This window comes from Akebia trifoliata, chromosome 7 (assembly GCF_017979445.1).
Source record: "Akebia trifoliata isolate Shusen 1 chromosome 7, ASM1797944v1, whole genome shotgun sequence".
Classification (NCBI taxonomy): Eukaryota; Viridiplantae; Streptophyta; class Magnoliopsida; order Ranunculales; family Lardizabalaceae; genus Akebia; species Akebia trifoliata.
Window position 1 is genome coordinate 31,806,991 of NC_141381.1, and position 55,200 is coordinate 31,862,190.

At 33.5% G+C, this 55,200-nt stretch overlaps 3 protein-coding genes, 1 long non-coding RNA gene and 1 pseudogene across 4 annotated transcripts; 3 read left to right on the top strand and 2 right to left on the bottom strand.

Annotated features, from left to right (window-relative positions):
- Positions 1-5,621: 5,621 nt before the first annotated feature.
- On the top strand, positions 5,622-8,181 carry LOC147399089 (uncharacterized). Its single transcript, XM_086448504.1, has 3 exons — positions 5,622-6,383; positions 6,508-7,002; positions 7,623-8,181. The coding sequence occupies exons 1-3, from the start codon at positions 5,786-5,788 to the stop codon at positions 7,928-7,930; spliced, it is 1,401 nt and encodes a 466-aa protein (XP_086304630.1). The 5' UTR covers positions 5,622-5,785; the 3' UTR covers positions 7,931-8,181.
- A 3,420-nt stretch (positions 8,182-11,601) lies between these two features.
- On the top strand, positions 11,602-15,636 carry EMB2744 (Pentatricopeptide repeat (PPR) superfamily protein). The gene is made up of 2 exons (XM_086448505.1): positions 11,602-14,055; positions 14,152-15,636. Exon 1 carries the CDS (start codon positions 11,734-11,736, stop codon positions 13,927-13,929), a length of 2,196 nt encoding a protein of 731 aa, XP_086304631.1. The 5' UTR covers positions 11,602-11,733; the 3' UTR covers positions 13,930-14,055; positions 14,152-15,636.
- LOC147399091 (putative calcium-binding protein CML46 pseudogene) lies at positions 15,002-15,889 on the bottom strand (annotated as a pseudogene).
- A 7,460-nt stretch (positions 15,890-23,349) lies between these two features.
- On the bottom strand, positions 23,350-27,076 carry LOC147399092 (cyclic dof factor 2-like). Its single transcript, XM_086448507.1, has 2 exons — positions 26,657-27,076; positions 23,350-25,057 (listed from the first exon to the last, which is right to left on the bottom strand). Exons 1-2 carry the CDS (start codon positions 26,858-26,860, stop codon positions 23,756-23,758), a joined length of 1,506 nt encoding a protein of 501 aa, XP_086304633.1. The 5' UTR covers positions 26,861-27,076; the 3' UTR covers positions 23,350-23,755.
- A 22,084-nt stretch (positions 27,077-49,160) lies between these two features.
- Positions 49,161-50,084, top strand: LOC147399093 (uncharacterized). Its single transcript, XR_015180194.1, has 3 exons — positions 49,161-49,319; positions 49,408-49,472; positions 49,759-50,084. It is a non-coding gene; the product is annotated as an uncharacterized LOC147399093 (long non-coding RNA).
- The last annotated feature ends 5,116 nt before the right edge of the window (positions 50,085-55,200 follow it).

Genomic DNA, 55,200 nt, shown 5'->3' on the forward strand with positions numbered 1-55,200 from the left:
GCAAAAATTAAATGAATCTATTTCATTTGAAACTCTTCGTTTTTATAGATATTATTCGTCCTTATCTTTTTATGAAATTTATTTTTATTGTGATTCTGCTTTGACCCAACTTAATCCCAAATATTTGCATAATCAATCGTTTTTTGCTTGATCTCTTTTTATTATATGATTGATTTGTCGTTTGAAATTGTTTGATACAATATTGTCAGTTATTCTTTAATAATCGTATCAAAATCATGTATGAGACTGTATAATACACGTCCAAAACTCTATCTTTGAAATCTTTGAAAGTGATGCTTATTGAGAGTGACATATGTATGACAAGAGAAAATCTAGTCCTTACAATTAGACACTTATATTATAATAAATGGGGTTGATAGTCCATCAATTCTCCTAAATGGAAGTTCAACATTGGAGATATCAATTTGCTAATTAAAGGGAATGTATATTTAATGGGTCATGATCCATGTACACATATATCTACAATGTGTTTTGTCTTATGTGGGTTAAAAGTTTCTGATTGAGTTGATTTTTGGTGAAGATGATCTCTATGATGAGAAGATCATCATCACAAAAAAATCAGCTAACTCTAAATCTTTTAATCCCATTTTTATTAGTTGAAGAATTGTGGATTGTCCGTTTTTTGTAAATCACTTTTGACGAGGTTAAAAGTTTCAGATTTAGCTGATTTTTTATGAGGATGGTCTATTTATCATAAAGATCGCCCTCACAAAAAAATCAGCTCAATCCAAAATTTTTAGCCCATATAAGACAAAACACATTGTAGATATATGAGTAGATATATGTGTATACAGGGCCTAATCCATATTTAATATTCATAACAATGTAAACCCTTAACTTAAGGATTCATACATTTTATTTGAAGAAACAGAAAATAAATATTTAACTTGAAAGGGTTGGTGAGTGGCTAAGACCTCGTCTTAGGAAGCAAAGTTCCTGAGTTCAAATCCTCCCTGCAACCACCCCTCAGGAGTTCATCCCAGAAATTATTTGGTTGGTGGGGGAGGGGTTGGGGGGAGAGAATGCATGTTCCTTGAGGATTAGTTGATGTTCCACAAGTTAAAAATACCTTTGTAAAATAATAATTATATTATGTTAATATTGGCATAAAAATTTTATTTTATTTTTAGGTGAAGAAGTTTTTGTAAAAGTGTTGCACAATTCACACGTGTGCAGTCTGTTATTTTTTTTATTAAGGCCCCTTTACAAGGAGAAGGAATATATATTTTTGACAGCATGGCATGGGGAGTATTTTAAGGACAAAAGTACCTTGGGAAGAGACGAGAAGGTATGAAGTAGAAGTTTGAAGCAGTAAAGGAAGAGGGCCCCTTTGGGCCTTGCTTGCAAGCAAAACCACTTGCAACTGTTATCTCCACGTGCCAGTGATGAGAGAAGAGTGATGGAACACTTGAGAAAGGGAAGAAAAAAACAAACTTCCTTGATTTGGCCAAAGGTGAAGATTACATGATGAAAGCAATATATTCCTATTAGCAATAACCTGCCAACACCAACACACGTTTCCCCCTCTTTTTCCCTTCTTTGGGTGGTCTCAGAAGATGGAGACCATATGATCTCTTGTCTCAAAATGTAATCTCATTTGGTAGTTAGAGCTTTTAACTCTTTCTCTCTCTATCTCTTACACCTCTTCCAACAACAACTTCGTAACTAATCCATCTCATCTTCTTTTTGGAGACTTTCAAAACAACCACACGACTCCATGTATAGGACATTTTTTTTGTGGCCCACCATTTCATCTTTTTGTGGTCACTTTTCCCCTGTTTTTTGTTAGGCAAAAAGATACTAAAATGCTAGGAAATTACCCTAGTGACATCCTTTTGAATCACATAAAAATTAAATTCACATACCTTTCAAGTAAAAAACAATTATTCTCAAGCCTAATTCAGAGGAAAGGTTTGATAATTGGAAGCCTAATCTATAACAATATGGCCACAAGCGAGAGAGAATTTTACCTTAATCGTGATACCATGCACTCAAAGAAAATGAAGAAATTGAGTAATTACTAGTAAATAATTGCAAGAGGGGGACAATTACGTTCTATAGATAGAGTAAAATTCTAAGATTTACCCGTCAGGAGTGTGCTTCAATGGTAAAACCAACAACAAGAGTTTGCTCTTCTCAGTTGTTTTGAAATTGAGGACCATTTCTTAATTAAAATGCCACATGTGTTGTGTGGGTTAGTGCATGTAGTCATGGATTAGTGATGTTGGGTATGATTGGAAAATCAAGGTTGGGTCTGTCCTATGGACTACTTAATGAATCGGGTCTCGATCCTCTACCAACGGAGATATCATGTTTAAAAAAAAATTCTAAAATTTATTTTTATTAAAAAAGACTAGAATTTAAGTAGGAACATGATTTTAAATCTCGTCCGACATAGAGAAGAGTTGACAAGTCATCTCAAGGGCATGATTTGTTCTAATTCTAAAACTTTTTTAAACATCTTGTCTGAGACAACTTAAATGAATCAGATATCTCGTTTGAGACGATTCGTTCATAGACTATACAAAGATATCAAAATGAGTTTTAAAACCATGGGTAAGAACCACTCTCCCATCTAATCAGTATGAAAAATCGTAATACAAATTAATAATTAGAATCACTATTAGAGCCTCATCAAATAATTTTTTAAATTATACCCTAAATTGTATTTAGGTAACTGATTAAGTCAAATTAGAAGATGGTACACAAATGTAGGGCCAATGTCGAAATTTTCTCAAAAATAATAATAATTTGCTTATGCATGCATGCATGTGACAATGTATCCATCACAGTGGGAGGTGGCAGGTCTCCTCAGTGGAGTTGAAACAACCTTTCTTAACTAGGGTTAGATAGAATTAGGTGCTGGGCCATGGTGGCCCATCTAACACATATATAGATGTAATAAAACAGATCATTATCAGATAGTAAAAGGAGTAGGTTAATACCATGCACCAACTTTTATGTGGAACCAATGGATAGAGAAGGGGAGGCCATGTAGAGGTAAGTGAAAAATATGCAAACTATCCTGGCTGGGGTATGGGTTTTGAATTAGTTAGTGGGGGTGAGCTTAGTTAGGCTTTTTTCCATAAATAGGCAGGTTTCAAAGTCTTTGACTGTAGTTGCACAGTTCTTCCTTCACACCAAAGATGGTACATTCCTGATGCTGCACTGAAACTTTATTAAATGAAAACCTCTAGCATTGGTTTTTTCCATTGGGTGAAAGTGTGAAACTGAAATACCTGTAATCTATATCTCTGTTAAAAAAATAATAATAATAAATTACACTCATTAATTCTTCACCCATTGTGGAGTTCATATGGATATTATATTGGATGATCAAACAAATTGTTAAATGTTCATTATCTATGATTATAAGTCCTTATTTTTTATAAAATTGTAATCTAATGGGATAGATTGCCTAGATTTTAATGTCACATAAACAACTAGAGCTATCAATGGATCAGATTAGATAAAAAAATTGTCTAAACTAACTATCTATATAATAAAATACAACTTTGGGCGGATTTACGAAGTATAAATATCCCATTAAGCTACAGTAAGCTCATTTTATTGACTTCCTCCTCTCACAATCCCTTCCCCCTTTACAATAATATCCTTCTAACTATACAATCTTTTTGTTTTTTATCCCTCCCATCTCAAATTTTTTTTTAATAATACTCTCCAATTTTATTATTTTTTCTTTCTTTACCCCCTTAATCCTAGAGAAAATGTTACATGACATTGTCCAATGCTAGTAGTAATTAAGTTCAAATTTAACAATTATACAATAGAGGACATTTTGGTTAATTAAAAAAACAAAAACTAGTAAACACTAATCAATGATTACAAATCATGGATTAACGAATCATAATATTTCCGTTATTTGTGTGAAAAAATAACCATTGACTGACTAATAATAGTTGATCAATGACTAGAGATCAAAATCTTAGCATCAATTATTTTAAAAATAATCATTATCATTATGATCATGGATCCTTCATCACTAATCAATGGTCATAGATAATTGATCTGTGATATGTGATCTTTCATTTGAGATCAGTGATTATTGAACAACACTCGTGATCGGGTTAATGAAGAAAAATCTCTTTATTCAATTTTTTTTGTTAAGAAAAATAAAACTTATTGATGAAGACAATGTTGATCAGAGTTTTGGAGAAGAAGCATTGGTGAAGGACACCGATGTGAGGTAGAAGTAAGAAGAATATGAAAAAGAAAAGTAACAAGATTTCATCTTGGCTCAAGTCGAGGGTTGTAATTGATACTTCATAAAAATAAGGACAAATTGGCATTTTTTGAGTGCACGTTCAATGGCAATGTGATTTTTGTTGGAATTAGGAGTGGTTTTAGACTGCTCTTCCACAACATGATTCCAATTCTTGTGAAAAATGAGACATTAAAGAGTCAAACAAGCGACCAACCTTCGTTTGGAAATCACTTCCGGCTCTCATGGAGTGTATCTAAATGGAGTGAAACAAGCTCCTTTATGTAGAGTAGCTATTGCAACGTGAACCCAATCTCTTGTACACAATGTAAATATTATGTAATCTTGTAGTATAATAAAATTTTAAATAATTGATGACATAGGCATCACTAGGTGAAAATTGAAAAATTCGACATAAAAATTTGACGGGTCAAGGCTCACGAATTTTAGAAACTGAATTTTGACGGTTTAGAATTGTTGAAATTCTTGATGTTCTTAAATTTGATGGTTTAGAGCTGTTGAATTTCTCTCATTCTTCATTAATTTGATAATTTTAGTTTGTAAAATTAAAAAAAAAAATTTTGTCAACACAAAATTTGATGCCAATTCGATCTTTTGGTCCATCGAATTTTATAAAATTTGACGCTCAAAGACGTCAAATTTGAACTTTTTTCACATTGTCCATTCAAATACATGGGTACAATGAACCATATAAATGCATTTTGATCATTCAATGGAGGAAAGAAAAACCCATTTAGAGGGACCTTAGGAGTTAACGAAGCACTAATCATGGGTCAGATATTGATTTATCTATCTTTAATTGGGACAAAACTAAATCATGGAGACTAAAAGATAGATATTAAGTGAAAATCCAAAAACAGATAGGAGGAACAGGTGGTGTTTTAACTGACTTGAGTTTAGTATCTCCTTAGACTGTCATCATTGGTCAAGATTGAAGGAGAGATCAAAAGTTGGATGTCATTGTTGTTGTGGGATCTGTTGTTGGGTCATCTTCAGGTGGTTAACTGAAACCCAGGTTAAACCCCTCTCAAGTTAAAAAGGACTGATAGAGACTGAGGAGATGGGTTATTAACTATGGTTGCCAGGTGGTGTTAAGCCCTCATTTCTTGCCTTATCAAAGAAGGTGTCTTAGGTCTGTGTGGGCTCAACTTAAGCTAGCTAGCAAAACAGTACAGTAGAGAGAGAGTGTGAGAACCCAAATAAGAGATTTTAAAACATAGGGGGCATGTAGTTAGGCTTATCTCACCTTTCACACGTGTGAGCTAGGTGGTGGCGTTGTTAAAAAAAAATTCAAATAAAAAACTATTTGAATTAAAATGGTGGTCAGGGTCAGTCAGGGTGGTGAAAGTGAAATTCCTATCAAGTGAGAAGAAGCCGTGTGGGTTTCTGTTAGGACCCTTTTTCTATTTTAGATTTTTCTCTTTGTCTGTCTCTTTCTCAGAGTCCTTCTCCTTCTCTTCAAAGTTACAATCTTTCCTAATCTCTGCATTTGTGTTTTTTTATTTTCCTTTTATAAGAATAATGAAGATGACCTTAGAACAGTTCAACAGCAATATCTGTCACCAAGAAAATGAAGGTATGAGTATGACTACCAACAACAAGTATGTTATTTATGGACAAGAGCAGTCTCATAACTTCAACAGTTACTCTTCTTCTTCTTCATCTCCTCCTTCTCCTCCTCCTCTTTGTTCTTCTTCAATGGGTTTATTTGCAGATATTGGTTCACTTTCTATAAATCCAAACTATGGAGTAATCCAAACTGGGTCTTCTTCACAAGAGAGTTATAGAAGTTGTTGGACTTTTCCTTTTATAGGGAACTCTACTAACAGCTTAGAGGATCCACACAATAACAGTGAAGGAGGTGATGGAAAGGGTTCTGATTCAAGTGACGGGTTTGGAGAAAACAATGTTGCCATAGAAGACAATAACAACAGCAACTTAAATGAAGAGAACCCAAATGAGAATTCTTTGAATGGGAAAGAAATAGATAGTGGGCAATCAAAGCTTTGTGCTAGAGGTCATTGGAGGCCTGCAGAGGACACCAAACTTAAGGAACTTGTAGCCCTTTATGGCCCTCAGAACTGGAATCTTATAGCAGAGAAGCTAGAAGGAAGATCAGGTAAAATAAAACTAAATGAAACTATACAAAACCCATCGTCCCAAATTTTTTTTTTTTTTTTTTGTTGGGTTTAATTTTTATTAATGTTTATTTATTTTTTGTTTCTTTCTCTTTGGTTTGTAAGGTAAGAGTTGTAGACTCAGATGGTTCAACCAGCTAGACCCAAGGATTAATAGAAGAGCTTTTAGTGAAGAAGAAGAAGAGAGACTAATGGCTGCTCATAGATTGTATGGTAACAAGTGGGCCATGATTGCTAGGCTTTTTCCTGGAAGGACTGATAATGCAGTTAAGAACCATTGGCATGTTATTATGGCTAGAAAATATAGAGAGCAATCTAGTGCTTATAGGAGGAGAAAACTTAGTCAAGTTGTTCATAGAAGGTTGGAGGATGGCATAAGAACAGAACCCAACAACTGTATTAATCTCTGTAATAGGAGTCTCAGCAACACATCTCCCTTCACATTTGGAGCTTTAATTGGTTCACCCAACATGACTAATGGTGGAGAAGATTCAGTTTCAAGTTGTAGAGATATGTTTCTTGGTTCTTCTTTAAACCACACCAAGACTCCTCTCCAAAGTGGTTTTTGTGCAGAGCAGACACATTTTGATTTCTTATCTGGTGTGTCCTTTTTGATTCCTCTCTGTTAGTTAGTTTGTGCATTTGGGTTTCTGTGCTGTTTTTCTTGGTGTTTCCTTTTTGGATGTCTGCCTCATATTTTTCATTTTGTTGATCCTCATAGTCTCTCCATTCCAGTGCAAGTTTAGTTTGTTTAACTAATTTTATTATCTAAATGCATTTATTCCCTTGGTTTTTAACTTTTAACAGGCACAATTGTATCTAATCCCTTGTAATCTACCTTTTTCTTCTCTACTACCCTTTTATTTCATAAATATTTTATTTATTTTTATGCTTTATTTTCAAAGAAAATTAGAACCCAACAATAATTTCTACATGGGGAACAAAGTCGTGTATTTCAATAATTTATCCCTTGTAGTTCCATCTGTCTCTTCTCTACTACATCTATAATATTTCTTATATATTTGATTTATTTTTATGCTTCATTTTCAGAGAGAAAAAAAAAAAAATAAGAACCCAAAATTAATTTCTACACGGGGAACAAAGAACCATTATTGTTCTCTTTTGAAGGAATTTTTGGTGATTTGTTTTTTTTTTTTTTCCCTTGATTTACATTTCAGTAAATTTCATATTTTCTAATAATCTGATTGGGTATTTTGCAGGTCCAAAGAATCATGTGATGACAAGCCTTTTTAACCAAAAGAATTCTTGGGATATGCCAAGAGATGATTCAATTTCACACTTCAATGGTTTCTATCCTCCCCAACACCACACTCCATTAACAATGGCAATGCAACAGTCTCATCAACACAACTACCCTTCTTACTTTTCTGACTCCAACACATCAACATATCATGTGTCAACAAATGGAGCATCATCATCATCACAAGTTGAAGAGAGCAGAGTGACCAACCATTTTGAGACTATTTCACCACCATTCATAGACTTTCTTGGAGTAGGAGCTACATAAAAAGGAAGGCTGAAGATAGTAAAAGAAGAAACTATTTCAAATTGACAGTGGGTGCCCAAAGTATAAAAACAGTTTCCATTGAAGGCAAAATGAAAGGGGATTGTTGTTCAGTTGGTTGGCAGAAAAAAAAAAAAATCTGAAAAAATCTTTTGTTGTCGTCACCCCCATCATTTTCATGTAACCTTACCAGTTACCACTTACATGATGAGACTCCTTCAAAGGTGAAAAAGTCAAGATATTAGTTTATAAAATGCTTTGTCACCCTTAAATTGGTTTTCTTTAATTTTTTAATTTTTTTTTTTGTTAACAAACAAACAAATAAAACTTAAGTTGATTAAAAGTATTTGGGGGCAAAATCAGTTTTTTTATAGAAAAAACAATCTCCTTGTATGAGTGCCCATTTAATATAAAATCACTAGTAGTCATATTTTCATGTAGCGTTAGAATGAAATGTAAAGAACTAATATAATTTTGAAAAAAATGCAAAGAACTCTGCTTCTTGTAAAATTTGAGGCATGGATGGCCTTTTGATAGTAGTCTATTTAAAGATTTGGCCTAAGATTGGGGCCGCTCTGCATTCACCGATTCTATTTATAAGAGTCGGTGCGAGGTTGTAGCTGGTTTGGGTCTATTTTAACCCAGATAATCTTTAAAAAAAAAAAATAATAATAATAATAAAAATTGGTGTTGCAAAGTCGTTTTTTTGCCAAAGTAGCGTTTGGGGGTGGGTGTATTTGGAGATCAGGGGTGCATTTGCGGCAGAAGTTAGCAATTTGGGGCGTGTTAGTGGTTTTTTGGATACTGGTCATAATTTAAGTTAGCAAGTAAAATGCCCTACAAAATGTTTTTAACCTTTTAATTAAAATGACTTTTAGAATATGTTTTTAAGTATTAAATAAATGATAAAAAATACAATTTTTTTAAAAAAAAAATATTAATCAAAATGTCTAAAAGAGTTTTTATAGGTTAAAGTACGCGTTGAGACCACCATCTGGGTTTCAAATCCCCTTTTTATTAATTAGTTATTAAAAACTAATATGTTCACTAGCAAGAAATAACATAAAGCGCTTCTATGGTCATAAATTTCAATATTATCATTTTTATTAAAAATGTTATTTTGATTTCGTATAGATTCTTAAATGTGGGTAATGGACAATTTTAATTTTTTATAGTTTTTTGAGATTTTGTGAGAATTTGAAAGTCAAATACGAATCAAATGATGACTTCAATCAGTGATTGTGAAAGTCTTTAAAGCTAGAACCCTAGGAATTGTACAAACCCTAATTTACTTTTCGAGGGAAAAAAGAAAACATTCCTAACTCGTGCATCATGAATCAAAATGCAATAACGTCCAAAATTATTGCTAATGCGTCCAATTTGTTAATTTTTTTTAAAGGTTTAAGTCTACCAATTTATTTAACACAACTCGTGCCAATGTTTAGAGACAATGAAATTATTATTGTCCCAACAATGGAGACGTCCAAACTAGGGTTGTCAATAGGTTAGTTCTAGTTCTACTCCCAAAGAATCAGAATTGGAATCAATAAATTTTCTCATTTTTTATTATCAAATTAAAATTGGAATCGTCGTAAATTTTATTTTCTCTCGATTCCTATCAGTTATGTATTTTAGAATCAATTCTAGTCAATCCAATAAAAATGATTCAGAACTAGGGTCTTCGATTTTGATTCTTAATCGGTTTTGGTTAAATGGGTACCCATTGACACCTTTATGGGGTTTGGAATCGGCGGAATAATGTAAAAAAGACTCCAGTGGAGAAAGAATTTTAAAAGATAAAAAATATTATTTTTTATATTATTATAAATTAGATCCTTTCAAATGCATTAATGAATCTCTCCTAGGAGATGTGGGATTACACTAAATTATAAAAATTAGATTTTACTTGAGGTTAGACTTATCTTTAGAATTAACTTAAGAAATTGTTTTAGAAATTTATAGATTAGTTTTACAACCTATTATGTCATATTATGCAATGTAAGGATATTTATGTAATTTTAAAGATATTAATTAGTTACATTTGCTATAAAATAATTGAACTAAATGAAATACAAGTTCCTTATAAAGGGTAGCTTGGTATTTCCAAGTCCCTCTCGAGTGTGTGCGTGTGTGTGAGAGAGAGAGAGAGAGAGATGATGTGGGTGTGGTGGGGTGGGGTGGGGGGGTGGGTAACAACATAGCAGAAGACATGGGACTTTTCAAACATCCTTTTCTCATGAGCCTGCAAAACTCAGGCACAGATTCTTGTTGTGGACATCAAACTTTCTCTCATGCATTCATTGATGGTAACTGTTCAGCACTCTCTTCTCAACACCATCATTGCACAATTCATGCCACCCACATGGGTCACACAGGCTTCCAAACTTTGTCCAATACTTACATAGAGAGGTTCAAAATACTTATTATAGCCCCAAATATCCAATAAAAATTCGAAGAAAAACAAACAAACAAACATAGTAAATTAACTTCAAGTGTGTACTTATCTAAGCTTAGACATTGGATGCTTCATTTAGGAATCCTAATGCTTTGAAAAGTCTTTAGGATTTTCCTTATGAGTGGATTTTCATTATTATCTTCCTAATTTTTTTTTTTTTTCCATCTTTTGGAGTAGAAGAAAATTTATGAGGAACCAACCGAATGCTTACCATTGATATGGACCCAAATAATATACCAAAATCACCTCGGTGTTAGTATTGCAGAAAGTTAAGTCCATATCTTTTGGGGGTTGTAATACACCACCATACCCTACAATGGCCAATTCTATGATGACTTTCATTCCGAAACCCTTCGTTGATAGTCTCCACTCCCCAAATAGTCTTTTCTCAGATTCTGCTATTATTTTCACTCTGGTGCTCTTCTTAAAACAATAGGTTGTTCTTTTTAGATCACCCCTTTTGAGGTTTGAAATTTTGTTTTTTGGCTTATCGGAGGTATCCCCACCCTTTAAGTGAGACTAATCCCACGGTCATATGCACCGCCCTCTCAAAAGGTCCTATGTGCAATTGGTTGAGTCGAGGGTCAACTAGACCCTGGAGGGTGACCCCAAGAAATTCATAGTTTCGTGAGATTTCGAACACTTGACTTGCCCTTCTTGAGGAGCTTATCAAGGCTCAGCTTGCCACTAGGCCAACCCCTTGGGGCTTCCGGATTTGAACTTGAGATATGGTGTTTGTTCTACTAACAAATGATACAGACCCGTCCGATAAACCAAGGGTGATGTTAACTTGTGGCTTCAGGGCGCAACTTAAGATACATTAAATGCACCTCCAAAATTTATCTTACTAACTAAAATGTCCTTTAAAAAAATTTCTACTACAAATACCCACGAATGATTATTTCCAAAGTGTTTTAAAGTGCACCTTATCATGTGTCTTTAGGGCACATGTAACGAAATCAATAATACATCAAAAGAACCTAGGTGTTACTATTGTCGAAAGATACGCCCAAATCATTGAGAAATGTAAAGCAATGTTATTATGCCTGCTATTGTCACACCAACTTTTACTAATGCCACACCAATTCCCATGTAAATCATGCATGGCGTTAGTAAAAGTTGGTGTGGCAATAGTAACTCTCTTAATTTGTTCTCCATGATTTACTTGGCTGTACCTTAACATTGCGCAAGATCAAACCAGTGCATAAATACTTGGGGAAAAAATATCTAGGTATGGGCAAAGAGGTAATTTTACTGCAGTCTAAGGGGTATGCTATCAGTGAAAAGTGAAAACCCCATTGATCTGGTAAGTCCCATCTGTATTTAGGCCTTTTCTTGTCAACCCAGGCCCATGAGGTGTTACCCAACTCTATATCTTGTCCTCCTAACGAGCTCTAAAAACGATCCATGTCCACCAATGCCCAACCTAAAGCCCAGATTGTACGGTCACAATTTCCTCATAAAAAACGCCCATTCTCTGTTCAAACCAAATGAGATCTTTCCATCTCTTGAAAATACTATAAAATTACTGAAACTATCTGCTGATACAAAAAACTTGAGATTCGGTAAAACAATCCATGCCCATTTGATCATAGGCACCCAAACCAGTGAATTTGATTTAATTCGAACCAACTCTTTGATCAATTTATATGTCAAATGTGGTGAAATTTCAGTAGCTCGTCAATTGTTTGATGAAATGCCTGAAAGAAATGTAGTTTCTTGGAGCACTTTAATGGCGGGTTATTTCCACAATGGGTTATCTTTTGAAGCTCTGAAATTGTTTAAAATTATGAATTCTGGGGAATCCTTGAGTCCCAATGAATATATATTTGCGACTGTTCTCTCTTCGTGTTCTAACATTAGAGCTTTCGAAGAGGGCAAGCAATGTCATTGTTATGTGTTGAAATCTGGATTGATGTTTCACATATACGTGAAAAATGCCCTTCTTTTCATGTACTCAAGGTGTTTGGACATCAACGGGGCTTTGAGAGTTTTTAAGACCATACCCGGATCCGATATTCTTTCTTATAATTCCATTGTTAATGGGTTTATAGAACAAGGGTATTTTAGGGAGGCGTTGGAGGTTCTTATTAAAATGGTGGATGAATATGTTGAATGGGATCATATTACTTATGTAACCGTTCTTGGTCTTTGTGCTCGTGTCAGAGATTTAAAATTGGGGTTGCAAGTTCACAACCGAATCCTGAGGAGAGGAATTGAGCTTGATGTCTTCGTTGGTAGTGCAATCATAGATATGTACGGGAAATGTGGTAAGATCTTCAATGCAAGGAATGTTTTTGATAGGTTGCACGACCGTAATGTAGTCTTGTGGACAGGGATTATGGCTGCTTATGCCCAAAATGGGTTCTTTGAGGAGACGCTGAATCTATTTCTTGAACTTGAACCCGAGGGAGTTAGACCAAATGAGTACACATATGCTGTTATGTTGAATTCCTGTGCTGGGTTGTCTGCACTAAGGCATGGGGATTTGTTGAATGCTTGTGCAGTTAAGTCTGGATTTAAGGACTATTTGATTGTTGGGAACGCTCTGATCAACATGTATTCAAAGAGTGGTAGCATTGAAGATGCGTATGAAGTGTACTCGAACATGATCCATCGAAACATTGTAACATGGAATTCGATGATATCTGGATACTCCCATCATGGACTTGCTAGGGAAGCTCTGTTGGTCTTTCATGACATGTTAGCAACCGAAGAAGTCCCCGACTATGTAACTTTTGTTGGGGTGCTATCTTCTTGTGCCCATCTAGGTCTCGTGGACGAGGGATTCTACTATATGAACCATTTGATGGAAGATATTGGAATCACTCCTGGGGTGGAGCACTATACTTGCATCATTGGGCTTCTCAGTAGGGCTGGGCTACTCAATGAAGCCGAGAGTTTCATGAGGTCTACCCCAATAAAATGGGATGTTGTTGCGTGGCGTACCTTGCTCAGTGCTTCCCATGTCCATAGGAATTTCGATTTAGGGAAACGAGTTGCAGAGATCATCTTACAATTGGATCCCAATGATGTGGGAACATATATCTTGTTATCTAATATGTATGCCAAGGCGAGGAGGTGGGACGGAGTTGTAAATATTCGTAAGTTGATGAGGGGAAGAGACATCAAGAAAGAACCCGGAGTGAGCTGGATACAAGTAAGAAATAATACCCATGTCTTTGTTTCCGAAGACAAGAAACACCCGGAGTATGTTCAGATCTACAAGAAGTTAGGGGAACTCTTATCACAGATAAAACTACTGGGGTACGTGCCTGACATTGCAACAGTTTTGCATGATGTGGAGGACGAACAAAAGGAAGAGTATCTTAGTTATCACAGTGAGAAGCTGGCCATAGCTTTTGGTCTTATGAACACACCTTTGGGATCACCGATTCATGTAATTAAGAATCTTAGGATGTGTGATGATTGCCATACTGCTGTGAAACTCATCTCGGAGGTCACGAAAAGGAACATAATCGTTAGAGATGCCAATCGGTTCCATTGTTTTGAGTGTGGGACCTGTTCTTGCGGGGATTATTGGTGATGATAGTGAATGGCATATCGTGAAGCTGTTAGATACCTAACATCAATCTATAGACGTAACAATTATACTTCTATAGACTCGAAGCTAAATCCACAACAGTAGAGCCATTTATTAGCTCCTCTTAAGGTAATTAACAGGTACACTAGACTTTCAATATCTATCTGAGTTTCTGTGGTTTATCTTCTAATCTTATTCAGTTTTCTCATTTCTGTATGATGGCAGCAATAAAAGAAGATAAGAGTGAAGGGAAAAATCTCGTAAGGTGACACTATTTTCTATCTGTTGGAATGCATGGGCAGAACGCAACATAAGAATTTTTCAATGCTAGTCACTCCATCAAGACTCTTCGGTTGCATGGGTATCTTTATTAACTATCCTTACGATTTTTCAAAGACGGGGAGTTTGTAGAAGATTGGGGAACCCCGCTACTATAAACTGAAAAACAGGTGGAATAAATTAAATTTTGATGGAAGTTCCCTATGTAATCAATCTGGTTCTAGTGATGATTGGAAGAATATTTTGAAGATGATCGAATGACACATTGAAAGTGTTTTGGGGTTGAATTGAAGCATCAAGGATTCTATGAGCATAGATTTATAGCTTTTCGTTCGGGTTTGACATATTCAGCATAAGTTGTAGTTTTCTATTTGGAAGAATTCTTATTAGCAGATGGAAGCTTAAAATCAAATTCACTTTGATGTGTCTCAACAACTGCTTCAAACAGAGAACCGATTCAAAATAGAGAGTGCGAGGCCAGAGAATCTCAATCGATATAAATAGAGATTTGTGATTGAATGAATGAAGAATTTAGTTTTGACTTATGAGGCTGATCACCCTTGAAGTGGTCAATGGCGAGTTTTATTTTCTTCTATATATTTATTTGATTTTAGCCATGTTATACAACAAATTGATCTTGTTTTCATTGTGATTAAAACTGGCTTTTCTTGACCAGAAATCAAACAATAATCTCATGGATTCCTAACTTCCCACTGTATTTTTAAACCACTTTGCTCTCTTTGATCATTATTGATATAAAATGAGAAAAAAAAAAAAGAGATTCAAATCAGAAAGATTGTCAAAATTAAATTTAATTCAATATTTTTTTTTTCAAGTTCATACTATACAAAAATAATGGAATCAGAAAAAACTTTTCTCCATTAATTTCACGAACTCGTTGAAATCAATCCGTCCATCTCCGTTGTCATCGTAGGTTTTGATCATCCTTTCACATGCATGCACCTCTGATCCTTCCTTGAAACCCAAACTACTGAGAACTTTTTGTAGCTCTGTTGTATCTACAAACCCATCTCTGTTCTCATCAAATACATCAAAAGCTCCCTTCATCTCCTCAACACTTGGTTCCTTCTCCTCAAACATTAATGAAAACTCATCCAAACCCAATCTCTCTTGAAGCTTCTCACCATTTGGGTTACAATCAATCTTCAATTTCCCCATCACCATCTCCACATCTTCTTTGCTCAACTTCCCATCATCTACTTCTTCATTAAAACACACCTTCTGGCTCAAAAATTTCTTCTCCAACTGACAATCCGATTTATCAAAGATGAAGTCGAATTGGGATTGGGATTGGGATTGGAGGAAACATAGAAAACTAGAATAGAATATCTGAATTCTAGTAAAAACCCATTTGTGAATTCTATGAAACAAGAGAGATCCAACAAAGCTAGCTAATATGAAAGAAGAAGGTGAGAGGGTCTTGGGTGATGTCTTCTCCATTGTAAGGAGATTATAAAACTACAGAGTACTTAAAGGAGGTAAGAAAGAAAAGGTTGCATATAAGAAGCAAATGAATTAGAGAAACCGGTTTGTATTGGTGATTTGAGGAATGAAGGTGTTGTGTTTATATAAGAGATTGTTGGAAGGTTGAAGACATCAAATTTGTCAAATTTCAAAGGTGGGAAAGTGCCTTTATGATGCAAAGAAGTCATATTATGTGGGCAAGTTGGAAAGAACACAGAAGTGGTCAGATGGGAAAAATGCCCACACATGAAGGTTCTGTGATCCTGGTTTCGCCTACTTTCCTTTGTCTTTGTTTGATTGGATTTTTGTTTTATGGGTACTTCCAGGAATGTAGGACTTTAGTCTTCAACGACTATTATCTACCGAGAAAAAAAAAACATTTTGAAGTTTCTTGGAAAAGGGTTGAGTCAAACTGTCAAACAATCAATAATTAATTCAATATGGATCTTTTTAGGGTATTTAGACATACCTACCTAGGTTCTGGTGAATATTTGAGATACCACGCTGTTTACTTCAGTCTTCTTAGAGAGTAACAGAAAATGACCTAAATGTCCTTGTATTCAACCTCTAATAAAAAACATTTGACTCTTCAATTAGGAAAAAAAAATATCCACCATTTTCAACTTCCCAAAAATCGGGAGCGGATGATCCTCTATAGCTCCTACCAATGGTTGAGACTGTGCCACATCATCAAGGTGGCTTCGTCCAATCGTTGAAGCTTTGGGACTCATTGACCATCCATTAAAGTCCCAAATTTTATTTATTTATTTTATATATTTTTAAATCTGACCTAAACAATGGATACAAAGAGGTCTATGTTATTTTTATTCAATTTGATATTTTATGGATGGTAGAACAAGAGCTATAGGGGGGAAATCACTACAAAGGATCTGCTCCCCAAAAATCATACTTATTCTTGAGATTTGAACTTAAATGAGATAAGGGTGTTGACATTGAAGGCGAGGGTAAAAAAATTTTACCCAAAAATTCGAAGATGATGTGTATTGGGAGATTTGGTCAGTGGCTGAAGAGGAGGACATTTAGGTCATTTTGTGTTAGTCTCACTAATGAGAATGAAAGCACATGAGGGGTAATATCAAGTATTCACCAAAAGCCGGAGGGGCAGTGTCTAAATAAATCTTCCTTAATTTTAGTTTTTACCCCACGGTTTGAAAGTCGTTGAAAGCAGGCTGGGGACTCTCTAGCCCATGGTTTTTAAACTCGTCCAAGACCGAGACGTATCGCCCGAGTTAACTCGGTATCAGAGTTGAACGAGACTAACTCACAAAGTGATTTTTTTAACCGAATTTTACATCTTATGTACAAATTTTCGAGTTATCTCATGAAACGTCTCAAATGTATCGGAAAACTCATCCGAGACGACTCGGTATCAGAGCTGAACGAGACGAGACGCCATACCGAGTTTAAAAACCATGCTCTAGCCCCCCGGTTGTTCAACTACCATTTAAGACTTGAAATTAAATTACTTTTTTACCCATACAGAGTAGGGTTGGAAAAAGGTTGGATCGGGTCACAGATAACCTAACTTCGCAATGAAATAGCCAAACACGCGGTTTAGATGGGTCAACTTGAACCCAACCCGAAAGACAGTGACCCTTAAAACTGGTCGGAATCAGTCACAAAGTCGGAGTACCCAGTTTTAAACGATAAGGGAAAACTTCAGGAAAAAAAAGGAAAAAAATGACAAAATATAAAAATAAATAAAAAATTATGTATATATTAAAAAATTTATTTTAATTTATTCTATGTATCCAATATAACATGTTCTCAAGCATAATTAAATACGTTATGTTGTAAAAACAAAAAAAATTACTCATCAATGTATCTTTTGATCAAAATAATACACTAATGAAGAAAAAAAAAATCATAAAATCAAGATATTATCATCAAATCCCATATTTTTACCTTTATGAATCACCAAAATTCTATTATGTATCAAATCACACATTATATATATATATATGGGTCAGGTTCAAGGGCCATATGAGAAAACATATGTAAAAAGTTTCGTTTTTAATAAAATTTTAAAATATGGGTTAGAAATTTTGGATTGAGCTAATTTTTTGTGAGGATGATCTCTATGATGGGAAGATCATCCAAAAAAAAAAAAAAATCAATCCAATCTGAAACTTCTAACCCTATTAAAAGTGATTTAGAATGTGGACCGTCAATTTTTTACCAATTTTTATCACTAATTTGTAAATCACTTTTGATGGATTTAGAAGTTTCTGATTGAGCTGATTTTTTTTGAGGATGATCTTTTCATCATAGTGACCATCCTTGCAAAAAATCAGCTCAATCCAAAACCTCTAACTCTTATTTTGAAAAATGAAAGTTTTTTCATATGTTTTCTCATATGGCCCTTGAACCGCCCCCTATACATATGGATGGCATTATTACGACCCCCATTACGACTCATCGTTTGTCTCATATGGGCAAAAATGTTTGGAATGGGCTGATTTTTGGTGAGGATGATCTCTGTGATGAGGGGATCATCCTGACAAAAAACCATCCCATTCCAAAACTTCTAACCCCATCAAAATTGATTTACAAAAATTGGACGGTCTAAAATTTTTCAACTTGTAAACATGGGGCTAGAAGTTTCATAATGAGCTGATTTTTTGCAATGATGATATCCTCACCATAGAGATCATCCTCACAAAAAAAATCAGCCCATTCCAAATATTTTTGCCCATATAAGACAAATTGGTGTGTCGCAATGGGGGTCGTAATGAGGGTCTACGGAACCGACCCCATATATATATCTTGCAATGTTGTTAGTAAAAGTTGGTGGGGCAATTGAAACTCTCTAGTTTGACTTTAAAGGGATAAAAGAGAAAAAAATAATAAAGTTAGAGAATTACTACTAAGAAAGGGGGAGAAGAATAAAAAAATAATAAATTGGGTTAACAAAGGAAAGATATTAAAGCTAGAAGGGTATTTTTAAAAAAGATGGCAAAAGAGAAAAGATTGTTAACTTGAAAGGATATTATTGAGGTTGGGGGTAGATGAGAGGAAATACAATAAAGTTAAAAAGTGAAAAAGGAAAGGCATTGTAGTTGGGATGATACGTGTCAAGGATCACATTACAGATCCTCGGCCTTAATTCAAGGCTTTCCATTTGCAGTATCTTTGACCTAAGATTGTAGTTTCTAATTATATTTGATTGTTTCTTTTCATTCTTGTAATTACCATATATAGATATGGAACTGTGTATATATAGATGAAATGGACTCGCCACTAAAAGTGTGGTGGTTTTTCAAACTCTCTCAATACATTTATCCTTCACTAAATTATAGTAGAGTGAACCTAGAATTGTGTTTTATTATATAGATAAACTAGCGTTCGCCCGTCCCTACAACATGAGCATCCACTTAGGGGGTTAAGGTGGAAAATAGGAAAAATAATAAAATTAGGGGAGTATTATTAAAAATATATCGAGGTTGAAGGGGTAAAAGAGGAAAGATTGTATCGTTAGAGGAGTATTATTAAAAAAGGAAAGGGGGCGGGGGAGAATAAAGACAATAAATTTGAAGGGAAACGAGGAAAGCAATTGTGATGCCCCCAAAATATTAACACAAAACCTCATAACAAATCTCAAGGTATTAGGTGGTGTCTCGAAACGTTGGTATGATTTCTTCTATTTATGTTAGTATTCCAAGGTACTCAAAAATCTGTTAAACTAAATACATAATATTTTGCATATATATACAAAAAATAAATAAGCAGCAAAAGTCTATGTACATCTAACAACGTAAGGTAGATTAAAGTGTGGAAGGCATAAAAATATACAAGATTTATAAAATACCCTCTCACTAACATAGTCTTAACATTTAACCCAAAATCTATAATACAACCTGGATGGATTGACACGGCTAATAGGTATAGCCCCAGTACTCACCAAGTAACTAATTATGGTCATCTATTTGACCTACTAGATGATCATCGTTCGTCAACTCAAAGTCTGTCCAGCAATTGCAGACTCTGAAACTAAAAAAACAGGAAGGAAATGGAAAGTAACAGTGGTTACCCACTAAGTAAACAAATAATTTTCACTAAGAACCTCTTTTAACATGAACGAGTAAACATTCTCAATTATTTTAATTCATGGAAAGTTTTACAAGATAAACTACGATTAATTGGTACATATAATCAGGAATAATACAACTAAACAGTTAAAATTCACATTACATCAATCAAGAGTACTCATATTATAACATTTTATTCTTATACAATCTTAATTGATAAAATTAAAATAATAAACATGTTTTTCATTTTATAATTCAAAATAATACAATAGATAGATAATATACAATGGTGGAGTAGTGAAATTAGAAAGTTGGGATTCTATGACTGATAACTTTCATTCGGGATATGGTGTTGCAATATTTTACTAGTTTTAGTTTCTGATTTTGTAGTTGGTCGATGCAGCTTATTACACTTGGATGACCATTTAACTAGCTTATGCTGGCCGTTTGACGTGACAGTAAGTAAGGGGTCTATTTTCGACGTGTCAAAACGTTCGATTACTATAGAGTATTAGTGATCACTGATTAGTCATCTTCATCTATGCTTATCAGGCATATGATTCTCATTATATATCATCATCTGTATATGATCACCTTTACATTACAAGTTCACTGAAAAAGATAAAAAAAAAAAGAAATTTTTTGTGACGGTTTGCGAAACAATCGGGTGATTTGCGAAGATCTTGATAACAGCGTTTTCTTTCTCTTCTTTAACAGAGAACGAATCAAACTTTAAATAAATGAAACCTCGAGTGAAATATGTCGAAACCCACTTAAGGGTATGACTGATTTTTTATGGAAAATGGAGAAAGAGAAAAGAAATCAAAAATCAAAGGTGGTGAAGTTGTAGAGCTCGTTGACGCCAACTACTTTGTCTTCTTCATCGAAGATCAACTAGATCCAGTTCGCGACGAATCTTGATGCAAAGAGGGTTGAAACCCTTGGGTTCCCAATCGATTGGTTTTGTTTCTTTGGAGAAAAAAATGAACTTAAAGGATTTATAAATCCTTTTATATAAAGAAAGTAGGACACAATCGATATTTCTAATTTGTTTCTATGTTTGACGCAAGTTCAACTTTTCAGACTCGACAATTGATGAATTAATACTCTATTTTCTATAATTTTTTGATTCGGACCTAATGGTGCAATCAAATTTTTTCAATTCCCACCCGAACAAAAATTCATCATTTTAATCCCGTTCAACCCGAAAATCAAGGATTTTATAATTTTTTCATTCTAACTCAAATTTGAGTATGCTTACAAGCTAAAATATGCTTTCGACTATTTTGAATCAAATAGTGAAGTCAGATTTCATTAAAACGAACATAACAAAATCCGAGAGTTTTATCCTAAGTCCTATGTTCAAAATTTTCTCAAAATTCTACTATTTGATTTTTCCTTGAGATACGAATTAAAACTTAGGGTATTACAACAATAAAGTGAGATCACCTACCGAGGGATAGTTAAGATGGTAAGAAGCGATTGGGTGTGCTCCACAGGTCATGACTTTAAATCTCTATATGCCCTTTCACCAAAAGGTGACTACTTAATGGCTTCACGTGACAGGATGAGATGATGTGTGTGATTGGGGATTAGTTTTGTTGGATAAGGTTGGTCTTTGGGTTGGGCAAAGCCCGATAGATCAAAGGCTAACCCGCTACATAAGGGATCACCTCGTTACATGGCATGTTTATCCTACACAAGTGGATTTCACTATTGTGTTTTATTATATAGATACATCATAGGTGGAAGTGACATGTTCTCCAAAGAGGGCTGGAGCCAATTGTTGTTTATTCATATGGAAGAATGACTTTAATATTAAGTTTTGATGATCAATAATGAATCTTCCTACTAAAGAAATTATATTATCCTTTTGTAATATTTCTTGTCCAGAAAATATTTTTTCCTCAAAATTTTGTATTGAGAATCTGTTTTATACAAATTGATTTAAGTTGGAGCTAATTAAAGGAAGGGCAATATATTCTTATGAATCAAAAGTCCCATCTAAGTAAGACAAAAATCCACAAAAAGGAAAATAATAATAATGAATTAAAAAAAAAAAAAGAGGAATTCCATTGTCGCACCAACTTTTATTAACAGCCCCCCATTGCATATGAAAATCACCAAAGAATTAACTCACATCTTGGAGTGCTGTTTAGTAAGAGTTGGTGTGGTAGTAAAATCTCTATAAAAGAATCACCTAAAAAGGCTTGGTGGAGTCATGGGCATTGGGTCCCACAGTAACTTGTAGGAGTCATTAGGAGTACAGTTTTATCAACACCACCCATCTGTAAGCTAAAAAGAAAAAGAAAAAGAAAAAAATGGAATCATGGGGTGCTTGTCACTAAGAAAAATAGTGTCATTTTCACTTCGATACAGTCCGATCTTATGAAATTGACAGAATTTTCTATGTTCACTTTATCTGAAACCAAACTAAAGTTAATTGCATTGAAATAGTTGATGAAGGTCAATAATCTATTTTGGGTATGAATCAAAGCCAAAGTTTTAATCATATATAATGACTTTAGATCTTTATTATACTATTTCAATAACAGATTAAAATAATATAAAAAAATAAAAAAGGGGTGATTTAGACATGCCTCCCTACATTTTGTCAAATATTAGAGATACTCCCTTATATTTTGAAATTGATGACATGCATCATTTGACCTTAGTCTTCTAAATGAACTAAGGGAAAAAGACTCGAATGCCCTCATCTTCAACTTCTAGTCAAAAACTCATGTTTTTCTTCTTATAATCAGTCAACTTCAAGTTCTTCAACCTCCATGGTATATCTACTCAATTTAATTAATCTTCAATTTATCATTTTGTATTTATAACTAACCTTGTACATGAAATCCTAGATTTTGTTATTTAAAATTTCATCATTTTTAATTTTTTCAAAAATCTTATTTATTTTTTCTTCTCAAAACAAATCATTTATCTTCAAAATTTTCAACCTTTAAAATAACTTTAATCTATTCAAACCTTATTTTTAATCCATCATTTTCTACCTTGCCTTTCTTGTTGAAAACCTTAGATTTTTCAATCCAAAATTTTATTACTTTATACTTCATCAAAAAATTTATCTTGCCTAGAGATTTGAAGTAGATAAAATATTAAAATAATTAATGAAGATTAAAAAAATTTATCTGAAGATAACTGATTTTTACAAGAAAATTTTGGATTTTTGAAAGATGAGGGTGTTCGATTCTTTTCCCCTTGGTCTATGTAGAAAACTAAGGTCAAGGGATGCATGTCATCATTTTCAAAACTATAGGGGGGCATGTCTACATCTCCCTAAAAAAGTGACAAAGCCGACTTCCCCACCTTTTGGGACTTGTTGAGTTGGAACAAAGGAAAGATGCCTGTTTTTTTTTCCGTAGAAATTCAAGTTTATCAGCACAAGAATGAATACTTTTCCACTTTTGGGTCTCCACTTATACTTTTCTTCCACTTTGAACCCCTCCACTCACCCCTCACATGGTATTTTAGATGTAGAGATGTGAAGTAATGAATTCATTTGGATTTGTTTCATCTCCATACATATTTTAGCTTAAAACAGCTATAAAAATGAAATAAAGAAGTGAGAGAACTTCTTTCTGACATAGATTCACAAATTTATTTTAAAAATATAATTAGCACATCTGAGAAATTTTACATCTAAGAATCTCTCTCTCTTCTACCATATCTCACTACTTCTAATAATATATACAACACACATAACACGAACACAAACTCGGCAAGCCATCTTAAGTGGAGAAACAAAAAGAAAATATAATAGGGTCACAAAAAAGGATGGATGGAATCAGTTGTTACTTAAGCTACTCTAGAGACAACTACCCATTCCTACTTAAGGAAACCAGATAATATATAGGTCCTTCTTCATTCTTTCTCTTATCAATTGAGTTGCTTTGCTGATTCCTGAAATGTAGATGGTGCATTGAAATGGTCCTAATTTCGTCTTCGATGAGTTGAACCGTGCAACCCCACCACTACAATGTAACATTTACGATTTACCATCTCTCGTGGAAGTTGAGTGATCGAGACAAAGCCGCAGGGTTGGCTTGCAACACCTTAGAAGTTTCTTCCATGTGACTCTTTTCGTCGCTCTTTGAGGATGACTCAAAGGGCCTAAGGAGACCTCCACTGCTGCTAGAATCGGACTTGTCCCTCTTGATCCCCAGTGTGGCCCATATGGAGCTCTTAGCAGCTTCACTAGGGTCATCGATCCTCAAAGTCTTTGGAATCCAAATACTCGTCTCTGAATTGCTTTGTTTGAGTGGATCTTTGTTCTCTGAAATACTGGGTTTAAGCATGTCACCTTCCCGTGAATGCTTCCCCAATGTTGGAGAATTAGGACCAGAGGCCGAGGTCGAGGCCAGGCCTCCATGATTTGGTGCAGATGATGGAGAGGGCAGCCAAGGGACACCCCAAGGGCCCGGCACAGGAGAACCCCAATAAGTTGGTGTAGGATAAAATGGTATCGGAAAGGTTGGGCAAAAACCCGGTGGGGGTACTGCAGAAGACCACTGAGGTGTATTCCAAGGATTAGGCCAAGGAGGAGGTCCGGGAAAGAATGGAATCTGTGGAGGGAACCCATGACAATTCTGCATCATTTGCTTTGGTAAACCCACACCCCTTCCCTCCTCCATAGAACTCGAAGCTGTGACATAAGATCCCTTCGATTTATCCTCTGCAACTTCTCCTCCTCTACGAACGCCATTCTGGGTGCAATTCTGCGTTGTTTTATCTGCGAGGTTCAACGCAGAAGCCATGGATTCACATGGGGGTGGTGCATCCGAGCCAAATGTAAGGATTGTGCCTTTGGGTTTCAATGCAGGGTGATGTATTCCATCTGGGGCAGTAGCTTGAGCTGTTTGGAGTGATTCGGAGACAATGATGTGTCTATATTGTGAAGCAGAGTTCTTGTTCTTGCGACGGCCAGCCCCAACAGCCATATTCCTCATGGTTCCACCAGCTGTCCAATATCTTTGGCAGTGTTTGCAGAAGTGTCGTGGTTGGTTTACATTGTAATTATTGTAGTAACAGAACTTGGTGTCCATGCTATTACAGCGGGGACATGGAAGTAACTTATCGGGCTTCTTTAGGGTAGTTTTCTCTTGTGCATCACCCACGTCAATCTGTGCTTCTTCGGTCATAGAAGCATTTATTTTTGCAATTTCGATTTCAACATGGGCTGTTTTAGTATTCTCGTTATTCCTCATGAATGTAGCACGATCTGTTAACTCTTCGGAAATAAGTGGTGGTGCCCCAACTTTCTCTTTAGTCTCAGTGGGTATCCTATGAAATGATTCCTGAAATTTTGATAAGAAATTCGATGAGAAACAATAATCAAGTATCCAAAAAAAAAAACCCCTTTTTAAGTTTTCATTTTATATGTGATCGCAAGAAGCATGATTATGAGAGTGAGGGGGGAAACCCACACAAACAAGTTTATGGCTAAATTTTCGACATTTCTTACATGAAAACTGGTTTCATTTTTCTTCATGTTTTTGGTCGTTATATAAGCAGAAAGGGAAAATTGAAAAGAGAAAATCTATACAATTTCAATGGGAAACATATAGAAACTTTTGCGAGAGAATCAGATACAATATAGTTACTTTCTTATGCTAAACTCAGCTTCAATGGTAGCAATGATAGAAAACCCATGACGCAGAAGGTAATAAAGATTTCTAAACACTTCTAAAACAAAGAATTATCGAAGTGGAATTGGTGGAACTAACAGGAGAGCTAGAAACGATCATATTTGAGAATCTACAAGTAATCGTTTTCATTAATCAATAACCCGAAATATGAACTTAACACAACTTTGTTTGGATTGAAACTCAATTTCTCTCCACCGCGTTTGGATTGACATGAGAGAAATTGGGACAACTTCGGAATTTTAAAATAGCTTAAAAGAGATCTAGCGCCGGAGTTGGAATTATAATTTTTTTTAAAGGGTTTCTCTCCACTTTTGGAGAGAAAGAAAACTCTCTTTTTTCTCTCTTCCCCCCCTCTCTGAACAATCCAAATAAGAGAAATGGAGAAAAACTCATTTATTTTCTCTTCTCTTCCCTCCATTTAGAAATTACTTTGGGAGAAACTAGGGTTCCAAGGGAAAACCTCAGACTAAAATACATTAAAACCTTACTTGAATCTAAGAAGTCCAGTAATTTAGATTAGACTCTCTAAACATTTTCAAGATAATAAGAAATTAACATAAAACTTCTGATAAAAACCACAATTCACAAGTTTTCTTTTAACATAATGAACACAAACAAACACCAAAACTCTTCTGAGTGAATAAGAAACAAAATATTTCATCAAAACTCCTCCCAAAACAAAATTAACTAACAGTTTGAAGAAATACTAACTTTTAATGAGATAAAAGTTTTCTAATCAAATTCAGAAAGAATAAATAGCCATTTGGGGCACTTATGTACCAAGAAACTTGAAAAACAAGGAAAAACAAGTACTTCGAAACAATGACATAAAAACCTTTTTTTTTCCCTAAAATGTACGAATCTTTCCTGATTTCCAAAACCAAATCTAATCCAGATCAGGATTAAGCCAAAAGCCCTCGTAGACCCCAAAATCCCACAAATAACCATAGTTTCTGCAACTATTACCCAATAAAACCTTAATTAGACATCGATTCCCCCTAAAACCACACTTTTTCAACTAAAACCCCAAGAACACCTTAATTATTTAGACCCCAAAGGCCCATATATAAGCTTAATAGTTCTAGAAAAAGCTCAATATTTCAATCGAACTTCATGGACCAAAAATGCGTGACAGAGAAAGTAAGATCGACCCATTATTTCTTTCTGCTCTCTGAGAAATGGGTCGTTCTAAACTCTCTCTCTCTCTCTCTCTCTCACACACACACAACAAAATCTCTTTCTCTGTACCTTTTCTTCTGTTTGTTCTCCTCCTCCTCCTTTTGCATCGTTCTCCTTCAAATTCGTTGAAGGAGAATCGCTTGTTTGATCAAAACTCTCCTCATTAGCAGAAGCTGTGCTACTGTTTCCATGAAAAGCTGCAATCTCCTTATTTCCAGGCAAAGAAATCGTCTTTCCAAACAACTTAATCGCTGGATCTCCAGTTTCCAACATTTTTTGGTTATCTCACTCACTGTTTCGATCTGAAACACCGACAAAAGAAAAACAAAACAAAATCTTTAAATTTTTTTTTTCTCTTTGCTAACGATTAAGGTGTCTTCTTCTTCTTCTTCTTCTGCTTCTTCGTTTTCAAGAGCGTTCATTGTTGTTCGTTTTTTCTGTGTTTAACGAGCGTAGAGATGCCACGTCACTAACAAGACGATTTTCAGCCACAAATTCTTGTGGCCGAGCGACCTCGAATGGTACATTTGATTCGAAGAGAAAGTAGACGCACTCCTCGTCCTAGTCAGCAACTCAGCATTAGTCCCCTAGTCATCAATCGTCTTTTTTCCTCTCTTTTTTTTTGTTTTTTTTTACTTCTTTTATCCATTTTTTGTTGTTTTATTTTATTTATTTAATAGAGCTCGACCAGACAGCTGTGTTGCATCTATCTATTAAACAAAACACCCTTTATCAACCTTTAGCTTTCTAGTTACTCAATAAATCTTGAGTGGGATCCGCTTATTATCATTTTTATATTTATAAATATATACTTATATCACACTTGATTATATCGATGGTATAATAGGTATTTAAATTTAAAATAATTATTGGCATCCAAAAACATAATTTGATGCGACCACATGTGGATTCAAGAGGATAAAAATCTAAGAATTTTTTTAGAAAAAAAAAAAATTCTAAAATATAAAGTTAATTTTCAGTGTTCAATTTCAATTTTAAATTTCTTAATTCAATAAAAATAAAAAATAAAAATTATCCATTTTCAACATCATGAATCAAACATAATTTTTTTTTTTTTTTTTAATTTGAATTTTCTCATAAAATCTAAAAAAATGTGTTGTTGGATTGTTAATTTAATAATCTATGTGGATCGTCGGACTAATCTCTTTATACAGGAGAAAAGGATTATTATGTAAGAAAATAGATAAAATAAGGGAGTTTTTATAATAGACAGGAAAATATAAGTTTTCTTAGTAAATCTCTCCTTATTTATTTGTGGAAGAATATCTTAATTGGTCCACTTTAACATCATTTTGAGATATTTTTGCTTCTAGAATATAATGGGTGCCGAGAAAGAGACAACATTTAAAAAGATATTCATTTTACCTTTTTTTATTATATTTCGTCTCTTGATAATATCTATGTTTCTCATTTATTTATAATTTTTATTACTTATTTGTATTCCTATAAGATAAGGTTCATTGTCCAATAAAAAATGGATTAGGTGAGATATTTTCTTGGGGTAAATTATACTTTTACCTCTTATGGTATGTCATAATTTTGTGTTGACCCTCTAAAATTTTAACAATTGCACTTACCTCCCTTATGATAAAAGTTGATAACCTTCTAATATCATTTTCCTATTTTACTCTCTTATTTTAACTTTTTTTTTTCACTGAAAATAAAAAATTTAAAAATAAAAATACCCCCATCTAAACATTCTCATTGTTACTCGTACACCCATTTTTTCACAAAGATATTTTTGCAACGACAAAGTATGATATTTAAAAAAGGTAAAATAATCTTTATAAATGGTAAGAAGATCATATTTTAACGATTTAATTGGTCCAGATAATGTAAGCGCATCTCCATCAATGCTCTTTAAAATAAAGAGCACTTTTTGTCAAAAAGTGACATTGTTTTAATTAATCTAAAATTTGTCGATCATTCCAAGAGACTCACAAAATAAGGTGATTGATAAGGTCCCATAAAACCATTTTTTGGGATCGTAATTATACAAGGATTATCGACACCTAATTGTTATTTCTTCAAAATAAACATAAATTATATTAATTTATCAAATTATTTAAACTAATAGATTTTTTTCTTATTTGCAGGTAAAAAGAGCAAAATTCGGAGACAAATATTTTTGTTACAATATACAAGCCAAGAAGGAGCATCCAACCAAGTCTCGGAGTAAATCGTCACCACATCATCGCTCGACAGTAGGACTCTATAGTGTCGTGGTAATCTCAAGGAATTATAGATCGAGATTTGGGCTGAACATTCTAGACGCTTTGGCCGTTGTAACTGAAGGTCTTTTTCGAATCAACTCAAGTAAAAATCCGACCCAATAACCCGATTAGAAAAATTATAAATTAAGGGGTTGTCCCTAAGAGAAGAGGACCCTCTTGGGCTCCCTATTTCTTCTTCTTTCTGTAATTCTTTTGATTTTTAGAAAGAGAATTCTTGATCGTAATAAGAGCATCAAGAGTATTTCTTTCAATTTATCTTCTTTAGTTCTATTTGTAGTTTTATTGTGAGATTATCAAAGAGGAATCAAAAGTGCAACATAGTTTTCTTCATCTTCTTATCTACCACATTTTATTTGTTTACTATTGTTGTAACTTGCTCCTTACAATGATCGGCTAGACTTTTCTTAGAGAGATCAATGATGCCGGAACAAATCCAACTTAACATTGTTGTTCTAATTCTATTATCTCTACTTTAAACTGTGATTTAGTGAAGTCTCTTATGATGAGATTATCTAACTTGTAACTCTAATTCAAACTTTGATGACTATTGCTTAGATAAGTTTAAGAATAATCATGTTTTATGATGAATTGAGATATAAGTCGGGTAATCTCTTATAAGTTCAGGATTCACATGGATATTCTTTGGTTACAATCAGTTTTAATCGATTTATCTTTCGATCCACGAACAATGACTTGTTACGTGGATCGAATTAAACTTAGAATTATTCTGCAATAAGGATGATTTGCAAGGGTTGATTTGAACTCTCTAAGTCCTTTTACATAGTTTTCAATCTCTAATTTCTTGTTTTAATTTTAATTTATTTCTTAGTTGCAAATTTCTATTTTGTTTTAAAGAATATGTTTTCAAATTCTGTTTTGGTTTCCAATTCAAATGAAAATTTGAATCACGATTGTTCCTGTGGAACAAATCCTACTTACCCAAGTTTTATTCTCATTATTTGTTCAATCTACATTTCTGCAATTTACAAAAGAATTACGATCAGTGATCTTATATTTTAAACAAATTATAATATAGAGGAATTTACAAAATCGTGATCAATTTTAACAAAAAATTTATTTTGACTAATTATTTATTTTAATTTCCAACACATAAAGACCAAGATCACAAGTTTCAAAGTAACAATCTCGCTGCTTTAAAGTACTGAGATTACTATTGTTTTTTTTCCCTCCAAAGTGATAATCTTCTTTTAATTGTCGCTTCTTTAGTTATGATATTTTAAAATTTCAATAAAAATACACGATCTTTAGGAGTAAGGCGCAATGGGATTTTTTTGTTAAGGATTGGGATTATGTTTTTTTTTTTTTTTTTTTTATAAAGTCATTGTATTCAACTTTAAAAATTGTCCAGAATAATAATAAGTCAAAAGTAGATGATATACCGCCCATTTGGATACACTTAAAAATATAATATTTTTTATTTTTGAAAGTTGAAAATTTAAAAAGTATGTTTGAATTAATTTTAAGAAAATTATTTAGAAAGGTAAAATATTAATATTAACATTTTAAAAGGTAAAAAGAGTTAGAAACTACTTTCTTCCATAGTTACATTGATCCATGATCATAATTTATTTATTTTTTTCTTTCAAGAGACTCATTACAAGAAAAACCCAAAACAAGGAGTTAATCACACGACAAGAAAATAGTTTTGCTCATCTGCCTACTTGTTGTAGTGATGTTAAAAGGAGTAATAGAAAACCAACTTTGAGAACTTGTAAAAAAATTTACACAAAGGAATAACTTTTCACGAGAATTAAGAGCATCTCGAGGCAACTTCGAAGAAATGAACAAATAATTCTCACAAGATAGTTGGAAGTTGATGACCAAACATCTTAGGAAGTGCTTTCAGTTCCCTATCAAAATTGAAGGCACATTTTGGAGGTACTTCAAACATGTACTTAGCCTTTGAAAGAGTATTCTATGTTTAAATTCTCTTCTTATTATATTAAAGGGGTATTGTTAACATGAGCCCTTAAAAAAATCTTTTTAACCAAAATATGAGGTTAACGCTTATTCTCGAGGCATATTTTATTGCACTTTAACACTTATTCTCAAGTTGTATTTTAATGCACTTTAGCGTGTACCCTTAGGGCATACATTAACAAGACCCTATATTAAATGAATACAGATGGTGACAAAAAACATAAAGAGATCAAATATATTAAATGAGGATCCCATTCGGCAACCCACATATATTAATTTTGGATTGGGTGGATTTTTTGGGATGATGATTTCTATAGTAAGAATATCATCCTCATAAAAAATTAGCACATTCTAAAACTTTTAACCCCATCAAAAGTAGTTTACAAATTAGGGGTAAAAATCAACGGTCCACAATTCTCCAATTTCGTAAATCACTTTTGATGGAGTTAGAAGTTTTAGATTGGTCTGATTTTATGTCAGGATGATCTCCTCACCACAGAGATCATCCTCACAAAAAAAAAAAAAAAAAAACAATCAAATCTGAAACTTTTAATCTTATAAGACAAATTTTCACTCCCAACTTGATCTCCCTAGTGTGGACTGCACAATATCTCCCATTAAATGAAGAGTGGATTTTTTGATAGGCTTAACTATTGCATTTTTATTAAAAAAAACTCCCTTAGAGTTTTGACAACTCCAAGAGTGGATTCTTACGACATCAATTTGTGACATCCAAAAACACGATCACATGGCACAAGTTTATAAAGTACAACATTTTAAAAACTTTGAAGAAAAGAAAAGACAAAAAGAGAGTTAATTTTACCATTGAATTTTAGTTTTAAATTTGGGACTTTGGTAGTCATTCTTTTTCAACATTTTTGATTAAGTTTAAAAGGGTTTATTTTTTTAACTGTTTTCTTTTGAATCCGAGTTTTTACATGAAATCTAGAAAGGATGTTATGTTGGATTTCTAATTTGATAATCTATGTGAACCCAATATTCATTAGTAAGATTTGAAATCTTACTAAGTTAGTCATACTAGTCTGATTCATAAAATAAGGTTTGATTGGGAAAAAAACTTGATAAAGTAAGGGAGTTTTTATAATAAAATTACTACTAATGGGTCTGCTCTCCAAACCTCTGTTAAATGAATACAGATAGTGACCTGTAAAGAGATCTAATATATTAATTGAATACACAGATTGTGACTTAAATTTGTATTCTAGTGTTGGTCGTGTCAGAAAGATCTTTTTGGTGGTGAAAGATCTCTATGCATAAAGGGCACGTGGCACATAAAAGTAAAAGCTGGACTATATTCCTTTGAAATTCGACTAATGATAATTGACTCGAATATACTTAACTACGTGGCATGTGGATAGAATCATATATTTTCCTCGAGATAGACATTAACAAATCTATGCTTCTGTGCAAATGCCACGTCCGTTGAATATGTTTTTTATAAAGTCTGTCTATCACTAACTCCTGACGTCGTACGTCTCGACGAATTTATATTTTTATAAAATAGGAGGTATTATCTTTAAATAAATAATCTTTCTTTTATTTATATATATATATGGAAGGGATTTCGCCAAAAAGAAAATATATGTGGACGGGAGGGAAATCGAGTACTTTTTTGCTCGTAAGGCTGGGAGCAAATTTGTTCACAGTCCAACAGTCATTTGACACGTGGCATGAATGACATCACCAATAAGAGATAAAATTTCTCTCGTATCACTGTAAAAAATAAAAATTTCCTGATCGGATCACCTTGTGACAATAAAAGCATGATCCCAGCTCAAATTTTTTTTTTCTTTTTTCCTTTTTTGCTTTTGATTATGAGAGTTTTCATAAAATCTAGAAGATTGTGATGTTAGATTTTGATAAATTTAATATTTTAAATCTTAAAATTAAAATTTGTGGACAAAGGACTTATTGAAAGGAGAGAGAAACTTTCTCCTCCTTAATGATGTCATTTAAGCATCATGTTAAAAGGTGACCAAAAATCATTTTCATGACATTTGAGACAAAATCAAAATTTTGTTTTATATGAGTTTTGAAATAGACAGAAACTTCTAATCCCATCAAAAGAGATTTACAAAAAAGAAAGATGATTTATGATTTTTTAATTTTTTTTTATGGGGTTAGAAATTTCAGAATAGACTAATTTTTGGTTTGGATGATCTCCTCATCATAGGGATCATCCTCATCAAACATCAGCTCATTACAAAAATTTTAACCTATATAAGAAAAAAAAATTGTCTATAATGTGAGTTGGCTTTGGTAATAATTGGGTTGCCTATAGTAGAACCTTTACTTGTTTGATGAATCTTCATTTCGTGTGTTGAATATGGAAAATTTCCGAGTTGGGTACTCATTATAATTCCCAAAAACATGCATTCATCATTTTTAGAACCTACAAAGAACTTGTGAGTTCGTCACTTTTAATATCTACGAATTTGTAGATAAATTAGCAAATTCATTTATCATAAAAGTGATGAATTCACTTAAAATGCATGTTTTGGGAATTAAAATGAACATTGTATCGAAATTGGAATCTGGACATGTTTTGGGGAAAATCCCCTTACTTTTTTTTTTATGATATATAAAGAGAGCTTCTATTGCCACACCAACTTTTACTGACAACAACTTGGACGTGTGTTAATTATTTAGGGATTTACATATGAATTGGTGTATTGTTAGCAAAAGTTGGTGTAGCAATATAATCTCTATATACAAAAGACTACTAGATATTATAAAAAAAATTAATAATTTAAGTGTCACACTCTCATAGATGGTCAACACAGGAAATTGGGGTGTCAACGGGTCAATTTCAGTTCGATTCATAAGAAAATTATAACCATAACCACTATATTTTTTTGGTTACAGCTCATATTTAAAAATAAATTGGAATCGAAATCGCCAAGAACCACGAGTACTCAACGGTTCTACTACTTAAGAGTTGAATGTGAAAAAAATATTTCAAAATCATTATAAAAAAATTTCCGTCTAAAAAATAACAAATAATCTACAAAGTATCAGCTTAATTATAATTCATTTTACTGAAAATATGATTTAAAGAATTTTTTTTCAAAAATTAAAATTCATCTTCTATACAAGTAATAAATTTCAAGAAGAGATGACCCATTTTAAGCTTCAATATTTAGTTTATATGAAAAATTGAAGAACTTTTATGTAATATATTTTAATTTTAAAACTATAGGAAAATATTAAATTATGTATAAATGATAAAATGAATCAATTCCGAGTACCCGAGGGTACCCATCGGATAGACCTAATGGTCCTTGTTCTTATCGATTCAGTTCCATATTAGGCCCGACTTTAATTGGATCCAATAAAAAGGGATTTGGGAATTCAATTTTGGTTCTGAGTAAATGGGTACCCATTGACACCCCTACGCACAAAGATGCGTGCGAATAGTAATGACTTAGGTTATTCACTTGTGTCATGTTCATTTAAGTAAGGTTTAGACACCATTGTCTTAGGCCCATCTACTATCTCTTTCTCTCAAGCAGTTTTTGAAGAATTTGTGGTAATTCCTATTTTTTTTTGGAAGGATTTGTTAATTGATTATACTTAAGATATGTTCCTTGAAGTTGGAGTGGGATGATGTTGTTTAACAATTAGGATAAGTTCCATTTTTTAATCCTATAAATAGGAATGTTGAAAGATGTCTTATATTGTTCTTTTTTTATTTTCTTAATTAGAAGTTTTGGACCCACCCATAAATGTAAGTACGATTGTTGAACAACGTAATCTTAATGTTATTTGATTTATTTATGATTTTCTTTGTTATTTTCTTCGTAATCATGTTAATTTGCAATAGATAAAAATATTAACAATTGACATGTAGGAGTATAGGATACAGAGAAGCAATCTTATGGTGTCAAGATGTTTTTATGTTGCAAGGCAATGGAATCAATATCCCACCTACTCTTCGATTATTGGATTCCAATTTCCAGGGTAGGTTGTTATTTTGGTCATATATTTTGTAGTTATCCTACCACGAAAGTCACTCATGCTTGAACAAGAATAAAAAAAAAGGTATTTTAGAAACACCCCTATTAAATTGGTGATATTGGGTTTACCTTTTAACTCTATATTAATGTCATTTTATTCTTGATGATTTAATAGTGAAATTTTGATTTAGTAACTTCAGTTTTTTACGAACATTTTTTAAAAAATCAAAATTTTACAGTTAAATCATTAAAAAAGAAAAAACTTATCATGTATTTTGCAAGAGGTAAACTTAATATCACCAATTTAATTGGGTTGTATTTCTAAAATACCCAATAAAAATTTTCACTAGAGAAAAGAACTGACATTCATCTATTTTCTGATACCATATTTATCTTTACAAATATTTTATAAGTATGTCTTATCCATGGCTTCTCAACATGGGGAGACAGCAGATTCATAATGGGGGCAATGAGGGCACTTGCCCCTACTAATATTTAAAAAAATTACATTATCCTCTTGAAATTTTAATATATTTTATATTTTTCTCACAAACTTTTAATAGGTATCCATACTTCACTCAAGATTCTTAATTTATCAGAATCTTTCTATTTTATTAATATTTGACAGTTTGCCTCCACTTCCAATGCTGACATTACCCTTTGACTTAAGTCTTTTTTCCAAGACTAATAAAAATGATTTAAATGCCTTTTTTTTCAACCTCTAGTAAAAAATCCATGAATTTTTGTCCCAAATTAAATCACCCATACAACTATAATTTCTCCCCCACTACAAGAGAAAGATGCAGCCATTCCAATGCAAATAATTTTAAGTTATTTATTTATTTATTTATAAGGGTAAGGCTGTTTTAATAAAAAGAGGTAACAAAAGTGAAAAACAAAGGAGGAGAGACTGAGGTAGCCCCCAAGAGTAAAGACAAAGGAAGAAAAAAAGAAAAGCAATAGAAAGAAAATCAGCAACATCTCCTATAACGATATCTGTATCAAAAAATAGACTATTCAACACTTGGAATTTGTTGGACAAATGTTTGCTACAGACACCCATATTAAAAGTTTAGAAAGTATCCACCGCTTGTAGTCTCTGTTTCAACTCAATGATGCCCAGTAGTACCTTTTTCTGGACCTATTATGCCAATAGTCAGTTGGATTGCAGATTTCTAGTGATTGTACTTGAGGAATGGATCCTTAGAGAGGAATTCTACTTTGCTAGAACCCTCTTCAAATCAAATCATGAAACGTGTATTTTTTATTTATTTCGTACCCCTTACTTTTTCTTTAATATTTGAGATACCTCCTTAGAAAATCCACTTATAATCATGATTTTTAAACTGGTATCGCGTCTCGTCTTGTTCAGCTCTGATATCGAGTCATCTCGGATGAGTTTTTCGATACGTTTGAGACGTCTCGTGAGATAACTCAAAAAATTATACTATGAAACATAAAACTCGATTTAAAAATGACTTTGTGAATTGGTCTCATTCAGTTCTGATATCGAGTTAACTCGGACGATACATCTCGATCTCGGATAAGTTTAAAAATCATGTTTATAATAAAAAAATTCAAAATTCTTTTCTCCTTACGGGAGTGGGAAGAGATAAATCAACATCTCTTATCATGTAACTGCCACCACTTATGGAGGCATGATGTTAACGACTTTCGAAATTTTTAAAGAGACCCTCTCCTTTAAATTACACGTGGCATTTTTAAAGAAATATGATAAAAATGTAGAGGCATGAAATAAATTTTAAAATGGTATGCTCGCTTTCAAAGTCGGACTCCACTAAAGAGGCATGAAAAAAAATGTAAAGATATGAAAAAAATTCAAAACACATGTTTTCGAAGAAAGCTCTTTCAAAATTTTGCAATGGTCTGCTGTTCGCTTTCAAAGTCGGACTCCACATTGGACATAATCCTAAAGGAAAGAAAAATAAGGAACCTAAATTCTTACAATTATTTGGATTAGTTTTGACATTTTTTTAGAATATGTACCATTGATGCTTTGAATGAGGAGTATTTTTTTTTCTCACACGACTATTAAACAATTGTTTGACATGTGGTTAAAAAAGATAAATAAAAGAGAGAAAATTTCTTTTTTTTCTTCAGACAATGAAAAAAAAAATATTCTTGATCGCATTATTTTATTATATTCAAAAATATGATCCAATACCATAAGGTTATAGAGGATAAAATTCTATTTTAATTTTAAATTTAGGTGTCTCCATTTTTAAAATCTTGATCAAACCCATTTTTTATATTATTATTATTTTTACATACGAGTTTTTCTTAAAATCTAAAATGCTGTGATGTTAGATTATATAATTTTTAGATGGCCAATATAGTAATTTAATTCGCCCAACGACCATTTTTTAAGATTTGACATCTTGAAAATAAGAGTGTAGATTTTCTATTTGACTAATGTGACAGACATGAAATCATAAATATTTTTTCTTAGGAAATTAAGTAAGTTTAATTCTAAGTAAAGTACCAACTTCATGTTATGTATTTTTAGACTCTTTAAAGAGATTTCAATACCACTCGCATAAAGATGAGAGGTATGCATTTTTTGTGTCGAAAGTGATTAAATGTCGAATTCCGTCACTTTAAAAATAAGTATAAAAATAAAATAAAATTAGAGGAAGCGAAGACTCACTCGACCAATCGACAGAGCAGAGAATTGCACATGTATCCCAAGAAAAAGATCTATATTTCCGTGTCCGTGGCACATCATCCGAGTGAAGACTTTCTTGTTAAGAAATCATTATTCTAGAAATTATATTTTTGCAGAGAACTTGAGAACAAGCCAGAGAAATTTTCTCTCAACCGATTTTGTCCATGTGCGCACACGTCAAGTGGCTGCGGCGTTGTGAGCAAAAAAATACTCTTTAGCGAGTGGATAAGTGACAGCGCATCTACTTACGTGGCATGTTTTGGTTAATCACTTATTTGCGCACACTGTGCACGTTAAAAACACGACAGTTGTAGACGTAATTGTGCGCCGTATTCGAGGTCCACTCCACACAAAACCACTCAAGTAACCATACGGAAAGCTTTAAAATTACAATAACAACTCACGTGATAATGAATACGTCATTTATATTATAAGACGGATTTATGGTTATGGAATGAATGGATCGGATCCAAAATTCGATCAATTACTCCTCTGTAACCCGATTCAATAGTTTATGATCTAGATAAAACTTTAGGGATTAATAATGACCCGATTCAATAAGATAATGGGTAACCACTTTTTATCCAATGAAATCCCAATATTATATAAGAAAGTAGGTGTATTATGCACATCTATGTTATGTTTACATGATCAATAAAGTAATGATAAGATCGGGTCAAAAATTTACTCGGACATAGTCTTGTTGTTATTAGATTGGTTTACTGAACTACATTGATTTGATCCAAACAAGATCCATTAACCATTAAAGTAGAAATAATTGGGAAATAAAAGTGATTAGAAAAATCCTAGAGCGATTTTGTTTTTCACTGTGTTTCACACTGCATTGATGTGGTGGCCGTCAATGTGTCACATGTATAATATTTGAGTCGTGCTGGCGTGACACAGGATTTACTATGATTCTCACAATTTTGACATGGACATGCATATATAACCGTAGATAATTTTTACATGTATCACGAGAAAACACATCTATGGTTATGTGCACATCCCACGTTAGACTTGTGAGAATCACAATAAATAGTTTTTGTTATATCAGCATTTTGCATAATATTTTATTTGATTAATGTCATTAAATGTGTCACATGTATAATATTTTATGTAATAATAAAGTAGCATTATAACATATTTTTATGATCTTCCTCCTAACAAAAATGACTTTGTTGATAGTGTATTTTTACATATTTTATTAAAAATATTATATTAATATTTTCACATAATATGGGTATGGGATGAAAAGTGCCAATATATAATTTTTTTTAATATGATGGGTGTGTCTGACCTTAAATTCGACTAGGGGACCGGAAGAGTCAGGGTTGGAGCCAAGGTGTATGGGGGCCTCCCCCAGGCACGTGCAACACTCGCACATTACATGCACAGGATAATTGAGGGTGCACCCTCACTAGTGGCCCCGAGGAAATTATATTGCTCGTACAGTTGATAGCCAAAGAGTTGACCTTTATATCAAGTATTGTTATTTGGATTTCTCTAAACTAAAAGGACTATCCATTACATCATCGAAGAGATGGGAGGAAAAACACAATTTCCCCGTAAATCAATAAAAGTTGTGCAAAGCCCAAGAAATATTCTCCCCCTTCAACCATAAATTTGTTGTCGTTTGATTTTGGTATTTTACAAGTTACTTTACTGAAGAAATTTGATCTTTTTACGATAAAATGAAATATGTACATGATATAATAATAGTCATTGTAAAGATAAAACAATTTAATGTTTCGATCTTTTATTGCTTAATTATTAATATCACATGTTTACTGTTGCAAAATTGCAAAAATTTGAGATCATTTGGTGGAATTTTTTTTCCATACAAAGCTTAAATTAATTTCTTTATGGATATAATGGGCCAAAAAAAAAAAACAAAAAACAAAAAATCGATTCATAGATGGCACGCCCGCCTACAAGCTGAAAACCACAACTTTAATTTCCACATAAAACAGTAAATCCTTTTCAAGCTTTATAACAGACCTTCCCATATCACATATCATTTCTTTCTTGGAATTAATCTTGAGAGTTTCTATTTGCACCTCAACTTTTATTTATTACATCCCAATTAAAAATAAAGAAAATAAATGAAGGGATTATTCCCAAAATGTGTGCAATCCGATTTTGGTATACGGTTCATTTTAATTCCCAAAACATGCGTTTCGAGTTAATTTGTCACTTTTATAATAAATGAATTCACTGATATATCTATGAATTCGTAGATAATAAAAGTGACAAACCCACGAGTTTGTAGGCTATGAAAAATGAATGCATGTTTTGGGGTGCCAATAGAAGATCTCATTTTTCTTCTTCTAGGGAGCCTAATCACAATTGTAAACTACTATTGGAAATAACAGCTCTCGGTAATCTTTCACCACTATCCTCCTTTACTTGGATCTTTGTGGGTCCTTTCTTTTTCTCTATAGCACACTTTGTATGGAGATAATAACAACGTTGTTCACAATAGTAAGACTACCCGAAAGGAAAAGTGACAACCATGGCATGCCTGAAAAGAAATCCTCAAAAAAGGCTTGGTCTAAATCATTTGAAATGTAAATCAATTCAAATGCTTCGTCATTCGCCTTAATTTCATGATATGACTTGATCGGTTTAGGAAGGAAAGCACGACATGAGGGACAACAATAATGTGTCGAGTTGAAGAGGAGGTTGTTCTTTCTATTTAGTACTCCTGGTCAACAAAGAGGTATTGTAAATCAAGCCACACATTCACACTGATGATCGAGTTAGTGCAATTTTATTACAAAAACTCCCCTACTTTATCAAGTTTGTTACTTCAACAAACCTTACTTTGTGAGTTAGGCTAGTATGTCTAACTTAGTAAGATTTTGAATCTTACTAAAGGTCATTGGGTCAACATGGATTATCAAATTGGCAATCCAACATCACTTTCTTTTAGATTTTATGGATGAAGTCAGATCCAAAGGAACAAAATTCAAGAAAGAATCATTTTTTAGCTTTATCGATGTCGTTGAAAATGGATGGCTACGGAACTCCCAAATTTAGAACGAAAATTCAATGGTGAAAATTAAAATTTTTTTTTTTTTTTTCAAAGTTCTTAAAATTTTGTCCTTTACAATTCTTGTGGCATCAGATCATGTTTTTGGATGCCACAAATTGATGCAATTAGAATCAACTCAAAAGTATGTTAAATAACAAATTAACCTCATCAATTTGAATTTTATGATGTGAATCTCTACTACAAGGTTTGTTGGGTAACGAACTTGATAAAGTAAGGTTTGGTGGGTAACAAACACCATAAAGTACGGTTCCCTTGAAGTTGTTAGAACTCCAAGACAGTTTATGTAATAAAATTGCAATAGTCAGGTTTGTTGGGTAAATCTCTCTTATATAAATTAAAATTAAGAGAGATTTACCCAGTAGGCCCAACTATTGCATTTTTATTACAAATACTCCCTTGGAATTCCGACAAGTCCAAGGAAACCTTACTTTATCAAATTTGTTACCCATCAAACCTCACTTTATCAAGTTTGTTATGGAGCAAACCGTAGAGTGGAAAAAATAAAAAAATATTTTACCATTAACTTTAATTTTAAATTTGGGAGTTCGATGGCCATCCATTTTCAATACCGACAATCAAGCTCAGAAAGGGTCTCTTTTTAGAAATTTTTTATTTTGAATTTGAATTTTTCCATAAAACTTAGAAGTCTATATTGTTGAATTGCTGATTTGACTATCCAGCTCATGGTTTTTAAACTCGGTATTTGGTCTCGTCTCGTTCAACTCTGATACCAAGTTGACTCGGACGATACGTCTCATCTCGTTCGACATTGAGACAATGGTTTTTAACCATTTAAAAAATTTGAAAAAATCTGAAAAATTCAGGAAAAATTCAGAAATGATTCCTATTAAAAAATGAACAAAATATATATATAATTTTTTTTTCATAATATACCTATCAAAATAAATAAAGTAAATATTTACAAGTCTTTCTTCCATGAACATCTTGGAAATTAACCATGGATCTTGAACCTAAACCACATAGATTAAATCACCACCATTAAAATCTAGAAGAAACATATTCTTCATCTGTGATGATATTTATAATAATCAAATAAATGAGTAAAACAAATTCATATAGATCAATCCAAAATTAATGATTTTAGCAAGTATTTTTTTTCTTGTATTTAATGCTTTTTGGCAAATGGGGACCTCCATGAATTGTCCTTCTCTAGTTGCTCCCTATAAATTCAATATCTAAATTAAGAGAAACTAACACAAAATTTATTAAAACATGAAAATAAAATAACCAAAACCACTTGCACTGATACACCTACCAAACAAGTTCAAATCCAAGATAGATAAAAACCAAAAAAATCACTTGGAATTGTAAATTTAATAAGAAACCTAAAGACTTGATGGTTGATTGTGAAGTACAACCGAACACAATAACCTTGACCTTATGTCTTCATAATTAAGTCAGATAATGGGTACCGTTCTGCAATTGAATCTAATCTATAAAGAAACAATAAATAAAATACTCCAATTTAGTATGTCAATATTGAGAGTAAATTAAGAAATACAAATCTCCCAATTAATCACTAAAAATCATCAACTTAACCACAAAAGATGAAGAAGATGAAGTTTTCTTCAAAACCTTGACTTTTTTTTGTTCACTTGGTGGAGAAGATGAAGAAATAATAAAGGAAAATTGATTTGGAAGGCGAAATAATAGAGGATTGAGACTTAACTTGGTGGAGAAAATAAAAATTTTTTCCAAAATCTTACATTTTTTTGTTCACTTGCTGGAGAAGATGAAGAAATAATGGAGGAAAATTGATTTGGGGGTAAATAAATGAGGATTGAGGTAAAACTCGATTGTCTCGATTAACTCGGACGAGATTTTCAAAATCTCGTCCGATACAACTCGTTCATCTCATGAGTTAACATAATATCTGCGCTGTCTCGTATATTTCGTTCGTATCGTCCGAGTTTTGTAAAAATATCGTCTGAGACGACTCGCTTATCTCACGATACGCGGTCGTCTCATGACACATTGTGAGTTGGTCTCGTTAGACTCTAATACCGAGTTAACTCGGACGATAGGTCTCGATCTCGGACGAGTTTAAAAACCATGATCCAGCTAGCATAATTTATAAAATAAGATTTGTTCAAATAACAAACTTGATAAATCAAGGGAGTTTTTGTAATAAAATTGCAACAGATACGCTTGCCCGATAAATGTCTCTAAAATTAAATGAAGAAGTAAGTGACTAGTACGTAGAGTGGAGGAATAAAGATGGTTTATATGTAAATAAATAAACTTTCTTTTAGGTATGTGACGTGGAAGAAATTTCGCCAAAAAGAAAATATGTGGACTGTAAGGAAGTCAAGAGTGAAGACAGCTGAGACAATCAAAAGACATGTTTGGTAGTTTTGTTACTTTTTCTATCATTATCAATTTTGATACCCACCAAACTTTACTTTATCAAGTTTGTTACTGGCAAAGCTTGGAGTGGGTATCTACGTCATAAAATTTGTTACTCAGCTAATCTTGGATTGAATTGGCTTGGATTGAGTTCAAAATATTTTTATTTTTTATAATTTTTTTTCCATTAAATATAAGTTTTTTCATGAAATTCAAAAAATTATTGTGTTGGATTTCCAATTTGATAATTCATGTGGGTCCAACAATCTTTAATAAGATTTGAAATCTTACTAAGTTAGTCAAGATAGGATGATTCATAAAGGTTTATTCCTCGACAAACTTGATAAAGTAATGAAGATATTTTTCTAATGAACTTACAACATATAAGTCTGTCAGGTACTAAATCTATATACAATAGTGGTTGATGTATTTGGCGTGTAAGTTATGTAACCTATAAAACAAAACAAAAAAATTTTGAGTAGCTAGCTTCTTTTATTATAGAATAGAGTATGACTACATAAAAGACTACTAGATATTATAAAAATAAGAGAGATTTAATGTGGGATTAAGTTAAGCATTTCCCTACTCTGGGTTGGCAGAAACAGGTTCCGACCTCATGACTCGGTCGGCCCCCCTCCTTTCTTTTAGTCGGCTTGGTTCACCAAGGTCAGATGCTGCTTCTCCATGTTAGGCATTAGAAAGAGACAATACATACAAAGCGATTCCGGGTCCATCCTCAGAATCCGGTGTGTTTGAAGGTGGATCTGCAAGGCCAAGTCCAAGTCTGAAATTCATTCTACACGGTCCAGTCCGAATGAACTTCACGGAAGCAGGAATTCCTGGACCACGAGAAAGCAACGACTATATAGCATGCAGCAGGTGGCTCACCTTGTCACATGGATTTCTCAATGAAAGATTCAACCAACAAGGTAGCTTACCCAATCGCACAACGGAATTGATGTGGATGGAAATTTGGAATCTCCAGTTGTTGGGCGGTTCCTGATCCTCCGGATTCGTTTCCAGAAGGGAGCCTCTCCGCAGATTCAGGAGCGTGTGACTTGACAGACTTAGTTATTACGTTTTTATTACAAAAAAGCGAACCTCACTTTATGAAGTTTGTTATCAATCCGACCTTACTTCTATCAAGTTTGTTATTGGGGGATGTAAGTCCTAAAGTTCAAATTGTTACCCTTAATTTGTTACTTTACATATTTTGTAGTGTGCATCCTAACTCTATCAATTTCTTATATCTAAAAATATGATCGGATGCTATACGGTATAGAAGACGAAATTCTAAGAATTTTTTGAAAATTAAAATTTCAAAAAAAAAAAAGTTTATTTTCAGTATTAGATTTGAATTTTAAATTTGGGAGTTCGGTAACCATCCATTTACAATGGATTCGATCAAACTGATAATAGAATATTTTTTGAATTTTTTTCCTGTTGATTATGAGGGTTTCCATGCAATCAAGAAGGCTATGGTGTTGGATTGCCACTTGAATAAACCATGTGGGTCCAAAGACCCTTAGTGAGATTTGAAATCTTATAATGTTAGTCATACTAGCCTGATTCATAAAGTAAAGTTTGTTTAAGTAACAAACTTATGAAATAAGGGAGTTTTTTTAATAATAAAATTGTAACAGATGGGTATGGCAGGTGAATCTCTCTAAAAATAATTAAAGTGTCACACTCATTTAGATGGTCGGCACAAGCAAAGACAAATGCGGATGGTTATGGGTTGGGTCACTCAGCAGTTTTAGGCCCATTTAAAAAAAGCTTTGATCACCGCTACGTTAGGCCCATTCAAGTCCCACCTACTCTTTTATCCATAGATTCCAAAGTAGATTGTTATTTTGGTAATTTTTTGAAGTTATCCTATGAACAAATTCATTTTTTTTTGTACCTCATATCGCACATCCTGACGTGAAAGTGTATAGGACTGACAAATACTTTTTCACTCGTATTTCAATGAAAAGCATCTATGGTTCTTATACACTTTTCACGTCAAAATGTGCAATGTGAGGTACAATCTTGAGGTCAATTTAGCATTATTCTTACAAAATATTTTATGATAAATAATATTTTGCTGGAGATATAATAGTGTTAGACATCTTGTGTACAACACCGTTGGATTTCATAGTGATCTTCTCAGATGCTTCTGATGCAATGGGGATATTTTTCGACATTATACTCAAATTACCAATGGGACCAGGGGCGGAGCCAGGATTTTGCCAATGTGGGGGCAAGTGCTTCCGCTGTAAATCCACCCTTGAATGGGATTATTTCCGTCATTTGAAAATATAAAGATATGTGGATCCACACATTAAGGGAGACTATGATGATCTTGTTTGGATAAAAAATAGTCAGTAGAAAGTAGCTGTAAGAGGAAGTGGATTAGGAAGAAAGTAGATTTTAAAGAGTACAAGTAATTTTATTTTATTTTACTTCTTAAAAGTAATTATTTTTTAAAGATAACCCAAAGCACCCCTCTTTTACATTCAACTTTAAAAGTTTAACAAAAAAAAACAATTTTTTTTTTCTCGAAAGGTTCGTAGGAATGTGGATGGAGATAATGAAATGATATATAAATTCACTCTCTCAACTAGGATTGTCAATGGATCAAATTGAGTTCGAAATCTAATACGTTCTAATTTGATTATTTCAATTTGGATCAATGTTATTGCTCAAGGGATTGGAATTAGATCATCTTTCTGGATTCGAATTATATATTACATCCCGATTAGAGATTACTTGGGCTGATCTAATGAAAGTATTTGTCCAATCCACAATCTAAAAAGCGAAGCCCATCCATACCTTCACATTCCAGGCCAAACAAGTAAGGCCCAAGAGAAAGTAAAAAAGAGAAAAAAAAAAAAATTGAGCACGCTCCAAAAAGGGAGAGGTCTTGAGTTAAAGCTCTCTCTTTGGCCACCCGTAAGGGATTTATCCCAACTTACCTGATATATGTGGTTTGTAGGCCATATATTGCATGTACCTGAGGGATTTGAATCAGATATGGTGCCTTAAGAGGCTAGTTGCCTCGTCCCTACTAATCGGGTCTGCGGGTCTGAAACCCTTGTCATAAGAAGAAAAAAAGAGAGAGTAAGGCTTAAGAGAAATATGCAACTAAGGTTGTGCATATATTTTTAGTTGAACGAGATGTTGGAGATATTCTTTGTTCTTAAAAACATATTGTAGAAAGTGTAGATTGTAAAGAACTTTTTGATTTTGATGTGACTGAGGCACGGAAGAGCTGTTGTTCTTAAAACCAAATTCTTGCCCCTTTAGGATGATATCTACAGTGTAAAAGGCTCCAATGAGATTTTTAAGATTCAACAGTTATGATCCTGCTAGTCGTGCACTCAAAAGTAGTAGGTCTACAACGAATTCGATTGGTCTAGTATGACAATGAGAAATTTAGAGTGACTCGAACAGAGAAGAAGAGACCAGGAAGTTATTTTCTCTTTTCTTACCTCTAGGGCTCATTTCTCTAATATAGTAGAAAGTCTAACGGATTAATGGATTAAAAAGGGAGAGAGATGTTTGTGAACGTTGAAGGGATCCAAACGGTCAAGACACATTAATAATAACGGTTAGCTAAAATGGACCAATCAAATTTTAGCAAAAGTAGGCCTATCACGCGAGGCTTAAATCGGAGATTTGCACTTTCTGCCCGCATGTAGCATGTGCGCACATGCATTAAGATTTTTCGATGGGTTGTCCCCAAACACAATGGGTTGTAGTCCTGCGATACCTTAGCCTCCATGTGCACGTGAGGTACACTCTCTTTCTCATCCACATTCAAGCAAGTAATAGAGTGTAATCCTTTTTTAAGTGAGTACCACTTTTGTATTTATTTGATGTGGACTAAAATTTGAAAGAGTTGTTTTTACAATTCTCACAAACAAGAAAACTAAGAGAATATTTGATTTTCAACTTATAAAAAAAAAAAAAAAAAGGAAAAAATATTTTAATATTAAGGAAATTTCTACATTTTACAAATAACACTCAAGAGGTCTTGAGTTCAAATCTTGTCCTTAATAAAACATACAAAATATAAGAATCGATTACATGATAAAACTCTAAATTTTTCAATAGAATAGGTTTAAACCAAACTCATGGTTTAAAATATCAGAATGCATTCGTCGATACGTATTGATATCGACTGAGATTGATACAAAGCATTGATCTTGAAACATTGAATGAGGCTATAAATCAGAGTCTCCTGTAATATAACACATGTTACCTCTCGAGATATGATATGGGATGTCAGGGTCTGGTGTGTCATCTCATAGCCAAGCACTAAGGCCAAATCCACCATTTTATCCTTATCTTTTCTTTTAGAGTTTGGATTTTTTTTTTTTTTTTTTTCCCTTTTTTAATCTTTTATGCAAAAATTCTTGAAGCCAACGGAGAGTACATTCGATGGAATAATTTTTTAGATGTATTATTGCAACCGAAGGGGTTAGGTTCACTTTCTTAGAAGCACTAACAAGGTACATCGACCATTAACGACTTTTAAATAATATGGTGGGGCTGCAGGGCACTCTTGACAATTTCAAACTAGAGCCACCAATTAGTTGCAAAATGTAGAACATAACTAATGTTACAGGCGGCAGAAATCATACTTTAACTGTGATGAGAGTTATAAACTATAATCCTAAAACTTATAAAATAGTAAAAAATAAGTGCCAAGTAAATAACCTAAATTCCTAATACATTATTTTGAGTGAATTGGATGTCAGAGTACTTTTGCAGTTTTATATATACACCCATAACGCTTGGGGAATTCAGATTGAAGTGATAGCGAGTGGATCGAGTGTCAACACATATTCCAAGGTATGTACTATGAATTATTTTCCTCTACATGTCAGTAAAGAGCCCATGAAGGGATTTTACACCCGTGATGTTATTAATTATTAAATCTGTGATAAAAAACTGTGTTTTTGCACACTATTCTAGATTTGTATGTTGTATGCTGTATGCATGCATGTATCCAAACACAGTTGATTTTAAAGTTAAAAATATCCCATAGAAATGCCATAAGTTGGAAAATACTTTTTCACAATCAGCAGGTAACCCTGAAAAGGGCATTATAAGTGGCATTATTATTATGCTCCCTTTTGACTCTATGTGATTATCACTCTTGAATTATTTATTTATTTTAATGTTAGAGGTATATTTTCTTGAATTATTATGGTGAGGGGGGGCCATAGACCCTAGATTAGAACAACCTGACGCGCTTGGTAGGGGCCTAATTAGTGTCTAATAAAGCAAAGCAAATAAAACCCCTTCCATTACATGAGGATGTCTAGCCTTTCAAGTCAATTCTCTTATTGAATCTAGGCGGAACACGTAACACCATAAAACAATGAATACAACTTGTGAAGGGGGGATCGCGATGGAGTCATGATGTTTTCCTTGATGTCTAGTGTTGCATTTCAACAATGCGCCATGATTACTCTCAACGAATATCCATTTTTCGTCAACTCTCCTTCAAGGGTACAGGTGTTAAATGATCAATGGGGATCATACAAAAGTGGTGTACATGAGTGCGGTTGATGATAAGATGTTTGGGGGGTGGTAACCTTTCTTACTTTATTTTTCTTTTTGAGATGATGACAGGGGTCGAATTGAATCTATGATCTCATGTAAGTAAATCACGAGTTTTAACCCATACAGATTAGTACATTTTTTTTACTAAATGCCAATAGGAAGAAATGCATTTTTGACATCCATCTGATACGGATAAAGTACTTTGATTCATAGGAGGGTGAATCTTATTTTTTTTTTCATTATGGTCAGGAGTTCAGTGAATTTGCTTGAAATGATAAATCCCACTATGACTTTTGACTTAAAATAGGGCAAGAGGGTATAGTGTACTAATTGCTAAGTACATTCTTTTGTCATTCTCCACTTCCATGGTGGGTTTCATCTTTCTATACTTCCTTGGCTTAAATATGTTTCTCTCTCATTATGTCTCCCACCCAACTAACCCCAAGTCCTCTCATGTTGAGCAACATCTATGAAAACGTCCCAAATGTACAAATACCCATGAACCAACAAGGCTGTTTTCCTTCAGAAAAGCAAAATCTGTACTTTTATTATTTGTGATTCACACCAATTAAAAACGAAAGAAGAAAGAGACAGAGAGAGAGAGAGAGAGAGAGAGAGAGAGAGAGTAATAGTTAGGTAAACCTCCATTTGCATCAGAGGGTTTCAACTTTTTGACTTTGTTGAAATGATGTATGTGCCCAACACCACAAACATCCAAAGACAGTGCTAAAAAAAAAGTATAAAAGGAGCACTAGCTTAGTGAGAAACAACAATCATCAAATTATCACTATAACATACTGTAATAGAGAAATGGCAGCCACTTACCTTCATCTACTAGTGTTTCTATTGGTTTTCTCTCACCTCACTTCCTTGAATGCTGTCCCAGTAACAAGTAAATCTCCATTTATCACATATTTAAAGAAGAACCATTTCTTCTTCTTCTTCTACATCTTAAGAATTTGTTTGTTGTATGGTTACAGGGACTAGAAGTCTGTTTCATGAAACACAAACACAAGCTCTTACAGCTTCAGAGAATACTCATCAGGTAGTTTTACCAACTTGATGATCAAATTTTATATTTCATGAGGTTTTTGTAACTATTTTAAATTTTTTTAAAAGGATCCAAGTGAAAACTGCTTTAAATTTAATTTCCTTGTAAACCCAATGTAAATATATATGAAATACAAGGATATAAGATAAGCCCATGATATTCTCAAGCATTCAGAAGCATAAAATATTTTAATCATGAAGTTACATAAAATTAAAAGAAAATACAACAATTGTAAGAAAAATTCCTAGGAATCTTATAATGCATGTTTTGATGAAAACAGGCTATAGCAGACAAGATGGATGTGGAGAGACAAGATTATCCAGGACCGGGAGCTAATAACCGACACACACCGAAGCCACCACTAGTGAAAAACTGAATTAAAACATGGTTTTTTCCCCAGAGTGGTGGGTTATCTTCATAAGTGTTTAATTATGTGTGAAATTTTATGAATATGGGTTTGCTACTTATATATTTAAGTTAAAGTTATATTAGGATAGATTGCAGCAGAAGAGTAGATACTTTAATGTTCTGTAATTTAAGGTACTTTGGATCATGTATTAATTATCTTGAGATATATAGTAAGAGTCCTTAAAGGGTCATTTCCAAGGTTTGAATGTTGTAGCTATTCTCTTGTAACAGGTTTCACACTTGATGAAATTATATCTTAAACACCAAATAAGGATAATTATACACCAACAAGGCTTACATAGAATAACAAGAAGAAGAAGAAGAAGGGATTACCTCCCTAATCACTGTTTCACCCTCATAACCAGCCCTTTTAGTGTTTTTAACACCCTGGTAGAAACTGAAATTGAAGAGTTTTCTTGGAGAGTAAGAAATGGAAAAGCTGGTGTGGCAATATGTAAAAGCTATGCCTCTATTCAATTTTCAGAAGAAAGCATAAAAGGTTCATAATAGCCTGTGATCCTAATCCTAAGGTTTGCCGTCTGATTGGTGTTGGAGGCTTAAAGTGTTTAGCTAAAAGTGATCTTAGAAGAAAAAAAAAATCTTAAATATAAACTTTTATAATAATAAAAAATTAGAGGAATTTGGGCTTTGAGAGGTAAAAGTTACTTTTACTTGAATTAAAATAAGGAATAATAAAACTGACTTAGTGTAATTTCCAATCCTTGCCTATAATTATCAATCAATCATCATCATCTTGTGCTTTATCCCCAAAAATCTTTGTCCGTAACAATGTTGGTCTTCTTTCCACTCATTTCTACTGTCCAATAATTTTTTATTTAATTTTTTTTTAGTTGAAAAGCAAGTTATTGGTTATTGTAAGTGAGGGAAGGTGGATTTCAAAACTTTTTGATAAAAAAGATTATTCCAACTAAGCTTGATAATGGGGGAAACAACAACCAATGGTGTTACTACACATCCATCAAGGAGAACCACATGTCAACTACCCGACCGGGTGGGGCATTGTGCAATAAATAATTCTTGTGTCCTTTAACATGTTCGCGACATTATGTCCCATATCATCATCTTCAAAGCCTTGTCCTAAAATTTTCTAGAAATATCCTAGGTTAAATAGCAAACGTGTTACGATAGACGCCACTCTTTATGGTTTAGAGGGCCCTTGAAGCACAATTCTACTCGATCTTTGATAAATGTAGAGGCAAATTACATCCACTACAGTGCTCATATTTAAGCCAAACGGATCCACCACAAGCCTTGGATGTAAGCATTCTCTCTCTCTCTCTCTCTCTATATATATATAGCTAGATCCCAAACCTTTGGAATAACTATCTTTGCAAGGTGACAATTACCTTGAATAGCTACCTATATCTTCCAAATATTTTTCATTTTTTTTTAATACCAATTCTCCCAACTCCCATGATTCTCTGAAGCATTCTTCAAGATTGTAACAGATTTATCAAAGATTCTCTACATTCTGTGAAGGTTCACACGGCTTTAGTTTCTCAACAAATTCAACCAACCGTGTACACCACAACTACTTGATTTCAGCCTATCTACATCTCTTCGTCTCAACTCTCCTATTTGAAGTTAATCTCTTGTAGTTGTGGATGAATAGAATCCTTTGTAACAACATTATAAAAGAATGCACAAACCTCTCACGAATTGAATAGAGAGTTCTCAATGTTTTAAAGTCTCTTTAAGATTGTTATGCTGGGTCTTGAGGGACTATCCATTTAGACATATTGGCTGCATTATGATTCTGATGTACCTTTTCAGATTTCTAGCTTAAACTCTGTTGATCCGAATGGATACAGAAAGAAAACTCTGTTGATCCGAATGGATACAAAAAGAAAATGCGAGGTGGAGACCAAAACCTCATCTTCAACGTTATACCATATTCATATTGTGAGGGAGACTAATTTATTTCCCTTTGCTGTTTGTTGGGGTATCTGAAAAAAAAAATATAAAATTGAACAATCGGGTTTCTTGGAAAAGAACATTCTCTCCATGAGATCATTATATCCATTTGTGGGTTTATATTCTTCAGATACAAATTTTTTGAAGATTTCTAAGAATTCACTTTTAAGGATTTTATGTTCAGATTGAATCTTGTCCAAAATGAGTTCATAGCTCAGAAGTTTTTTTTTTGTTGGCTCTTTGTTCTTCCGATGATGGTTGATCCAATTATCTTCCTCTTTTGAGTTCTAGGCTTATAAATTGTAATAATGCTCTTTCCCTGCTTTTTATATGAATCGTGATGATTTGACTTGTCCATGTGGCATGGGAACCGTAGATCTGCTCTCCTCGGGATACAAAACTGCACTTTTATGGGAAGTATAGTTCTGTATCCAGATCTACGGTTCCCAAATCTGTCATGTGAGGGGTGTCGATTGAGTATGCCACGTGGGTAAGTCAAATTATCACGACTCATTTTTATATTTAAAAGGCTAACTACTGCATCATGGTCCTCCAGGACTCATCATGTAAAGTTAACATTTCCTTGGTGAAATCACTTTTAACCATTCTAATTCGAAGTTTCAAACACGAAGGGTAAAAATTGACATCAATCTAGGCTGAATATTTGTAACTAGAGATGTACACAAACACCTAAGAGTTATGAGAGGACTTGAAAAATTCAAAATTGAAATATCCCGAATCCTGATATCAGAATTTGAGATCAAGATAGTATTGCTTGAAGTTACGACTGCATAATTCGATAATTGGAATAACATTAATGTCCTTTGTTGGGATGATATAGTCTCATCTGGGTGTGTCCACACAGTACAATTGATGACCAATTTGTTTTTCCCCTCGTGATTGAATGCTTGTCTTCTTGAGAACAACATCCCAATTCACGCTACCACCATCACCAATAGAAACCCACTCTTTTTTAGTGAGCCATATGAGGATCATAAGTTGGGTTGAATTAATGAAAGAATCACATTAATATTGTCTATGGGAGCCCACCTCCATGTTTGACGACCCATAAACTTTCTCAAACATGTTCAATGCTAGACCTTTAAAATATCGAATAGTAAAATACTATCCTCAAACCACATTCTAAACTCTATCAAACTAATAATTCCAAGGGGTTGGCCTAGTGGCAAGCCGAGCCTTAATAAGTTCCTCAGAAAAATAGGTCAAGTGTTAGAAACCCCCACCAGGGTCGGTTGACCCTCAACTCAATCAATTGAGCATAGGACTTTTCGAGGTGGCGGTGTGTGTGACCATGGAATTAGTCTCACCTGAAGGGTGGGGATACCCACAATAAGCAAAAAAGAAACTATCAATAGTGGGGCTGAGATGGGAGGATATTGTTAGTATTTCCCAAAATAAATGAATTTCCTAAACAATTAGTATTGATCCATATAAACCATAATACTAATGTTTAGAAAACCTATGTTTTTCTACCCTAATCTCAACCCTATGTGTGATGGAGAGCCTCAAACGTCGTTTCAGGTTAGAAAAGTCCATTAATTATCATATGTGTTTTAAGTCAAATGGTTTGATTTCAAACATCATGCAAGTCCTTTAAATTAGCTGAAAAAAAAAGAAAAAGAGAGAGAACATTTTATAACCAAACTGCAAAAGAAAGTGGAGAAAGTTGGGATGAGGTGGTAGTCACTTACTTTCAACCACCACCTTTCCATCCACATCAATCTTAATTTTAAATAAATGGGTACCATAATTGTCAACCTTCTTCCTTTTCATAGCTAAGTAATGGCAAAGTTTATTGATATAACGAGTCCAAAGAGATATGGGCTTAACTATTTGTGTCATTAATATCTATATCCATTTAATATATTCGTAATGTTTGTATCAATCAATATTAGAATTATCACCTTTTTATGATTCGAGACTTGAAATTGTTGGATGGCTTGAGAAGGGTATCAAAGTGAAAGCTACCATGAGTTATAAGAAAAAAGGGTACCAGAGTTAATTTCGTCACAGTGGGTCTCCTTGACCTCGAATTCAAAGTATTGTGGTGTCTTACAACCTCAAAGAGAAAAGTTTTAATTTTTGACCCCATTAAAAATTAAAATTAGTGATTTTCTGACACCCCCCCCCCCTCCCCTCCCCTCTTCTCTTCTGACATATTCCCCCATACTCTCTTGACGTGGCATGTGTTAGAATCATAGTTTTTCCTCGGGATATATAACTGCACATCCTTATAAATATGTGTAATTGTGTATCTTAAGAAAAAAAATCTATGGTTCTGGCACATGCTACATTTGGAGAATATGGGGGAGTATGTAAGAGGGGAAGAGGAGTCAGAAAATCATTATTCAAAAATTAATTTTGGTATAGTAGTTCGGTTCATGTCAATAGACCTCTGGAAATTCCAAAAATATTAACAAGAACTGTGTTGGCAGTTCTACTATCTCTTGTATGTTTGGTTTATGTTATTTGTAGATGATATCATATTAGTTGATGAGGTTAGAAAGATAATCAACATTAAAAATGAGAATAATAGAGAAACATGTTGGAGTTCAAAAACTTTATAATAAGTAGATCAAAGATCAAATATGTGGAGTATAAATTTAATGCTGACACCCAAGAGTAAACGATGGAGAGATTAAGGAAGATGTTTGTCCATTGAATCAAACTTGGTTGGTTAAAGTGGAGTTGAATGCACAATGTTTATTTTATTTTTTTTAAATATCGTGGGTATCTGGGTGCAATGGCAGATTTAGAGTCGGGGGCATTTGCCCCCACAAGAATTTTTAAAGTTTATGGATTAGTGAGCTATTGTGATAGATTTTAACGGTGGATTAAAAAATCTGCCACTATTGTCCACACAAATTTTTTCTACTCTTAGTTGCCCCCACATGGGCAAAATCTTGGCTTTGCCCCTGTTCGGGTGGGACTAATCTTGTGGTCACGCACATTGCCCCTTCGAAAAATCCTACGTGTAACAGGTTGAGTCTAGGGTCCACTGGACCTTAGAGGGTGGCCCCCAATAAGTTTATAGCTTCTTGGGGGTTTCAAATACTTGACCTACTCTTCCTGAGAAGCTTATCAAGGCTCGGCATGCCACTAGGCCAACCCCTTGGGTAGGTTAACATGCGTTTACAATATGTTATATGTATAAATTCCTATAAATTAGAAAGAAAATTTCATCAAATAATAGTAATGCCAGCTATGCTTAATTTATGGAGTCAAATGTTAAATAAATAGGAGGTATTGTATCAATAAGTTGAACGTAGCACAAAATATTGAGATGGATGAACAAAAATTAGAAAAATATTAAAAATAAAAATAAACACATTAACCAATAATATAAGATTGGTTTTAT

Excerpts from the sequence above, each read along its gene's own strand:
- LOC147399089 (XM_086448504.1), top strand. The coding sequence starts at position 5,786 with ATGAAGATGACCTTAGAACAGTTCAACAGCAATATCTGTCACCAAGAA. Across the intron at positions 6,384-6,507 it reads GAAGCTAGAAGGAAGATCAG|GTAAGAGTTGTAGACTCAGA; the intron begins GTAAAATAAAAC and ends TTGGTTTGTAAG. Across the intron at positions 7,003-7,622 it reads ACATTTTGATTTCTTATCTG|GTCCAAAGAATCATGTGATG; the intron begins GTGTGTCCTTTT and ends GGTATTTTGCAG.
- EMB2744 (XM_086448505.1), top strand. The coding sequence starts at position 11,734 with ATGAGGTGTTACCCAACTCTATATCTTGTCCTCCTAACGAGCTCTAAA.
- LOC147399092 (XM_086448507.1), bottom strand. The coding sequence starts at position 26,860 with ATGTTGGAAACTGGAGATCCAGCGATTAAGTTGTTTGGAAAGACGATT. Across the intron at positions 25,058-26,656 it reads GAGAACAAACAGAAGAAAAG|GAATCATTTCATAGGATACC; the intron begins GTACAGAGAAAG and ends TCAAAATTTCAG.